This window comes from Nicrophorus vespilloides, unplaced genomic scaffold (genome assembly GCF_001412225.1).
Source record: "Nicrophorus vespilloides isolate i.1.1-1 unplaced genomic scaffold, Nicve_v1.0, whole genome shotgun sequence".
NCBI classification, from domain to species: domain Eukaryota; kingdom Metazoa; phylum Arthropoda; class Insecta; order Coleoptera; family Silphidae; genus Nicrophorus; species Nicrophorus vespilloides.
Genome location: NW_017097317.1, coordinates 145,510 through 217,598, shown reverse-complemented (window position 1 = coordinate 217,598; position 72,089 = coordinate 145,510). Strand labels below are relative to the sequence as shown.

General features: G+C 33.8%; 1 protein-coding gene across 2 annotated transcripts; it reads right to left on the bottom strand.

Moving 5' to 3' along the window:
- Positions 1-19,710: 19,710 nt before the first annotated feature.
- On the bottom strand, positions 19,711-62,354 carry LOC108559797 (lachesin-like). Of its 2 annotated transcripts, XM_017917153.1 has the most exons (10): positions 50,148-50,166; positions 49,972-50,083; positions 49,454-49,604; positions 36,970-37,082; positions 33,035-33,220; positions 32,776-32,974; positions 27,443-27,574; positions 23,210-23,329; positions 22,779-22,949; positions 19,711-21,059 (listed from the first exon to the last, which is right to left on the bottom strand). In XM_017917153.1, the coding sequence occupies exons 3-10, from the start codon at positions 49,503-49,505 to the stop codon at positions 20,740-20,742; spliced, it is 1,293 nt and encodes a 430-aa protein (XP_017772642.1). In that variant the 5' UTR covers positions 49,506-49,604; positions 49,972-50,083; positions 50,148-50,166; the 3' UTR covers positions 19,711-20,739. The 2 variants fall into 2 exon arrangements, with proteins under 2 accessions (XP_017772642.1, XP_017772641.1); XM_017917152.1 differs by lacking the exons at positions 49,972-50,083; positions 50,148-50,166 and adding an exon at positions 62,147-62,354.
- Positions 62,355-72,089: the final 9,735 nt, after the last annotated feature.

Here is a 72,089-nt window from a genome sequence, read left to right as displayed (position 1 = left end):
GTATTTTGATACAGATTAGCTCTAAACACTACTCGACTTACGATTTATTCCACCATGAACGTAATCAATATAGCCTTAAGTTGAATTTCATACAGAAAATATGTAAATGTCATACACCATAATTTGGAATATTTTTAACGAAAAATTTAAAAATTGTGCAAATGATTGTAAGTCGAGATGGTTATGAGTTTATAAGTTATTGTATTACAAAATACGATGTATTTCTTTAATGGACGTCTTTCCACCTATTTTATAATTGTATACATCTTCAGACTTAAAGAAGCATTAACATGTAGGACAATATGTCCCATCAACATTAGGTTTGGAATGTATATTGGGACAATAGATCCCAGATACGAAATATTTTGGCATATAATCCGGATAAAAAATAATTCTCATACAATAAATACAAACAATATACCTGGTTATTTTTTAATTTTAGACATATATCAAGTCCCCAAAACATTATTTCTAATCCTTTAAAAAAAAATCAGATTTAAAGGATTAAATGTATTATTATGTAATGAAAGTTTTGAAATAATGCACAGGTATTTGGAATTGTTACTGTTGGTTTTATATAGAAAAGCGCATTAATTTTAATTACGACCTCGGAAATATAAATGAATGTTTCAAAGTAACACAAACTCTAATAATAATATTAATTATAATTTAAATTTGTCTACAATTTGTAATAATACCCAACAGCAACAAGTCACAAATTAATGTTAAATCAAATATGTTTGAAGTAAATATTCTAAATTGCATGTATATTGCAGCTAATTACTTTGGCATGTGGGTTATGTGGATCGGAAATGAAACGAGCTCAAGCAATGCTTAAACATTTGCTCATTTATTATTAGAAGCCACTCGATGAGAGTACAATCTATACGTTCATTTCCGTGCAATAACTCACGTCACACTCGCTGCGTTCCTGACAGAAATTTTAATATTGAAACAAAATATTGAATTGCTTTTTTTATGTTATTATGCCTTCTTTGAGTATAAAAAAGGATCTTAGCCTGGGTGCGTTTGAAATTGGCACAAATTGTCTTGTAAATTTATTGCAGCGATTTCTGGATATTGGTGAAGCGAAGGAGGGTCGGTGCATAGGTCTGAATGAGAGAGAGATTCTTACAAATTGCCATTCGGAAACATTCAAATTCCGAGGAGGGTGCCGTTTTTGCTACAGGGTGGGAGGTTCCCACAGGCGCTGATCTAAATACAAATGACTCCCTTCACGATGATGAGTTACTATGCGGTCGCATGTCTCGAGACGCACATATAAAATAGTTATCCGAATATAGGTGTAATAAATCTATGTTTGGGAGTTGCATTTTCCGAATGAGGATGGGCAGAAAGATATATGCATTAACCCCCTGAAGAAGGGACAGACAGGGTGGCTGCGCTGGTTGCGCAATAAATAAAAACAAGTTCGTAAGTTGTTCACGCAGTAATAATGCATAGGGTGGTGGAAAGGAAAGGGATGTCGTTGCCGTTTTGGGGTGGGTGGCCAGGTCTGGAGCGGACCACAGGATCAGCATCTTACCTGTTGCTGTTTCAATGGGATTGCGCTAGGAATTACTATCGAAAGTGCACGGAGTTGTTAATTAGCCGGAGGATTATTGAATGGTTGAGTGTCCCGGAAGCGGGTCATTAAGTGGCTCGGGTCATGAGTGCGGATCGTCCGGACCATTAGGGCAGTATCCGGAGCACGCACGTACCGATTCCTCCCTTTACACTATACACCCTTTACTTCCATCGGTATCTATTTCTGTGTGCACGAGAGCAAAAGATAGATATCCTTCTTGCAGACTTCTAACAGTATGCAAACAAACGAACGGGGATCGATTTATTGTCTTGTAACCGGCAGAAATAATGCGATTCAAAATTAAATTTTCCAGTCCTTGTTCTGGCATGCGAATGATGGCACATTGCTAGCCCGGGGCCAGGCGAAGGCCGTTCCGGCCACCCCCATTCCGGATTCGTTGGAGGGATGGGATCCACGAACCACCCTCGTCGTGTACTCTGTGCGACCGATGTCATGAAAACGGACACGCACTACTTACAGATTCATTCGGCAGCTTCACAGGTACTTCGCTCATTTAACATACAATAAATCATCCTCCAACGACATTATTTCCACCCTTCAACTTTATCCCTCCAATCAATTTTATACTTCATTAAATATTCTACAAGAATACACATTTTACGTCATTTTAACTATTTTATTTCATAACCTCAAACTTTATAGACATTCAATAATCAATCAATTATAATAGATTCAATTGATATTAAATCAATCTAATATAATCAATAACTTTTTTAAACAATTGCATAAGAACGATTTCGCTATTTTGCAATTTATTATATAAGAATAGTTAAGTTACGTTAATTATGTAACCTTTTTTTATATTAATATTGAAGGTTGATGAAAAAAATCAATTCAATTGCGTAAAGTCATATATTGTATTTATAGTTATATACTTCTGCAGGTTTCGTAGTTATAACCGTCGTGCAGGAATTTTATGGCCATAATCTTCGGCCAGAATCGCGACTACACTGATTTGTTATTCACACCTTCACTACAATAAATTTCGGAAAGTACAACAACGTTTGAAATTGAATAAAGAAATATGCAGAAACGAAGGTCTTAAATTTGTTTTATTATAACAATTTTCAATACTTTTGCGTAATTTTATCCAGAAAACAATAATAATTATTATGATTTTTAAACTTCAAAACTTATGTTTAATACTTGTTGAAACCAGACATGCATGTTTAATTTTAAGGTATTTCCGATTAAACCTGAAATGTTAATTTTAGGTTGAAAAATTAAAATTAAGATTTTTAAACTTCAAAACTTATGTTTAATACTTGTTGAAATCAGATATGTATGTTTAATTTTAAGGTATTTCCGGTTAAACCTGAAATGTTAATTTTAGGTTGAAAAATGAAAATACTGGATCTGAGTAAATGTATAATTAGTATTAGTAAAGTTTAATGAATTCTTAAATCTATGTCAGATGTAAGTATGTATACAATTGGAATTGCAATGAAATGTGAGTTATTCATTGACGGCGGGTTAATAAAGTTGCGAGTCTGCAACCTTTTGTCTGTACACTTGCATATTCTGAGTAATTTGTTTATAAATGCAGATTTACGGTAGGAAATGATGAGCATGCTCGACATAAACCTCGGCAAAGAACGCCCGAGAACGATGCGAACAAATTCTTCATAATTCCAGTGTACTTATTAACGAGTCCCCGGCGCATCCAAAAACCACCCACCGCCCCCAAAACATCGCGAGCCTTGCATCCCTTACCAAAAAACCCTTCTCCCCCGCGACCACCCTCAACCGCCTCCCGGCAACTTGACTAACGGGGGCGCCCGTTTTTGGATTTAATAAATGCTATCTACATTCTGTGCATAGTTCCACCAGTCGATGTCTACGTATCTACCGAAACTTTCCTATATATTATGTAAATATCGCTTGGAAACTTCTTAAAAAGTATGCCTCGCATTAATGCGCGACATCTTTATCTCTTCCTGTGTACTATCCGAGCAACGTAAACCAAAGCGTCGAGAAATTGTCGACGGATTGAATTATTGCATTTGAATAACCACATCAAAAGGAACCCGAGGCGATTTTAGTGTTCTTCTTATTTTACAAACAGCCCGAAGCACAACAAAGCACCGGCCGAGGAGCAAATTTTCTTTCTGTCATTGTTATGCAGATCTTCAACGCGTAGAAAAAAAACTTTCCATTCATTTTTGCATTAATTCTCTTTGAGAATTTAACCATTTCTTTTCGAAATCGCACAAAAAAAAAGGAAATCTACATTTCAGACACTGCACATTCTTGATGAATATACTTCCAGCAATTTTGAATACGTTTAACTTCACAAAGTTACAGAATAAACGATTATTGCATCCATTAGTGCTTAAGGAAATCTGTGGACACTGCGGAATTCTTGAAAGTTGTTTTAATTGCTAAATGTTAATACGCATTTCTAATATTTGAATGTAGATTGTTTTAAGTTAAAATTTATTCAATTTTACATGTACAAAAAAAATACAATTATTATTATTAATTTATTTTAATTTGAAAAAAAAAAATAAGAAATACATTTTTTTTTGTAAATTTCAATAATCTTACTAAGTCGGTCATATACGCAATAAATATATGAAATTGAAGACGCATTTCTGTAAAATTTATAAAGTTTTTGAATGAGAAATATTGGTCAAAAAGAAATGTAATTTGTTTTACAAAAGTAAAAAAAATGTTGTGTAAAAGAAAAGAAATAAAAACAGGTTAAATTTAATTAAGGTTTCTTGTTTTGTAGTTTAGTAATCAAAGGGAAACGGCGCAATTCCAGTTATGGTGCATTACGTAAATACTGCCTAAAGTTGTTTTTTTTTTCAATGGAGTTCCGTGCATTAAAGCGCGACATCTATTTGCTACTTACTTATCTTGCCGTAATGCCCTAACAAACATATATACATGTGCAAGAAACATTGAAACGCGAGCCGAATCGTAAAATGCGAATCTGTGTAGAAAAACAACTGCGGCTCTTCCCTCGACTGCGTGGGTGGTTGTCCCAGGCGTGCGCCCATCTCCCAAACCAACCCCAAACACTATCTCTCAGTCTGCCGCAATTGTTATCACATAAATACAGAGGAAAGAGTAAGAAGAATTGAAGTGGTTCAAAAGGAGGGGATGGATAAGGGATGGCGTAGGTCTGGATGGAAAGGGTCCCTGAAATCAGAAAGGAATACATCAGTATAATAATTTAGCGAGCCATTGATTTGAATAACGGAAAGCGAGGGCCCGTGCTCATTATAAGGGAAACTGTTTCTTAAATCAGATTGCTGTTCGAGATTATCTTGGCTCTTTTAAATATCAATTTCAACTGTTCACACCTCATTAAGTTTCAATTTTACAGCTATTGTCCCATCTGGGTTAAATCCGAGCGGAGGGTTGGCGAGGGCCGCGGGGGTGGCAGGACTTGAGGGGGTTGAGAGGCCGGTCGGTATGTTTACTGAACGGGGGTAGACACGAACGGCTGAGGAGATGGAGGCGGCGTGCATCGGAAGTCCGCACACGGCACGCGCAACCCCCAACCAATTACCTGGATCAACTTGGCCTTAGTCCGAATGTTCCTCCACAGGACCTATGCACTTCCAACTCCCTTGCAGACCGTTAATATTTAAGTAGCGCATTGACCTTGATTGATTTATTAGACCCAATCGAAAAGACCTTTATTTCGACTTTTATAGCAAATCGTGCATTTATATTCAACTATTTATTAACTTAATAAATTATTATAATTTAATATTTTACATATTGCATTAACCTTCATCCATTTCATATGAAAGACATTTATTTCGACAAATAAATAAAAAAATTTAAAATAAAACTTTTTATTTAAAAGCTATTCCTTTTTCATACTTCCATTAATTTATAAGATTTAATTAAAAATTTCAAGTTTTCTACAAATTATGTATATCTTAATTTGTTAATTTAATTAAATTTTCAAAGAAGTACAAAGCTTAAAAAAAAAATAGAAAACAATTACAAAATATTACACATTAAAATTGTTTGTCTGTTTTTCTTGCGTTAATTAATTTATTATAACGAATTCATCATCACAATGTAAAATTTTGTCATAATTACAGGAAACATGCATTTAATTGTGTTCAATTTATTTTTTTTTTATTAAAAAGATAAATAGTTTTAAAAGAAGTACAATGTTTTAAAAAAGAGAAAACAAAAAAGTTTTTATTTTTATTACATAAAATATTGATACGTCTCTTCAAATACCAGTATTGTTAGCTATCAACTTATGTTTACGATCAAACTCTATAGCTTCGTGTATAAACATTATAATAACTTGTGAGTTTTAACGGCTTGTTTGACATTAAAGAAAAGTACAGTTATTTTTTCATTCGATACATAAAATTTTGTATTCTTTATTTCATCCAATTTTAGTTTTAAATTTAATTAAATCATTTATTATTATTAATTTCTTTATAATTTACAAAAATTAAAATTCTCTAATTTTATTGTCTATATTTTAACCATATATTTTTTTTAATAATACAAGTTATGATACAATACAAGCACCAAACAAAACAACGTTAACATATGGTAAATAATGAAACTGCGTTAATCGAAGAAGCTTTAAATGAGGTTTAATAAATTGTTTAAAATATTATAAAAAAATATAGTGTATTGTTTTTAATTTAATTAATTAAATATACTTGATCAAACTTCTAATTAATTATTCTAATCGAATGATGTATTATTACAGAATTTACTATTATTTACATTTATTTTTTATTGTTTACAGTTTGGTTTTATGTAACTATTTCAATAAATATTATTATTAAGTTTCTTGTAAAAAATACTATTTTTTAATGAAAGAGAATGAAGCAACTGTGTAAGGTGTGAGAATGTAATAGACGCAGTTGGTTGAATTCTGCGTTCGCATCCAGAAGGATTTCGAAGATCCACCTCGCAATTCCAGTGTTAAGTATGTACTAATTTTTCACGGCCCGCTTCTGCATGTATCCGGCACAAAGGGAAAGCGTGAAAAACGCGCTCCGACGCTTATCTGCCGCCCTTCGCAGCAGTCAAGAACTAAAGTACGTTTGATAAACTCCTTTGAAATATCCACAAAGGAACATAAATTTCGCACAGTTGCTACGAGAAGAAATACATACACATAAAGACTACCTCTAACATCCTAAATTCATAATGAAGAACGCCGTGAGGCAGGCATAAATCGATGAGTACACATCCCCAACGGGAAGGGGGTAACATCATATTAAACAAACGTTACCGGATGGCGAAATCATTCGAAACTAATTGGATAATTGTCGAAAGATTGAGAGCGGCCGGGCTTTTCCGGTATTCGAGCGCGGCAAAGTTTAAATTGGAAATGTTTGTTTTTTTAGCTTGAAATTTGATTATTTACGGGGTGTTTGGAGGGGATGGTTTCTGTGTGTGTGCTATGAGAGCGGTCGGAATGGCGCTGAAGTATTTCGCAAATGCAACAGAAGGATACTTTATGTGCGACCGAAAATTATAATGGTAGAGTTGAAGTTTTTGCCGGACTCGAAACATCCGAGTTATTTTAATCCGATGATTAATCGCATTTAATATCGAGTAAACTATAGTATAGTAGATCTGAGCAGGTGTCTATTTCTTTGTGTCTGCGAAACGTGTGGGGGTGGTTTAAGGGTGGCGACGGTAGAAGTCGGCACTTGTTGCTGCCAACTTTTCTGCAATCACACGCTAAATGGTTGTGAAGAAAATTGAATAAATTCGAGTTTAAGAGGTGGCGCACCTCGCGACCTAGGAAATTGATAAAGTTTTCACTCTCTTATGATATTGAAACATACCCAAAAAGAAATAATAATTTGCATTCGTCTGCTATCCGTCGTGCAAATATTTGGCGACTTACGATATGTGCGAGCACCCTTCATCTGCTTTCTGATCAAAAGAATATGATGGGGATGTGCTGAATCCTATAGCAAACCCCTAACCCCTCATCCTTCAGCAAGAGAAAACCAAACTCCCACCTCGCCGCCCCGGATAGATAGGAACGCGTTTCCCGAGTTTCGGGAAATGGTAATTCCAGCCATTTAATCCTTTAATCTTGACAAATGAATGTTTTGAGGTCGGACGCAGTAATTTGATAGCGATGAGTTGTTAGTTTTAATGTGAATATGTCGAGTGTTTTGTTGAATCCATCATCAATTAATCCCCCAGCAGGCATAATACAGACGCACAGCCAAACAATGCTCCTCACTCCCCATTTGTCTGTTGCTCGGCTCTTTATTATTCATAATTCCGCTTAAAACGTTTGCGTATGCAATTTTCCTTGTGCTCTTTTTTTTAGTTGGTCCAAGGGATGAGGTAGGTGGAATGGGGGACTAGGAAAATAGTCCACTTCGGAATCCTTAATCGGTTTCCACTTTGAGCCAACACATTTAATCGAATGCGGAAACAATTCTGCTCGCATTTTACAATTCCTCCAAACCTTACGAGCAATAATATATGTTATGATAACTGTTGTATAAAACTTAATTTCTGGAATAAATTAGTACATTTCTTCACAAGTTTTAAACGCCACCCCAGTCAATTTGTATAAAAACACAACCGTTATCTCCTTTGTAAAGAATAGTTTTAATTGATTTTCGAACTTAATAGTTCACAAATCGTTAATAAAAATCAATTTAAATAAATAATATTATTTTTTTAAATATTATATTATTATTTATGAGATTTATTTTTCAAAAGATTTAGAAATTTCACTTCTGAACTGCCTTAATTTATTAAGTATAACTTTGTCGAGTATTCACGTTTTCAAAGTTGAACTTACTTTCTGAACTTATGAGCTTTATTTTCTTTACTGCTTTAATTAATTTGTTGAATAAATATTTTTGTTATCCAATAATAATTTCTAACAACCATACATTTTTAATACCAATTAATTTCAATTAGTTAAAAAAATATTGAAAAATAGATAATTTCAAAATAAAATTTAAACTACTCAATTAATTTGAAATTTATGCAAAAATATCCATCATAAAAAATAATAATTAATTAAAAAAATTAACAAAATGCGAAAAGTTCAATTTAATTTTTTTTAGAGAATGCATATAAATATACATATGCAATCTAAAGCTCATATTAGCATTCATACCATAACGAATTAAAATCATCAGAAGAAAATAATTAATAATGAAAAGAAAAAACAAAACTCTCATTCAGATCTCATTGCAAGTGCCATTAATATCCAAGCATTGACCACAAGCATATTCGTTTGTCTACACTCAGCACATTCTGTTCAGAATAAAGTAGCTTTGATTCATTAAAGTGCAATCCTCAACAGGATTTTTACCGATTCGCCATATAATTAATAAGGGCTTAGGTCCATGCCCGGTTTTAATTAAAAGAAATTCGCATTTATTAAGATCTAAAAAGCGGATTCAATGAAAGCACTTCTGGTTATATAATTTCGTTTTTTGTGTTCAAACATCTCGTAGTATAAATAACTGAAATGAATCCATAAGTTAATGCAATGGTCGGCAAACTGCGGCTCTTTAGATGAGAAATTGCGGCTCCCTCCCAACTTAAAACTTAAGTTTCATAAACTTTTTTTCCCTTCCTTCCGACTTCTTCATTTGGCTTCCGTATTACAGCCACTGTCTGTTCATTCAAAGCACAAAAACCAAAGTAACATTTTATTCTTCGGATTTCTTCTTCAGCCCAAATTATCAAAATAAACAACTTCTAACAAAACTAAAAATATAACTATTAAACCAAACTTAAACTAACTTCAATGAAATATATACATAAGAGAGATACGGCAAGACAGGCAAAAACAAGAAATCCAACATAAAAATATAACGTATTTCGAACCAGGGTCCCAGCGGTTCAATACATATTTTCTTGAAGAGACCTGTGAAGGGTGTACATTAGAAACGTTAACAAATTAAAATTATATAGAGGCATTTTCGTAACTTCAAACTGTATTTTTAATCCAAACAGGTTGCCGACCTTTGAGTTAGAAATAAAATCGTCTGTATTTATTGCAATGCGGATAGAAAATAATGATACGGCTATGTGAAGCCCTGGATATTAGCAAACAGTCGAGCAACAAGCATTTCCATATATTTCCATAGAATAATTGGCAAATGTAAGCATAAGCTACATTCACGGAACACATTATTAAGTTCACCGGAATATCAATCAAGTTTAAACAATGAAACGCAAAAAAAATAATTAATGAAAATATTTCTTTCAATTATTCATTTTTAATAAGTTTGAATATGCAAAAGGTAAACTTTATTTAAACTCATTTCTTAAAAAAAAATAAATTCTTAAAAAATATTTATACTAACTTAAATAAACAAATAAGTAAAAAAAATATTAGTATAAATTTACTTGGTTGTATAAAGAATTTCATTAATATATTGTCCACTTTAAACAAGCAACGCCATCTATTAAGTAGTATCGCGCCAAAGCAAATTCAAGCTGTCAATTACTATAAGCTACGCCATCTATTGAGTACAGCCTGAACTACTTCAATTTTAAACTCAGTACATTTCTGTATTAACTCGCCTACAAATAATCAATATTAACGAAGTACAAGCAATTTAGTTTCCTGCTAATAATTAGAAATCTTTCATCTTACTTCACATCAAGAGATGTCGCCTTTTACCAGTAGAGCTTAGCTTCGTAAGTTTTACTTTCGTGAGGGTTCACGGGAAAGTTTTGCAGCGTGCGACGAACTCAATTAAGTGATGAAAGTGAAAGCGAGGAGAGGAGATGGAAAATCAGACGCACGTAATGTAGTTTATAAATGAATTATTTATTGAATTGTAATTATTGTCATCAATGTTACAATAGAAACGCATCTTTTTTTTAAATTTTATAATATAATCATATTCAAACGACCGCAGTAATATATTTATTGTTTTTTTCTTTAAATTTATTTACTTATATATTTATACATATATATGTTCTCCTCGAGGTAAACTTACTAAGATGTAAATAGATTTATGTATATATATATTTATAAATATGCAAGTGTCTGTTATACATAACCATATGTGTCTTGTGTCAAACTTTTGTGTGTGTGTATTGTATAATTAACAAACATTAATAAATATGTATAATATATAATAAAATCATCTTATAACAGTTTAGATTTGATTTCATCATGCTACATATATATTTTATTTATTTATTCATTCATATTCATTATATAGATTTCATTTCCTACGCTACATTTCAAACAGTGATCTCTTTTAATTATTAATATTATACCATTATTATAAGGATTGATGGGGTATTTCGTAACACTTTTTTTTTAATATATTTTTGATTTTACCCCGCTTCGAGATCGCTTTTACTTTTTCTTACTATTTGTCCTACCAAACGTGACTGTATGTAAGAGGGTTATTTACAATATAACAGACATATATACAAATATATGGAAGGTATAAGTGCATATATGCGGTATTTACATGTATTACAATAATAATAAAGATTGTTTCTGGGGTTGGGGTGGGTCTGCCGGGAGCGCGGAGCCACGATGGTGGGATTCGGGGCTGGAATTGCTCATTAAACGAATTTTGCCTCTCGACTTATATTATCAAGCTATAACTTGGGGGGATGATGCCATGTACCGAGAGTATCTTCAAATAGTTCCCGCATAGTTGATAATGGAATATATTAAGGGTTTAGTCACATAACACACATATATATATGTTTATATATATAGATATAGATAGAGAGGAGGTAGTCGTCCTCGATAGTGAGTTATGCGGGGAATCGGCCATCGGCATGTGGGGATTATCATCGGGGCAGCACTTTTTCACTTCCCCCATCGCAGTCCGCTCTCTCCCTTTAAGGGTGCACATTATTTTCTATTATTTTCGGGGCTCCGGAACCCGCAAACTCTCCCTCCCTGTCCCATCTACCTAAAACCCAACTCACAAAGTAAATAGACAAAAAAAAGGAGTACTCGGATTGCATTGCACGAAGGCCATCTGATTACCAAAACGCATCTCTCTTCCTACCTAAACCTCTCCAATATACCTAAACCTACATCACGCTCCCACAGTCCTTCGCTTATTACTACCTAAATTTATTGTTTACATTTTATTGTCTCATTTATATATATATACAGTCGATTCCGCTTAATCGGGAAAAGTATATTTGTCCCATTTGTTATTTGCTCGGTTTTGTTTCCGTTCTTTAGGATTTGTCTCTAATAAGCGGTTGTCCCTATTAAGCGGTATCGACTTTATATTTATTTTTTGTTATTAATTTATTCTCGAATATATTTTTAAATCATAAACAATGGAATGGACCCATCATTCATTCATCCAATCGAGGGTATAAAAAAAAATAAAAGTTTTAAATGAATTCCATTATACGTTATTCAATTCGCAAAAGTTGATACCATTCATCTCGAATACTCGAATACTCGCTCTCGCACAATACCCTATATAATTAAAGATTCAGTTTTTATTTTTACACTTTCAATTTCCTCCCTTCAACGCAAAACAATTTAAATATAATTCATAAATTCGGATTTCGAATGAATAGAAATAGTTTTGATCATTCTCAATTTGTCAAGACAAAGAATATTTATTTTAATATATAAAAAAAAATCATTAAAAAATTAGTAAAATCATCAGTTGGGTTTTTCTTGTATAAAATTGAATTAGTAATATTGATTTGAACGTTAATTAAGTTTTACATAAATGGTTTGATCAGCGTTGGATTTGTTTTCGTTGTAAAACCGCAGCGCGTTCATATTAAACCGAATTAGTAAATTAAATAATACTTTATATGATCGATGTGCGGTCGCGTATGGCGAAAATCGAGTATCCAATAAAATGCGACGTGTAAATACATAAACCAAGCAAAACGAAAAGGACAAAAAAAATATGCGTTCGATTTTGCAAATTCCCAGTTCGGAATCAACATCAAAAACGATTGTTTGATGTAACAGATTAATATCCTAAATCTATATAAGCTATAGTCCAAAAAAAAAAACGAAATGGGTACTTTTTGTATGTTGTTGATCGTTTCGAAAAGGAAATTCATTAAGCCATTTTTGCAGTCGTTTTGTTTTGTTTGTTGCTTTCATCCCTAAATGTGCAACAACAAAGGGCGGAGCAGCGGGAGCAACAAGTGCTGCAGACCTCGTCCGAACTGATCCATATATTTTATTAATTGCAATGCGCAAACATCTCCCGCCAGGAATTTCAGAGGTCCTTCGGGAGGAAATGGGATAATTGTTCCGGCCTTTTGTTCCCACTTACAAATGAATTTCGCTTCGTCGCGGGCCGACACTTCGGGGCGTAAAATTTCGACTTTATCCTCTTCCGTTTGTGGACTATAGTCAAGAAAAAAAATATAGAAGGGCTATAGAGTATAGTGTATGTAAGAGTAAAAGAGAAGGAATAAAAACACACGACGAAGGGCCAAAATATATATGTATAATAAAAATCCTTTCTGGCCGTCGCCTCTCGTCCCCCTGTTTTTTCACCGTGGATAAAGCGCGAGTATCGATTCTTCGATTTAAATCCGGAAATTCAATTTTCTTTTATTTCACATACATGCAACTCCTACGTCTTTCCCTTTCTCTTTCCACAGCCCTTTTGCAAAACTCTATCCCTTCGAAAGACCCTATCTTTTGTTGGAACTTTTCACTATTACTATTATTATTATTGTTGGGGACACACGGGAAAACGGGAAGAAAATGCGCGCGAACTAAGCCCCAATTGGTTTTGGACCCATTTCAAATTAGACTTATTCTGTAATTAACATACTTGGGTTTCCACCGAAAACACGAACATTCCGAGTAACTGCAAAAGGTGCCCCAGCAAATGATGCAATTCTCATTATTACAATTAGGATTTAAATTTACATTACAACAAAAGTGTATACATTATATTATCTACATACGCGACAATTATTTTTTAAAAGAAATTAAAACTTCGATATGTCAATCACAAAAACAAAGCATATCGTTTTCCCCAAATTAATAACAATATTAACTGAAAATTCAAAGAAAAAAAACCATTTACTTTTTAACTTGAAAGTAATTAAATAAATAAATTTTAATGCTAATTAATTTAACTTTCAAAAATTTTAGTCTTTTTTTTGTGACACAACAAATCAATTATTAATTTATTAATATTTATTTAATAACAAATATATAAAAGAAAAAAGTTTTTGTAAAATTATTTTGTTTGTAAGTGATACATTTCAACAGGAATTTAATTTCAAATTAAAATTTAAAAAAAAATATCAGTGAAAACCCAATTTGTAAAATGAGAAATAATTGCTTTGTATTTGTTTGAAGTTATCGTTAGAGCTCAAACATAAATTCACTCGAATCACCCTTCAGTCAGATCTTCGAGACGAAGTAACTTAAACGCCAATTAATGAACTAATTAATTAATTAATTAATTAATCTTATATGATATTGTAGTAAAAACTTTGCAATCCCCCTGAAACATAATTTACGCGTGTCGAGCTGTTCTTTTCGTTTTGTTGCTTCTGCTTCTTTCTCTAATTTTCTCTTTTTATTTCAGACAAGAATCGAGTTAATTGGCCGTCCTCTTCCAACTATGCAAAAATTACATTGATTTTCCACCCGGAAAAACACAAAGTCGGAACAAACAAACGAAAAAAAAAACACCGAATTGAAGATTTCTTAAATGTCTTAGCGTTACGCAATTTGAGCGTCTTAAAATTATGCAATGACATTTATTTCATTGCGATATTGACCGATTATGCTAATATGTTTGTTTGTAAGGAAAACACCGAACGTCCAGCCAGAATAATATTTGTTTAATTCCGCAATTGCGGCCATTGTGGCTGTTTATTTAACATTATCGGATCAAAGCAGTCCGCACAGCTTCCGCCATGCAATCTACCACCCCCACCCCCTAAAACTGCCCCTCTGAAAATGTATTTGCCATCATCTATTTTGTGTACGTTCGTATTTTAAATATAATTCAAAACTATACGAACCAAAGCAAACAAGATATGCATGCACAATTTGTTTACTATTTGTCTGCTTTTTTTGTTGTTGTTGTTGTTGCGTTAATAATTACTCATAACTAAAGTGTACAAAAAAAGGCCGAATTCAGCATATTTGTTGATGGTAAAAAAAAAACTTATTTACTTTAACCACAAACACTGCTGTCCTTAGTATTTTGAGGCCCCGGGCATAAATATAGAGTGAGGCCCCCAATACATGGCGGTGATTCTGATTGTTTCGGAGTCTCATAATTCGTGGGGCCCAATTGATCTTTAATATCGACGTTACTGATCACAATGATCTCTATTACACTTAATAAACTTCCTTTTTGAAACTTGATCGGCGAAACATAATTTTAAAATTAATTATAAGTAATGTATACAAAGTTTCCTTTTTCTATGAACACTGATTAAATTACATCGAACTAATATAAATCTCAAGATTTATTTTTTCTCTTTGATTCTCTTAAATTCTTAAAGGGAAATAAATAGAAATATTAATCTTCATATTTTCAATTAATCAAAGAATATGTAAAGCTCAAAGCAGGTTTGTACGTGAAAAAAGTTATACTTACAGTTTCGTCGCAGTTATTAATAAAATATGACAAAAAAGCTGAGCTAAATAAAAAAAAAACTACAACTAAATCGTTAAGGATTCAGGACAAAGGATTTATAAAGAAAAATCGCTATACCAAAACAAAAATTAAAATAAGTTGAAGGTTATTTTAATAAAAAAGAAAATAATACATAAGCAATAATAAAATTACACAATTATAACAATATGCACTTTTGATTCTCTTTTTTTTCATGGATTCTATTTTTTTTCAGGATACATAAATAATTTTTGTTTTATCTTAAATAATCACTACCTTGAGAACAAAGCAATTATTGTTTTTTTATTAAATATACAAAATTTCTTCAATTTACTTATTTCTTTTCATTGTCAATTTTTTTTTCGTTACTAATTAATAAACGTTTAAAAATTATGTAAAAAGAGAATCAAGTGAATTTGAACTAATTTTAAAAGCGTAAAATTAAATAAAACAATTTATACATTGTGATTTCAAATTGAACTATTTAGTTCAAATCATCATCATTTACACTCCAGTCGCGTGGACGTGGAAAACCCCTGAATACTCCTAAATAAAAACCTTTTTTACAACATCATCAATTCACAATACAATAGTAGAGTACGACTAAAACTGAAGGAATCGCTAAAATTATTGTTATTGTTCATGAGACACCCTGTATTTTAAGTGTGCAAGTGCAATGCAATCCTTTCGTCCTTTCTGCAGGATCAAGGGGAGGGTGAGTGAGACGGGGAATACCCCTGGTAACTCTAAAATTCGGAAGACATAAAGGATTCCATAATGTCACACTTATTATGTAAATAAATGTTTGTGTATATGCATGTATAGATATATATAGAGAGATATACATTTAAGGATATTTATATAATATATTATATTTTAAACCGAGACAACATTTAACCACGTATCGCTTAAAATTATCATTGGAATAATATTCTAAAAATATCGAAGAGCATTTACTTAACGTATTAGTGTTGTTTGCTTCATATTATTCATTTTTTTTGTCTTTTTATTTCCATTATTATTATATTTTTTTTGTAATATATATATAAGTATTATTTTTATCGATTATAGACTTTCTTTTTTATTATTTTTTTATATAATATATCAATCTGTATCATTATTCAATAGTTTTTTTTTCTCTTTTTTTGTTAATATACTCTTGGTCTTGGAATGATCTGTATTCATTATTTCTTCATTTCTATTATATTTTTTATTGTTTTCTTAAAACAAAATATTGTGCTCTGCTGCATATCGTTATTTGATTATTAATTTACATCGATTTTGCTCGTGTCGTTGCTGATGTCTTGCAAATTGCATTTTTACCGCCTAAGATAAAGCATCGAACCCTTCCAAGAAAAAAAAAACAACGTATGTTCATCTGTTTGTGGTAATACTTTCATTTCGCATATGTTTTGTAACGCACGTAATTGCGGTGGGTGGTGGTTGTAAGTTTAATAATTTCGCAGTGGCCAAATTGCCGTACACGGGGATGATCATTAAATTCTCGCACTAATCTCTTTCCACCGCGAAAACGGTGCCCAAGAATGCGCATAAATGATGTTCAACAATTAACCAAGGATCAGATTTAGGTCTTAATAGTTGTCCATTAAATTGCAAGTTTCTGGGATTATGTCGATTTCCGGTTTAACAGGATACAAGGAAATAAAAATAAATAAATATTAGTGGAAACAAAAAAGTCAATAGTAATCTATGACAACTGTTTAAGGCATTTCCGGGATTTCTCGGGAATCGAGAAGTTTAAAAAGTTATTTCATTTCTGGATTATCTAGATATTTAAATAAAGTCATAATTCGTTTATCCTCCGTTGTCTAAGTCTAATATGTAATGATCCTAGATCAATATCGATTTTATTAACTTTTGTCATGAGAAAATTTACAATTATGTCAATTATCAAATTTATCGACTCTCAAACGATTCAGGAATTCCTGATTTAGGAATACTTGTTAAAATAAAGAAATGAATAGAAAACATATGTGAAAAATAAATGAATAATTTATTAAGAAATTAATTAAAAATGAATATGTAAAAAGAGAAATTAATAAGAATCATATAAAAATTAAAAAATAAGTCAATCAAAATCAGAAAAAGGTAACTAAATAAATTAAAAAAGAATGTGTAAAAAACAGTTAATCAAAAAATAAATAAGTAAAACAAAAATAAGTAAATTCAAATTGAATAAGAAATGAATAAAAAATGAATAAGTGAGTTATTAAACGGTGGTTGCGTAATTGCAGAAATATGAATTATGCAATTTTAATCCAATTTCCTGAGATACCTGTGCAGCGCTCGTATTGTTTTAACTTCATTACAATATCGATCCGATACTTCCCATTGTTTTATAACCTGTTGATAACGGCTAATTGCTGCACCTCGGTCTCCAACTTGCAGTAAATGAACAACAATGTGAGAACAATTTGTATCGATGTCGTTAGCAATAATTAAATGAATTTGTTTTTAATTAAACATATTTAATTATAAATATTAAATTTCATCATAATAATTATAAAGAATTTCAAAAAAATATTTAAATTAATTTTCAAATCGTTGAGTTAACATTATTACAAATTTTATTATATAAATACGAAAAATAAGTGTTATTGTTAATTTATTTATTGCATACGCAATAATAAAACATATGCAATTTTACGTAATTCCAATAAACTGCGTTTTTAATATATTTTATTCATGAAAATAAAAATGTTCAACTTTGATATTTTATGTTATTTAATAATTTAGAATTTTTCTATATTACTACTGAACAATATTTTTCTTTATTGATTTTCATTTTTGGACATATAAATTAATTTTTAAATTTATATTAAAGTTGTCTATTGTTTGGGGGTATATTTGGTAAATTAGTTTTTTAAATAAATTGTTCGTATTAGTAGAAGTTTTCATAAAAATTTGGTAGTTTCTTCATTTTTTTTTTGATATCAGGATTTGATGTTTTTTATGTCGCATTCATTAATTTGCAAGGGTGGAGATCGTCTGTTCCGTGTTTACACAACAAAAACCGCCCCCTCCCATCCCTCGACCGTCGGAAATAAAATATTTGTTTGTCGTGTCGCGTAAATAATTTCGTTTATTTAGACCGAAACAGCCGCAAAAACCAAACTAAACCAAAGCAAACAGCGAAAAATAAAATAAATAAATATATAAATAAGCGAACGTACACAGACAGCACTACCCCTGTCGGAATAATTTCCGAGTCCACCGATCGACTTTTTAACGCGTCCCACCCATATGTATATATAATATATATAGAAACATATATTTATATACACAAATATTAATACCAAGGGATGCTATGTATTTTCCAACCACCCTCTGCGTATTTTCTTAAATTTATTTAAACGCAATTTTGTCGCCTGAGGCGTATGCAAATGCAATTAATAAGTTGCGAATCTATACGGTGGGGCGGCCCTTAGAAGGGCGACAGACAAATAATAAGCGGAACTTCCGGCGCGCCGCAATTATTCAAGCGCCCCGCGATTTCTTTCTTTCGTTCTTCCCATTTTTTTTAAATTTTTTTAGGTCCCTCCCTTGGCTGCGCCTTCATCCGCCGCTCGCCGCGCTCACACAAAAGGAAATAAATAATTTGCCCAGGGCGGGCGAGTGCAAAAAAAAAGTATACGCAAGAAAACGCAACAAAAAGGAGAGGAGAATATAAATACAACGAAAGAAAGATTATATGTGTGTGTGTATATATACGTAACACATTTTATACTGTAGGTATTTGTATAACCCCATAAATCCGGCACCCTATGGACCTAGTGTTAACTTCCGGGTTTTCTTTATTTATTGTTTAACAACGTCAGTATTACGTTTATTGATAAACTTGACTAAGCAATAACTCGTTTAGTCCGGTTTTTTTTTTCAAAATATAAATGAAAAATATATGTAATCAAATTTATTTTAACAAACCTCAAAATTTGGACAAAAAAAATAACTCAAAGTATAAACCCCTGTTTTGTGTTTTACTTATTTTTATTGAAAATAAATAATTATATTAATTAAAATTTTTATTGTCTCCAACATTTTTTTGTTGAATAATATTTTCGGATAATTGAAAATTATCAACTGGACAATATATTTGTCAACTGGCGCATATGATTGTATTGTTGGAATGCATTATATTAAAACACATTTATCAAGTTCGGTATTGTTTTGACGCGCAGTAACCGTACTATGCGAGGTATGCTGTACGCATTTATATACAGAAACACATTAATATTCCTCTGAATTATCGAAACTTACTAAATTATTACACATGTTTGTTACATGTTTTTATTCCATTTTCCGTTATTTGTTTAATTATGAATTGTGCAGATTTTTTGTTTAAATATTTAAATAACAAATATGAAATAAAAAATTTAAAAAAATGAAAATTCATCGATAAAATCAGAATATTAAAATTAAATGTTTTATTTAATTTTTGAAACAATTTAATTATTTTTGTTTTTAGTAACAATTATGTAATTAACGATAATTGATTGATTAAAGCATATATTTTTCGTTAATCAATTACATTTGGAAGGTAGCATTTGCATAAACAGCAGAAACGCAGCAGATTTGCACCAACAACAGTGAGCGTCGAAGTAGATTATTGTGTTAATTGATTACGAGAATTAGTCAAATCGCGTAGTCGCAATCGGGCGGTGCAGATTTGCACAAATTATAATGAGAGAGCAATTTATTTCTTTCTTTCGACTTCAATCTTTCTTTAACTTTTTATATGTATATATATATACTTTTTTTCCGTGTCTTTAACCTAATCCGACCAGCCTCGCATCGATTCACTTTCCTATCCACCTGGATATCACCCTTTTCGTTTCGATAGACGACACACTTCGATAATTGAAAAAAAAAACTGAAGGAAGCTTGTAACAGTAGAAGGAAGTCGGCACGCGCCACGCAAAGAAAGGTGTTTGCAGATTTATTCATGGCCCGTCGCGGCGCAGGAATCGCGAACTTGGGACACGTGCAAATGAATTCCCTTCGCTTTGAAAATTGCAGAAATATTTCTGCAGCAAGTGTAATAATGTTCTCTATTTTTCTCTGTTATGAATCGACTTGAAGCTGGTGTATTGTAAAAATGTTAGGGTAGTTACATTTTATTTATTTCCTAGTTTTCTTTTATTTATTTTTATTTTTTTGAAGGAAGAAAGCTTGAGTGTATATTTTTATTTTCTTTTTTTTTTTAAATAACGTAAAATAAAATTTATCTGAGCAAACTTACCTTTCGGTGATTTCGTTTAGTTAATTGATATTCTTTTTGTTTCCGTAAATGGGGATTAAAGAGTCGTTGTCGAATTGCAGTGAAGCGAGGAAATGTTGTGAGTTTGGGCAGAGATAGAAAAAAAGGGTTCGTGATATGCTCTGAAGACGCTTCATTGTTTGAAGACGGAGAACGGAAAGAAACAACAACAACAAGAACGGGAAAATATGATGATGCGAAGATATGCCGTTTTGCATCGTGCACGAGGAAGACATGTTTTCTTTGATATATACCTAGATATAAGTGTGATGCGGGTTTGCGGGATCTATCTAGTAATTAATGAGTAACAAAAGGGTCGCCGCTGCAAGCGCTGAAACGTATCTGTTAGGGGTGTCCGCGCCGTTCCGTTGTAAGACCCATGGGGGTGGTTTCGTCGCGCTAGGAGTTGCGGACAGAGACGGCGAAAGGGTGCGAGTCTCTAGGGTCGCGATCTTGGTCGACTCCAGGTCGCCCTCATCCTCCGAATCCTTCCTACCTTTTGTCGGTCGCTTATACTTCTTCGGCTTCTCCCTGTGAGGAGTCTTGCGCGGTTTCAGATCTACGATGCGAGGTGCGGGAGTCGTGGTTGTCGTCTTCGCCATATGCATCTCTGATCAAAACACACAGGAATAATAAAAAAAACATGAAACGCAATACAGAAAAAGTAGTACATAATGATATACAAATGACCATCATCATCAGCGCGCCATCGATCCTCCAATACCACCAACACGAGCTCGTTGTTCTTTTTTTATTTCACCCATCAACTCTCGATTATGAATCCGAAATCATATGCAAATCACATCCCCATTTTATATATAGATATTTTTTTTTTCATTTATCCGGTTTGTTGTCCTTCCTTTACATCTACATTTTTGTTGCGATCTCGTTAAAAGCTGTTTCCGATGTTTTATTTTACGAATCCCGCTTTTTGTTTTCGCACAGATGAAAGAAATGGAAAGACTCCGATTTCCGACAGTTACAAGGATATTCTGTTTGCCACCGAGTCCCTTTGTTTCCGGCGCTGCACGTTCATTTGCTTTTTGCACATTTAATTATGAACTGCCTTCTTTGATTACGTATATGAAGGAAACTGCACGTTTTCCTGTTGCCAAATCGGTGTAATTTCCTGTTGCCAGCAAATATTGTTCAACAATGCATCTAAATTCAAGGCCATTTGCTAAAGGCACTATTACTTCAGGAATTACAACATTCACCATACAAACACATTTTTTATCAGTACAATATGAACAAAAAATGTACATTTATTTTACTAAAAAAAACTTTTGTTTCCATGTAAATAGTAATCCTCTTACAGTAATGCACTTAAATGAACGAATTGCAAAGTAAACCTTTAATTAATTAACTTTTCGTTTGTTATAATCCAACTACTTTAATTCATAGAAATTATAAATTGACAAACTAATTTCTCAGTTATATTAGTATTTTCTTATATGGAATTGCAACTGTTTTTGGGCATAAATTAAGAATAAAATATAAAACAATGTTTTGTAAGAAATGGTTGCATGTTTAGTATACAAAGGAAATCGCATGGAAATATTTGGCGCAACTAATTGAAATATATGCAACAAGCTCATGATATAAAACCAAGCCAGGAATTCCAATATGAAACGAGTCGAGCGTGCAGATATCTACGAATAGTTGCGCAGCAATGGGTGCATCCCAATTCGAAAATGTAGCTATCTTGAAGCGCAACCCTACGCCGCATTTAATTAATTAAATTAATTGTCAGTCCTTTCAATCTTCGCCACCTACTATTTCCAACTAAATGCAATAATAAATTATCATATAAAATTAAAATTTAATTTCTTCAATAAATTGTTATAATTCTTGTTAGTAAATATGTTTTATTATAAAATTTTGATAGATGAATACTTTGCGAATATTATAGATTTGTATTTGATGATGAAGAAGCCATAAACTTTACTTCCGGTTTAATCGGAAAATTTAAAAAATGTTAATTTATTAGTTGTGATAAACTTTAGTTATTAAAATGTGTTGCTTCTGTTTTTATTATTATTAAAATTGTTTTAATGGAGCAAACGAAAACAAAAGAGGATCGTGAATGCACACACTCATGCTAATGGATGTGCAATGTGTTGCGGTCGTATATTATGGGATTATGGGAAAATATCAGTGAAATTTATTTACACGCCTTTGTCGGAATCAGTAAACTTGGATTATGTAAGTGCAATCATAAACGAAGCAGATTATTCGGTGAAATACGAGCGCGGATTAGAGGGTGGTGGGTTTTCGGAGCTGACGCCCCTTCGATTCTGGTTTCTATATGCGGATGATGGGTACGTACCTTGAAGTCGGACGACTCCTTCCGCTTTACCGAGGGCGTTGGAGGAGGTGCAAACGTAGCCGCCAAAGTCCTTCTTAACCATGGAGCGTATTGTCAGATTCATGAGAAGCGAGTACTCGTTCAATATCGTCTCCTCCATAGAGTATTTCTCGTTGGGTATTAGTTTTTCCCCTGGAACACAATAGCTTGGTGAACTGTTAAGCCCTTTGTTGTTGATTGTTGTGTACGCGTCTGGATGTCTGAAGATGTGTGCATGAGTGTATGTTTGTGTGCAGATGTAAGGCTTTGGGTGTTATGAATTAGGTTAGCAGTGATTTATTCTGTGTCTCGTCGTAATGTGCGATTCGAACGTGTCGAGAGCGTCTGCTAATGCCGTGTATATTGTGAGTGAGAACGGACGTAAGCCGCAAGTCGGTCCCTCAAGGGCTTACCTGTGTCTCTTGTCCAATGGTTCATAGCCCGTGGCGAAGCCTCCACGTAGCACTGCACCAACACATCACTGGCTGCTGGGGCAGCAACCAGTTGGTTCGATACTCGGATCAACGGATGAACTGTGATTCACATACGTACAAATACATACACATGACAAACAAGAAAAAATGCTATACCCGTATACATATACGTATTAAAATACACACACGCCCAGTGCACACCCTTCAAATGGAAACAAAAAATAGGTAACGCGAACAAACTGCAAAAAGCATAGAAATAAACAGAAGCCACGAAACGCCTTTGATCTCGTAGAAACCTCTTACAAAGTATGTCGGCTTTGATTAGTTACGCGTTTAAGGCCAAATATGTTAAGTCAAATCCATCGGTCCATACATTGCACAAACACTTCACCTTGTCTGGACTATTTCTAAACAATAGATTAATATAAACATCAAATTTAATTAATTTCATTTCAGCAATATATGAAAAAATCCAATATATGAAAAAAATCCAATTTAATCAAATTATTAATGATAATAATAAAAAAAAATCATGTTAATTACAAACAAAATTGCAATTTCAGTAATGAATAATAGATGGGACATTTGATTTCAAAATTTTCCAAAGTTAATCAATACCTAAAAAGGAATTACTTGGATTGATGATTCTACCCTATATTAAGATATTAGTATTCTACAATGGAGAATTTCTGTAATATTAATAAAAAAATACCATTCTTCAGAATAATTAATATTGTTATGTACATAAAAAAATGACAGAGTTACTGCAGAAAAGTTATGGGCTGAGTAAGTAAGAACAATCAATTTTATTTGCCGGTGAAATATATATATATATATTATTTTATTTTTTGATTTTCAATCATTTTACGAACGAACGAGGGGATCGCCTGTTGTCGAGCACTCAGAACCAGTTTATTGCAACCAATAAACGTATTACTCCGATTCGGATATTAATTTGTTTAAAGTACGTTTCCTTCACAGAAATTACCTGCATTTTTTTTGTGCTATGAAACGAAAATGCTGAAATTCACAAAACGAAATTAAATTCTGTATTTCTAAATGATTTAATAAATTCCTTTTAATAAGTGTAACTAATGAAATATAGTGCAGAAAATGTTAATGATTTTTTTTTATATTTAGTGTTAACATGAAAAGAAAAATGGGCAGGACACGATAATTCTATGAATAATATCCATATCTAAGAATTTTTTTAAATTAGTGAAAAATACATTAAATAGTATCTTTACGAAACAAAATTACAACTTGTAAAGACAATTTTTATATTTCATGTACTCTTAATTTTTAGTTTTGTCCTAGATCAATTATTTAAAATCTTTTATATTTTTTTTTAAACAGTTCTTTAAAGTATAAATTGTCTAATTCATATAATTATGAATTACATCAAGTAAAGACAATTATTATATTTCACCTACCCTTAATTTTTGGTTTGTCTTAGATCAATTATTTATTTTTTTTAACTGTATTATATTGTGTATGTTATATTTATAAATTGTGTAATTCTTATGATGATCTGAATTTGTAAAGAAATTGTTAATAAAGTGGAAGATATGCAAGCTGTCCAAAAGGATGTCCAGATAAAACAGTAGAATCGAATATGGTTTCCGGATAAAATCTGAAGCTCCGAAGAGTAAAATGTATTTTATTAGGGGGAGTGGTAAAACGCGATAAAAGCGAGTGGCAAAAATAGATTGCATATTGCAAGTGGCGAGACACCGAGCAGTCGGAATTATTGAACAACCTCGAAGCTTTATTAATGGAGTCGTATTTGCGAACAAATGCACCATTTAAATCAAGCTTTAATTGAAAAACGACCCGTTCAGTTCAGTTCATTTGACGAAACAAATAATAAAACAAAAAAAAATTAACAGCAACACAAAAAAATAATGAAAACGAAAAACCGGTAACCGGAAACGTGAGAAAATTGAAAGGAGACGGCGATTCGTAATGTTCATTAGGAAATGCCTGCCCCGATCAATGGGCGCCTCTTCTGTTTTTCTTTTGGTTATAATATGTTTGATATTAATACCGAAAGTCATTTATCATTCTGACGTCCTTATTAGCTAGTAGTCGACATTAAATAGAAACCAGGAAAGGTCTATTTTATATTCAAGGGAAAACCTCCAGCGGCATTCCTTTATTATGAAATTTCAACTTTTCACGTAAAATATGATATTTACTTTGCGTACATTGCTCTGTCTCGCAATTGCTATTTTATTGTTCGCCTCTGTTCGCGGAGTGACAGAAATGGAAATTGCAAATACCAAAATCAGCGCAACTGCAAAACCAGTTTTCACAATAACAAAGTAATGAGACGCGGCGGCGGCTATGATTGAGGCCAGGAAATAATGCTGTACCATAAGTTACACAGCCATCAACAAATTATAGAACAACTTCCAAATAATAGCAGTATTAATCATTTATATATATTTGCTTTGAATTAAATTATTGTATGTAATTAAAATAATAATAATTAGCTGTAACTTAATCAATTATAACCCATAAGATATGAAATATTTATTTAGTAATGAAAAAAAAATTAATATTTTATTAATAAATATAACAAAAAAATAAAATATATTTTTTAGGAAAACAATTTATCATTATTTTACTAAATTTTTGTCCAGCAGGTATATAAATATTTATTGAATTTTCGACAATATAGTCATAAGTAGCTAAAACTTATTTTTGTATATTTGTTTTAAAATATGTAGAATTCTATCCAAAGAAGTAAGACATCTAGTATGTACTTGATAAAAACTCAAAAGTATTATCATTGATAAAAATAAAAATAATACTGGATATTTTCCACATACGTTGTCACTCTAGAATTAGATGGATTTATAAAAAATGCAAATATACATGATGCGTAGAGTTTTTTTAAGTAGATTCTCCCGATTTTTTGTGTTTTTGAAAAAAAAAATATCCTATGTTATATTTTTGTGCTTAATTATTATAAATGAAGGGGTTTTTAATATAAAATCAATGTTTTTTTTTCTTTGTTGGAGTTTGGACAAAAATGGGTTAATTACGTAATTGTTGCGATTATAAAAAAATATTATTGAAACATAATTAAATAAAAAAAAACAGTTATATATAAAACAAATATATGAATTGTTCTTATTTAATTAATTTGTGTTTAATTATATAAAATAATGTCCATGGTTTCAAATTATAATGTGTAAATGCTTTTTTCTTCTTGAAAAAAGTTTGTGTCTTGAGTATAGACAATGCATATAATATGTAGTATAGATTTTTATTACGAAAGAGTATTGATCAAAGTGAAATAGTTTTGCAGTGAAGAGTGAGCCGTTTTGAGTACTTCCCGGTTTGATGTAATTGCCTTTTGTTTGAGGTCGTAGCCGAGGTGTGCGCTTTTCCACATAAATCATATTGCAATATCGCAGTATGAGATTTGTTCAAAAACCTATTCCAAAACTATTCAACTTGGATCCATTTATATAAATAATCTCAAGTATATTCATTCATGAAAAAAAAAACTCTATATTTATTATTATTTGAAATTATATAAAACACAAAAATTTAGTTAAAGTTTGTTCATTAAATATAAAACTCATTATTTTTTTGTGATATTCAGATTAATTTTGCATATTTTTCATTAAATTAAATAACTTATATAATTTTTGTTGGATAATGTGTATATTAACCAATCAAACAAAGTAAAAAATAATAATTTAATTCTAATGTTACTTATCAATGATAATGCTAATATTTTCCATTAAATTTTGTATACTTTAAAAAAAGTTTGTATACGTTTAAATAAGTAAATTGGAAAATGTGCACATTATGCTATTTAACTAATAATAATTATGTTATTATTTTATTTATTTACACATTATTATTAGTCTTATTTTTCCATTTTTTTTGTCAGATATTTTTATTTGTGCTTAAATAGCAAAATAAAAAATATGTATACATTGGAATAGTATATAAAAAAAAGGATTTTTGCGATCGTGAAGTTAATACTGGATGTTTTCCATTAAAAATTGCAAAACCTGAAAATCGCTTGCAACGAGATGTACTTTAATACAGGCGAGATTTTGTCGCTATCGATGGAAACGTGTCAAAACGTCAAAGTACTCGCAAGGCTAATGTAATTGGTTTTTTTTGAAAGGTTGATACCGAGGCGTGTGCGATTTGCGGAATATGCGATGGCACCGAGGTATGACTTACAGTGTACACGGACCGTGAATCGCTTGCTCACGGATGGCGGGACGCCATTGCTGGCAATGCAGAGATATGCACCCATGTCGGATCTCTGGATGTTGCCGAGAACCAAGGTGTCGCCGTCGTAGGTCCGGAGAACTGTAAAAAAAACAAACAAAAATAAGTGGAAAGAAGAAAAGAGTATAATAGACGTGTAGAATGCACCGGAGGAAAGCAGGATAAATAGAAAGAAGAGAGTTTTCCTCAATCGATAATTTTCCATTCACAGTTCCGTGGAAAAAGATAAATACAGACGGGGGGAAACCCCCACGATATATTTCCGCTAATGTCAGGCACAGTCTCAGACACGTACATAAAATGTACGGTCCATACGTCGTGATATTTCAAAACGCCAGAAAATAACGTCGGTCTTTTGGGGAGGTCGAATGTGTGGTCCATTGGCTCGGTCGGAGCGTCGCGGCCACCATTCAACCAATCGTAAGAATAAAGACAAATGTTTAGTTGGGTTCTCAAGCCCTGCTGGATATAAATGCCACTCGCAATAGCCGTTCTGCTTGATGGAACGCGCCTCGACATACACACACACATGTCTATGGGTACACTCACAGCAATAGACCATACCCACCCACATACAACTCAAATTAATAATCGCAATTCCGACCACGAAACATAATAAAATATAATTAGTTTTGCTTTGCCGTAAAGCCTCAGATCAGTGGAGCAGAGTAAGGAGTTGCAGGAGGAGAAAGAAAGAAACCTTCTTTCAACTTCTTCATTTCTTTAATTCTCTCCGGTCATTTGCCTACTATTCTGAATCCGTCACTTCAGACTAGTGTCGTATCCTAAGTGCACGAAAACTGCTCGAGGAAGTAACCTTTCAGGGGACAATACTCTGCACTCAACTTGTAGTCATGCCCTTTCGACAACCTCACCTACCAAATTTATCTCAAATAATAATAATTTAAAGATTCACTATTTAAAATAATACAGCAAAATCCGATCAAATAACAAATATAATTAAATTAAAATAATTATATCATAGCGTTGAAAAAATGACTAATCAATTGAAATGAGTATATTAACAATATTTAAAAAAAAAATACGTATGGAATGATTCGCACATTCGCGAATAATTCAAAAATAATGGAAATATGGTAATATCGGTCATTAGTTTATCCATTTCTCTTTTTTCCCTTTCTGTCCTTTTCTGTTTTCCGTCCTACCAATTACATTTCACGCCGTAACCGCGAACGTCCGTGCCCGAATGTTAATTCGAAATGAAATAATTAAATTGCCGATGATTCGGCGCCACCAACCCCCTACCCCCATCGCAACCCACCCCGCAAAACGGTTATAAATGAATAACATTATGAACATACAAAGCGTGTGCATAAACAGCTGACGGTCTATTATCCGGCATTTTCCAACCCTCCGATTAAATTCCACGTTAAATCCGAGCAAACGAAAAAAAAAAATTGCAACCGGAAACGACGAGAGAGAAAGAGAGAAAAAAATAAAACAGCATTCGTACACGTACGTAGAATTTAATCTGCATGCGCACGTCTGATTGTTTTCGTGTCGTCGTTCCTTTCTCACCTCGTTATTAGTAATTGCGTATTAATGGGAACACTAATTTCTTTCATTGCACAATCACTTTTATTAGATATAATAATTATCCAAATAACTGTCATTATATAATTTTATTAATTTTAACAACTATTATTAATATTAATAAACTATAGCAATTCAATTAGACTGACTTTTTTTGATTCTAATTTCACTAAAAAATTAGTAATTTAATTTTTTAATATCAAATTTATATTTATTTTATTTGAATTAGAAAATTATTAATGATAATTACAAACAAAAAATATTATTTAATCAAATTAAAATGAAATGAAGAGAGAAAAATTTCCACTACAATTCTTCATTTATTCCTACAAGGAAAGTTGAGATTACTTCAAATAATTAATATAAATATTCTATAGAAAATGAATAACTATTTTTTTTAATTTTCTCGTTCTTTTTGTACTTGAATGAAATATTGATTATATAATATTATTAATGTATTACATATTTTTTTTGTTTTCATTTTTGATTCCTGTTCGAAACTGATATCACACCAATTTTCATTAAATTCAACTTCTATTTCTTTTTGTATAGTTGAAATTCCCTTTTTATGGGATTGTCCGTGTGCGACGTTACAAAGTGTAATTCTGTTACATGAGGAAATGTGGACTTGGTTACCCGGCGCATCCGCAATTAAATGTATCAAACGTACACGGATTTTGTTCGGCGCTGTTGAGATAAAACATTGTTATGTTAATGTCATATCTGGACGGACGAATAATTCAATTACATCGCTCCGTAATTTAATATCGCCCCATCCCTTTGTTTAATTATGCCCATTGGAAAATAAATAATAATCCGTGGACGCAGTAGGCACGTTGACAAATATTCAGAAACATTAGCAAACATTCCTTGCGTAACTAAAAATAGAAAAGTGAAAAAAAAAAACAAGGAGCGAACTAAACGTAGGATAAAACAAGTACACACGAAAATGGAAAATAGGCGAGAGAAAAACAGAGAGAGAAATAAATGAAAAAAGAGGAGGCAGCACACACAGGGAGACACATAGGAAGTGGAACTATGTTCAGCGATCATTAATTCCTAGACAATTGGACAGTTTTATAAAACTGGAATTTCAGCAGATAACAAACGCGAGCAAACATTTAAATGGCGTGCCCGTATAGATTTAGCGTTCAAATATATGTATATATAATATCGCCCTCCTAAGTCTTCCATTTATTTTTAATTTTACTACTACTTTTTTTTATCCACAGTTTGTCTCCCAAATTACTAAATGAAATAACACTTAAAAAGATAAATCTACACTTTCTGCTTAGTTTCATTTTTCTATACTTTAAACCTAAATTCTCAAAACTGCAAATTCACAATTTTAGTGAAAATATGATTTTTGTTTCTTTTTATAAATAAATTATATAAATATTGCAAATATTTTTTTTTACTTATTTTGTTGAATGGATTATTTACAAATGTTGTTAATTTAAACAAAATGTAAGCTGATTAAAAAAATCATTAATCATTCTCACTTTGCATGCACACTTTGTTTTTTTTTTTCAAACGAAAATCTAAAGCTGCGTTAACTGTTGCATACTAAATAATAGTTCGGTGTTTGGTGATGCAACGCACGTGACGGTACTCAAAACAATTAATCACCGTCAGCTAATAAAAGTCCGATTCTGTAAAACGTATGCAAAGCAATTAATCCACTTTGTCAAAATTATGAAAATTCACATAAAAATAGTAATATTAAGCGTTTATATTATCAATTGATTCAATTATGTTATGGCGTATTTGTTAACAGAATTGACATCGCCTATTTTACATACAATTTTGTATAAGCGAAGTTTCTTGTATAAAGCCGCTTTGGGGATGAAGCGTTAAAAACAAATGCATCTGAAATTGATTAGACAAACAATTGTCTGCTAATTATAAATAGATGTACGTAAAATAATAAATAATTTAATAATATGTAGCAAAATAGAAATATAATAAATTTGACAATTTTTATAATCAGATATACTTAAAATTATCAATATCAATATTATGTTTTCATTAAGTATTGTATAAACATTGATTTCTTAGCTTCATCTTATAATTATATTAGAAAGCTGATGACAATGTTTATAAATTTATACAAAAAAACTTACTATCCGATATAATAGCTTATGAAGGATAGGATAGTGCGGTCAATAAAGTTTAATTAACTATCGAACGTTCAGTTCCATCAGATTACAATAATTATGTATCAGAATAGATGATAGTGTAAATATCGATCTATAATTTATTTTAGAAATCTATGACAGATTATTACATATTAATAAAAATTTGGTAATATTTTTCATCATGATTGATTTATAGAATTAATTAATTAATTAATATGAATTAATAAACACAATTAGATTATATTTGAAACTGTAAAAAAAAAATGAAAGAAAAAAGTAACCATTTGATGTGGTTTACATAGGTGATTAATAACATTTATGTAACTATTGATTTTTTTATTTTGATTAGTTCTATTATATTTTTATATTTATATAAGAAGTCAATAAATATTGTATATAAAATTGAAAAAAAAATCAATTCGATGTAGATTAGACGAAGGACAATGCGGTCATTATGTAACTATCGACCTTTCAGTTTTATCAGATTCATATAATTACAGATAATAATTCGTTTTACAATTGGAAAAAATAGCCTATTACAATCGTATCAGCATTACACGTTCGTTCAATCATGTTGGTAAAATTACGTAAGGAGACAGATGGCTTTCGTATTTCTAATCGTAGAAATAAATATGTAGTGTATCGAATCAGGAAAGGATTTGGGGACGGAAATCTAAAAGATTTATCGGTCGCAGTCCTTGCTCGCACACATTACAAACAATTCCAGTTTTCCTGGTAATTATCCTCGCGCAAATAAGCAGTTGCACGCACGAATAGGCAACGCTCGGCTGCGGAGCGAATTCCCAAATAAGTTTCGCAATTCGGAATGAATATGAACAAATTGAGTTTTAACTGTGCCCAAAGCTGAGTCTCGTGAGGGGGACAAAAGGAGGAAGGACGTGAAGAGAAAAATAAGGATAATAAAAATAAGGAGCTGGAGAGGTCGGTCCGTTTGCATTTGGAATCCGCGATCCGCGCGGAACAATAATTGGATGGAGAGCCGCAGCGAGAAGAATCTGTAGAAGAGCGGTCGCAAAGGAGAATAATAAAAAATGGAGGAGAACGGTGTAATTGATGTTGCGGCGGATCTCGCGAAAATGAAGATGTGGCGAGGGAACAGTTTCCGCCCGATGTTTTATTCGGACAGTGTAGAAGAATCGTGGCAGGATTCTAACACCTCCAGATGATTCCGAGGCAGACTCCTTGAGATAATATCTGATTTGAAATTTAAATGAGCGGGGATTTATCGGAAGCAAAATGCAGCGGATACATGGGTATATATATATATTTTTATATATCTAGGGCGAACGGGGGTGAGTTGGGGAGTTGTCAGAAGTACCCGATAGACGCGCAACTTGAATTTTTCATTGCACATATTCAGTGGAGGCGGTATGCAAATCGGAGATTCGGAGAGCCAGGATTAGGCAGGAGGCGCACCATCTGCTCTCCAACTCAATGAGATATTATTTCAGTGAACGTAAATAAAGTGTTTTCTTCGGTTCTTTTTTTTTGGCATCGATTTTTGTGGGATTGGTGGGTTGGGTAATCAGAGGGACGGGCGTGTCCTTTCTTGCAGGACCTTGTTCTTACCTTGCTTCTCGCGGCCGCCGTCGTGACGAAGGACAAGGCTCCTGGAGTCCTCGCGACGCCAGAGGACCGTCGGCTCCGGGATTCCTGTCGCGTGGCATTTGAGACGTACCGTGCCGCCTTCAATAGCCACACCGCCTCCTTCAGAAGATTCGTTCTCGTTCAGGATGTCCGGTCGTATAACCACTTCTAGTGTTCCCATCTGGAACAGGATTTGAAACTATATACATCGAAAGATTAGGAGGAATAATGAGACACCCACCTGGCTGCGCATCGGGTCCGTGTTGATCTGACACATGTACGTGCCGGAGTCGTTCTTTTGCACGTTAGACACGTGCAGTTTCCAGGTGTTGTGACCATTATGAGTTACCGATAGTCTTTGATTTTGAGCCACCATATGGGTATGGATTGCCAGAATTGCCTTTGTATCAGATTTTATCCATGCTACCTATAAATAAATAAAGACAAAATTTGTAGCATTTAAACACTTACATTAAAAAAAACAAGTCATCAAATTTTTTTGACAATGTTTAAACGCACAAGATTTAAACCTGTATCGTAGATATTTAAGCCTTATTAGTTAAACTAATCTTAAAGTCTATAAATTTAGTCCATCTATTCAAGAATATGAAGTTAGCGTCTAAAAGGTAAATAAAGTAGGATAATATAAAAACAAGGTTGATTCATATTATTCCTCACTTTGTCACATATTTGTTGTGATGTTTGATGACATAATCTTAGATATTTTGGCATCATCTATTATTTATAATTTACAGGCTATAGAATTATTTCAAACCCATAACGCTGTATTTACTAAATATTAGGAATAAGCAAATCATACTGTAAACTTGAACCATTGGGTTTGTCCTTATATAATTTGTTCAGACAGGCGCGCTTCTTCATAGTTCGGTAATCATTGCATTAATCTGGCGATCTAAATTATACTTCATCTATGCTCCGAGCATCAAATTTTCCGGTCAAAATGATAGCCCATTCCAAATGTAAATATTTGACGTAACGGTTTGATTAAAATACAAAATAATGATAAACAATGTAGATTCTCTATATATCATTTTTAACTAGAAAACAGTTGTTTTCTCGAATAAAGAAAATACGTGTTAATAAATTAAAGCCTGTATTCTCGTGGGGCTCGAATTTCATCCGCATCGCTGTATTTGTTACATAACAAATATTTCTATTTACTCCAGCAGACGAGTGTAAAGTGGAGAAATTAATTTCACTTCTTGTTTGGGCACGGTGGACAAATAGAAAGGTACAGGACGAAATATGTATTGGTGCTTTTCTACGTAAAACGAATTCATCGCTTGAAACTTTCAAACGTACCATTAAAACTTTTGAATAACTATGTATGAGATTTCCACGTTACGTTCATATTTTCAACCCGGAATCACATCATACTCCATATGCCAACCCACACACTTTTCTCACCCCTTAAATAAATACAATGTCTTACGGCTTTAGTAGTACTTGATTTTTTCCAATCAAATATATATTTATATGTATATCAGTCCAAGATTTTTCTTTTGTTGCTAATGTCCTTAGGTCTTCCCAAATATGTGTTATTATTATAAAAACAGTAAAAAATATATACGTTGAGGCAACTGAATTCGAATAATCTTTTCTAATGTGGTTACATTTATTTTTGTGATATTCTGAATTGAATAATATATATAAATTTATTTCTGTACACATTAAGTTCGAAAGCATGTTTGAGAAGTATTGGGTATGCTCGGATGCGAACGAACTGTAATTAGGAGCATCTTAGCATTGGCGAGCGAGTGAACATTTCGCTTTGCAAATCATCCCTCGCAACGTCGAACAGCGAAAGCCGCTTCCAACTTGGTGCCGTACCGCTGCACCTGGAAGTTGAATCAACTTAAACTTTTCAATACATGTAATTTTTCCCCCGAAGTCTCAGCTGCTGCGGTGACTTAGGTAGGAGTTTATACACACGCTGATTTTATTACTACCGGAGTTGCTTGTAGAAGTAGTACGTAGCAAACTCAATAAGTGTGAGGTAAGAGTCTGATTGGGCCTCTTTGTGTCCCGTTTAGCTTCGGGCCACGACACAATGAGATCATCCCCATATATTCCATCATTCTCATCCCGTGTCCATGAGATCGCTATGAAACTTCGATAGATTCCCACATCCCCAGCGCGCACACACAAACACGTGTACATATATACACACACACACACACACAAACGTGTGGGGCCCGCAGCCGCGTGCCAAATGAAATAAACGCCCTCCCCGATAAAATCATTTTCTTCGAGATTTACCGCTGTCGGCTACATTTTTTCCTATTATTTTCTCATTATTTACACCGAAAGAGAAGAGCGAGAGTTACGTAATATATAGAGAGATAGATAGCTTACACCTATACACACGGTCGGTGCTGTGCAGGCATCCGAATGGAATCGCATCCTGAAATGGATTTTTATAACATTTCACCCATGTTAATAGTACGATATTTCCACTAGAGAATCGACGATTGCTTTTGCTTTTTTTTATATAGAGACAATTATGCTTTCCAATCTGGAACTAAACAAGCTTTTATTTTTATTAAGCAAAAACTAAATTTGCATATATTGAAAAACTATATACATTCTTCGACAGTTTTATTAACATAGTTGTTACACATTCAGATTGTTTTGAAAAACATAATAGTTGCTTTAAATTTTCAGTATTCAATTTTCGATTTACTTTGAAAACTGTTGCAATAATAAATTTAAGAAAATTGTAATATTCTTGTATATTTTTTAATAATTTATCAACTAACTTTACAGAGCTTCAATTAGAGCTAAAATTTGATGCACAGTCGCCTTGCATACAATTTTGCAAAAGCGAAGTATGCTATTTGAAGGATATAGCGGATACATCCGCCGCTCTTCCACAAAGAGTTAATATAGTTGTCCTATCTTGGATATAAGCTGTAGTTTTACACAAATGATATTTGTTCCATAATTACTATACTGCGATAATATATTTTAAGTAAATAAATATTTCAATTTTGTAAACATAATGTAATTATGATTGCATTAAATATTTCTTCAAACAATTGCTACATTTATTTTTCTAAAGTAATTGTTTGTTTGTGGAACAATTGATTGCAATTAATTAGTGTAATAAATAAAATAGTACGTGTAATGAAAAAAAAATGGGCAGAGAATAGCAGCAGTAGCAGAGCACCGTGCCGCAAAGAATAGTTCTCCGCCGTACAATAGATATGTTTGTTATCCATTTCCTTTGTACCAGCCGGATGTGGGTGAATTGAACGTATTGTTGAACCTGTTACGGGGTCAGATAATCCTACACCATGCGCGGATTCTGAGCTATATCCCATATTGTTTGTACCCAAGCCTTGCTCGCATGAATTGCAATTATTAATACACACACACATACACACAATTTCATAGAGCCGTGTTGCATTCGGAGAGGAAACAGATCGAATTGCGCCATGGTTTCGAAAACGGAATGGAAAAGTAGATAATTAATAAATGCTGCGATTACTTCCATTCCATTCCATTGCATTTATTATTTTCTCGCGTGAAATTCATATAAAACTGCAAACGCGGATGTAGGAGGGATGAAGGAGAAGGCTAGGTCTTTCAGATCTTCGAACCGTTCTCGCTTATAATATTCCGGCAGACATTATTTTATTTTCAATTTTAATATTACTTCCTGTTTTTCTTTGTGCAGATGACTCGATTGCTAAGGACAAAGATGCCCTGTATCATATTCTATCCAGGTCGTCGACCTACAACAGTCTAGACGCGAATCGAGCATTCCTTATTTATCTATTAATGCCTAATTTACATCTCTATGAGCTGACGATATTCTATTAACTTCATTGCAAGTAAAAATACCTTGCAATATTTTACATGATATATAGGTTCAATTCTAGTTACATGATAATAATTATGTATTGGGCTAAGTAAGGAGCTCTGTGGAACTTATATTGATTTTAAGCAGTCTTTTTAAAAAAGCAGTTCTAAAGTTATTTCATTATTTCAAAATTACTTAAGTATTATTGCTTTATTAACAGTTGTAATTTGAAATTTATATTGCATCAAATTCGTTAAACCTAAGTTATAGATTTAATTTCATAGAAAACCTTTGTTAAATCTGTAAGTAAAGATATAATTAAGTGATATATAATTAGTTGTGTATATTACCTTGAATGAAGATAGATGATTGACGACGCATGTGAAGTACATGTCCCTGCCTTGGGTAACAGTTTGGTTCTCGAGTGGAGCCAAGAACTCCGGTTCTGGTTCAGCCAGCTGACCTGCAACAGAGCGAAAGATAAGTTCGCAACGCGATAAGTGAAGTGAAACTAAAGATATTCCCGAGGATGTTCCGCTGAAAGCGAGCTGCGGACGTGTCCAGCGTACGAAAGGAAGGAGCACAGGGTTTTTGCTGCCGCACAAGAATTCAAATACTCGAAATGTCACATTCTGCAAATGAGACTGATTTACATTGGAATGTTGCTTATTAAATATTTAAACCCGACAGTCGATACGGCCGCCGCCGCCAGACTCCCGACCCCGGACCCACTTGTCTGCCGGATTTCATCCTAAACCTAGGCCCGGAGCGAGAGGTGGAAGCCAAGAATTCTCAGAAAATTTCCCGTTAGAAGGTTATGTAGAAACAAACAAAATTGCATAACAACACGGATAAAATTTTGTACCTCGATTAAGCATCTATATAGTTTCACAATATAATTTAACATTTTGTTTATCACTGTCACAACATTAAACAATAAATATAGTAAAAAGTAACATTACATTTTAGTAATTTTCCCAAAATAGAATCGATCCAAAGATGTATATGAAAGTTAGATGATTAAGGATTGTGACTTATATTCTATTAATGAAAAAAACAAGACACATTTCTTTCTTTGTTCATATGAAAATATAAATAAAAATATTTAGAATTATTATTGGAGTAATATTGGAGGTTTGAAGATGAATTTAACATATAAATTGCTTTTAAATTGAAATTCCTTTTGAACTATGTTTTTGAATTAATTATTTTATTTTCATTGGTAAATGTGTACCTGTTTTTAATTAATAAATGTAATGGAATTAATCGAAATAGTTCTTGCATAAAAACATATGAAATGTTGAAGTATATATTAAAGATTAAGTTTACATTAAATAAAAATGTTAATGTATAGAAGGATGGTTGAACATAAATTAGTGGTGTAGTGACTTTTGTTGGGGATGGTGGATTGTTGTAATTAAACGGTGCGTGGAGAAGGAAAGGCAAGGAAGGCAAAGGCTTGGAAAGACAGGGTAAGGAAAGCTGCAAAGCTGCTGACGGTGGTAGCCAGATACCGAGCGTAGAATAGATTTGAATAGATGGACGACGGCGGTTTCGCATGTTTGCTATCGAGACCGGGCGATGTGCAACTTCACAGATGCGGCTTAAACAACAGAATAGAAGTCCGATAGCATTCAGGCTATTGCCGCAGCTAGTATATATCGCAAGCACGTCGGTCCGACCTCCCCTCCGTCCACGGCCTCCGACCAACCAACCCCTTTAGACCAGGCTCGCCGTCAGTCACGGGAAACGTCACTTCTGGCACAGTAAATCGCGAAATCATGGGACTGAATACTTTGTGAAAAGCCCCATTCCCTCCGTTGCTCGTTGCTACTGCTGCTGCCTCGTGCTCACGGCTAAGGTTTTCCGTATGTCGATGTGCACGATGCACAGCCCCACCGATCTTAGTTGGCGCAACATTTCAACACCGGAAAATACCCGTCTTCAAATTGCTGGATAAACAAAATTCCCTGCATTCGATTGTTAGATGGATGGATGTAGTCAAGCATATGTTTGGCTAGACGAGCATCGAGAACCATTGCCGAATGGCACTAGATACTCATATACCACTAGCCGCCACCACCAAATCATAACCATAGCTGGATGATGGACTGAATACTAAACACTGTATCGTGTGCATGAATGGGATATGCTTCGTATGTGTGCGCATTCAGGATCATTATTAAAAACACACGGATGCTCTTAAAGCCGTATTGATTTCGGGAACCGGACGGGGACGTAAATCCCTATTATTTCTTTAACTCTATCATCATTCCCGGCGAATGGCGCGGCACTCAAGCCTTCCATTTTCTAGAGCCGACAAGCTGAAAATCTGCAATGAATTTGGATACACTGGCAAGCGCGCGCGTGAGCGGAACTTCCAGACTGCGGGTCACCAATTTCCACTACACATACTTCCCCTCTCACTCTCCAATCTCACTTCTCACAATATCTATCCTACTCTCTCACACTCACTACACACTTACGGCCAGATTCACGCTCGCATGCAGCAACTAAATCTAACTATCCAAAACCATCGACAATATCTAACCCATATATTGCATCTATGTTTTTAATATCAACACTGCAACATGCTCCATCAAATTAACTCAATCAGATTATCATTATAAAGCAAGACCACTTTCATCAATTTAATTTAGATATTACCTCCATAATACCAATTATACTGTCTTATAGAGTGGACAATATATTTATTCTTTAAATTCAATTAAAAATAATTAAATTTTTAATATTGCTTATAACAAAATATAGACTATATATATATATATTTTTATATATTTTATACAGTATATAGTACATTAGTATAATATATTATATAATGTCAGGAGACAAAGGAATTTTTGGAATGGAACATATGGTAGAAGACTGACATTAAAAGGGGATAGCACAATAGGACTTTCATGCCGTGGTGCTTTGGGGATCAAAATATATCACCTCGTTTTTAAGATAAAAAAACGTTGGTCACAAATATACTTATAAAGGCGTATGCTTTTTTTTATATAAATTGAAAAACGTAATACAGTTTATTATTTATTTACTAAAAAAGTTGCAAACTTTTATTTTATTTACATACATTATTACATAATTTTATTTAGTCGCAAAGTGTTTTGTGTACTTATTTTTATAAATTTATACTATATATGGAGGGCCAAATCTGGCCCTCCGGTTCTTTTGATCCTGAACTCATCTGGATATAATTTATATTGTAAATAAATGAAATAAGAAGAGCAACTTGTTTTAATTAATTTAATATTAATTTAATATTTAGTCTTTGACAAAATTAATCATCTTATATAATAGTAAATATGTATATAGCAGATGTTAGAACTATAATATTCTGAGTTAAAATAATGAATGAAATATGCAGGTACAAAATGTGTCTTCATTTAGTTACAATCTATTCCAAAGGCTTTAACTCTCATTGTAACCCTGGGACTTCGCGGAAAGTTTTCGGGCTTTCGATCTTTAAACACCTCCACAGTTCAGAGAGCGCCGGAGCACGCCGAGGACATTACTCATGGACCGAAATCCCGATTTCATTAAGGCCGTTTAATAATTAATAAGGAAGAAAACTATTCGCAGTAGGAAACATTGCAAAAAAAAAAACAAAATGGAACTAAAGCTTCCAGTCGATTGCATCCAGCGCGTTCGATTCAAAGAGTTTACATCATCGTAATTGCAACCATTCCATATTTTTTTTGTTAATGGAACTCTATCATTCTTTTGTCTAATTCCATCATGGTCCACCCCAAAGGATCGAAAAATATAAACGCAGAGAGAAAATATGAAAACAAAACTAAACCAAAAAAAAAAGAAAAAATATGGTAGAGTTCAATTTTATTTTTCAATTTGTCGCAGATAGATTTTTGCAAATGAATTGCAAAATGCACTTACGCAAACCGAATGAAAAACACATTCGACGTGACCGCAGCGCGTTTAGTTTATGTAACGATATCTGCACGTGGCAACTCGTAAGTGAACCAGCAGCAAACGAATCACTTAGTTAAACTGATGCGGGGAACGAAATTAAAAGGATTTAGACCGATTGTAACATAAATTGATAGGAAATGGGATTCACGGTCCGAAGGAATTAACGAGCGGTGGGCGAAAGAAAAGGGCCGCAAAGGGCTGCATGTGGGTGGATGGGAAGAGTGGAATTAAAAGGATTTGTATCGGGGGTATCTTCAGCTCTCTCTCTCTTAACTAGCGTCGCCAGATTTTAGTTAGGATAAAACTTACACGATTCCTATGTTACAAATTGAAACTGGAACTTTGCAAACAAAGTGGAGGCTAAGGACAAGGGGAAATGATATAATAAATGAAACTTCGTTTTGCTGGACCGCGTTTTTGAAGCCGCAATTTCTTTCCATATTTGCAGGATGCATTAAAGGACGAATTTGTTATTATTGGCTTATGCTCATTTATCCTTGCATCCATCCTTAAATCTAGTCTGATGTTGGTACTTCGTACGTAAAGTTGCTTCAAAAGCTTACGCTGAGTGAAAACTTCATTTACGTGTAATCCATACCGTGCGGCGAATTTTTAATCAAGGCTAAACTTGAGTTTCTAATTATTCCTACTGAAATTATTTTGAAGTTCAGCAGGTTTGTCCGTTTAGTGATTTAAATTAGTTTCCGTCGGCGAGCCACGCATGGTGGTGAAATTACTTTAGAAAATTCACTAAATATTTTCTACTAACATTTAATTAACCTCCGCATTTACATTAACCGCTACATGCAGATAAAACACTTCTTGTTGCTTTCCACTTCTAATTCAAACTTCAGTTTCACCTACCTTCCAGTCTTTTCAACTAATGCTTATACTCATTTAATAAATCTTTATATAAAAAAAATACACGACTGCATTAATTTATATTTTTTTCAACTAAGTTATTTATAGAATATGAGAGATTTTATTTAATATACATACTTATGTTGTACTTAATCCAGAAATGTAGGTTATAAAAGTTAATAGAAATTCCTGAGGAATAAAAATGTCAATTATTATTCCAATGATAAACAATGCGAAGGGATAGAGATTGTTTAAGCGGCGATTCTTTTCCTACCCATTTCCCGCAGGTATTTGTATTAAGTTCAGAGGCGCCGGTCGGGATTTCGATGGGCGGATGAACAGGATGTTAGTTAGGGGTTGGAGGAGATGAAGTGCATAGTTGCGAGGGGCGTTCATTCTTTCTAGGAGGCACTTATTTATGATAAATAATATGTGGAGTATGAGGCGGAGGATGGTAAGGGGTGGTGTAGAGGAATGGGCGGGGTGGTAAATCTGGTATGTTTTATACTGGCATTATTAAATTCCTAAAATATCGGAATATCCGGCGTACGCCGGCAGCGGCTTCGCCCCACACCAAATAAGCGGCTAACTATTCTTGCGGGGGATTCCCCCACGGGAGACGTCAGCGATTAGCGCACCATTCGAGCTTCAAATATTACATGGTATTTCGTGGTTACGAAACTTTTAGGATACACTTAACCCTAATGAATTACACTTATAACCTAACAACTTTATTTTTATTACGTAATATCAAATAACATATATGCATATATAAAGCTTTATTGACGTGTATATTAGACCTGAGGTCCTAATAAATCTCCTTTTGCGGATTGATAAGTTATATAAACTGATTTATGTAGTTATAGGGAGGCACGTTAATTTATTAGTAGGTCAATCAAGTAGCAAATATAATAGTTATCTAATTGTAATTAGTAGGAACATTTAGACAAAATATCTATTTTATGTTATTATATAATATTGTATAAAAGATGATTTATTTGATATATCTTAAGAAGTAATATATAAAGTTATTTTTTAGATACATTTGTAAAAATATTTACATGATCAAACAGATTTCCCGGGAATTATCGTTTGAGACTCGAGAATTTTCTTTTCAATTAAATAATATTTTATTATATAATATTATATTGAAGTAATTTGTAACAATTTGTTTGCTGTTATTTATTGAAACATGTCAAGAAAAAAGTAAATAGAAAGTCCTTGCAAATATTAATAATCTAGCTTTTATGTCATATCCAGATTTTGTGAAAAAAAAGGATCTCCGAGTATAATGTACGCTTTAAGCGAACTTTATTTCAGTAAAAATGTGTAGAATGTTTACAAATGAACAAACCTTACGTTTAAAGTGCAGTATAAATCATATGTGAAGCTCGTGCGGCCCTTCGCACGCTTTCGCCTCATGGACCCTCGGGAGGTCCACGGATTCCACGGTTCGGGACCGCTGGTTTAGAAGATAATTTAGGGTTGAAAAAAAAATAAACGGTGGTTGCGGGGTCCCAAAGTTTAACGCGCGCGGCTGTAAATAAAATAGGTAAATACGAGGCCCACGGTTGGGAGGGGCGGCGGCGGCGGGCTAAACCGTGCCGGGGCCGGCTGTCCCAATAATTCAATGTCAGGGTACTGGAATCAACAAATTAGTAGTGCAGCTACTCCGACATTGGTAATCCTGGATTAGCCGGGTTTTAACATAGAGCGAGCACACGGCCTCGTGCCTCGGGTCGATGAGACCCCGAAGCCAAGATGGTATGTGTGCGAGTGTGTACGTATGTGTATGCCAAAAGTGTGCGGATGTGTGAGTGTGTGGTATCGTGCAGAGAGTATGGAAGATGGGAGCACAAAGCATGGACATGGAACAATGGGCATGTGTGCGCTATGGTACGTTGGTATTATGACGCATAAACGTGCCTGCAGGCGACGCGACGCCCGATACTGGGGAAGCAGGAGGAGGCGTCGCGGCGCCAGGCATGCATTCGACTGATAGCATGGACTGTATGCCGACTAATCTGATGCTATTCAGCAAATCGTACTTTGCACAGTTCATGCAAATTTCTGGATAAATGTGCTCGGACTCCATATTCAGTTTCGGCTCGACCGCTTTGAAGCCCCCCTCGGGTCCAGGTTAAGCGCCTTATACTTGTTGATTTCACGTGCATCTGGACACCACCGGAGCGTTGGCGTAGCGGTATAGCGGGCGCACAGTGTGCGGCGGACTCCCTGAGGCGCTTCCCTCGGTTGCGGTCACAAGCGGCGATGGGGTGTCAGCCCTTAGCAGCGCGCCCCGCGGCGTCGAAAGCCGGATGATGCGGCGCCTTTTTCATCTTAATCGCTCAACTTTTCCTTTTTTTTCTTCTTGTTCCTACGTTAATCCGACGCCTTATTCGTGTTGAAAATTAGCATAAAAGTGTTGAGAACACAAATACGCAGGAAAAATGTATTGCCGACGAGGAACCTTTCATATTAGATTTTCAGGAAGATTTAGATTAGCCGACGCTTAAACGTTTTAACTGCCTGCTATAAGCAAATACTGTTCATCAAAGCGCAGCTTTTATGGCCCGAAGTGGAAAGCTTGAAAACGTCTGCTTGTTCTGCATTATTTCTTCTTTTCTTTTTTTGTTGGCTGAAAACAGAACCTGCAAGACCTAAATTGAATTGCAAGTCATATTTGCAAATTACAGACTGCTGTAATTTTGCATACTGGACTATTTTTTTTTCTGTTTCAAAGCTATTTACTTTGTATTCTGCTGAATCCTTGACAATTAAAATCAAACTTTATTATATAGACATAATACAACTTAATTGCATCACTCAAAGCCACAATCAAATATAATATATATAAGCAATCAACACCTCATTTAACAAATATTATTTATATTCAGAAAAATCTGAAAATTAATTTGAGAAAAATTTACAAAAAAAATAAATTTTATATTCTTATTTCAATGACCAAACTTTTCTAAATTCAATATAGTGAATTGAAAACAAACATTTTTTAACATTTATTATATTTCAGTTAAAATTAGTTAATTTTTTTTATAGCTGGATAATTTTCGCCTTTTTCATGATATAATAATAGTAATCATAAATAGATCTTGATAATACTCATATGTAGTAAAATGTAATGTTTAAATGAAGCTCTTTAAGTTGAAGATTGAAATTTGGAAAATTTCCTCTTGCATAGAGCAAAACCCTTGTAAATGCGTTATTAAAATTTGAAACGGCTTTCTGGATATACACCGAGCCTGGAACAAAACGGTGCGAAGGTCTTATCCCGATGCTCACCCATGACCGATTCCCCGGTTAACGTCGCCATCCGGCGAAACAATTAAGGTCGAAACGTTAATGTCGAAGCAGGGCCGTTACCGTTCCCGCTGCATCTATACAACCTAACCCCTGGTCCTCTGGAAATCTGTAAGTCTGGAGGCGGCAGCGGCGGCGGCACACGGGGGCTGGCTTTTATATCTGGCATTTATGGGCCAGTGCGCGCTTAGATTGAGCTGCCAGACGTGTGTACAATACAGTTCCGCGTGCCGCTATCATTTGAATCGGTAGCCTGAACTTAACCGAGACTCAATTTACTGGCGGATTAAGACACTCGTAGCTATTCACTAACCCCGTCGAACAAGCGGCGTTACGGTTCTTAATAAACGAAGACTATGTCATTGTCTCGCGTCATTAAACGCGAACAGCTCGATGCTGGCGTAGGGAAACTTAGGAAAACTGCTCTCGATCTCAACCCCTCCGGAGCTGCTGCCCTCGCAGGCACCGCTCCGGCTTTTCCATCCCCTTTTTCCCGGAGAGTTCCGCAATTTTATTTCACTTTATTTTATTTTATACATATATTCTTCTTATTCTTCTTTTACTCCTTTTATATATATTTTTCTTCTTTCTGTTCCTTTCACATTTTCCCAACCCCTCCCCAAATTGTATATACACTGATTTTAATGCCGCCACAGGACGGATACCCGCCTCCCAAAAGCGATTACTGCATTAAATTCTGTATTCGCTCTATTTAATCTTACGTCAATGCGATTCCTTGCCAGACACCAGAAACGAAAAGAAGTATTGTCCAAGGTACTAAATTCCGTATTCAATTTGCTTAATGCACAAAATTCTATTATTTAACTTAGAATTCAGCTTTAAATCCCGACACGCCTATTGTGTTAGATTTAGTACAGCGACAAATTTAACTCAATCGATCTATTAGATAGATACCCGGAAGCATTTCGCGTAATTACCATCAATGGTATTATACCATTCTAATCTTAATCTAATCGTGTATGTTCTCTAATTATTACATCAAAAGTACCAATTACATACGATGCAAATTCATTAGCTCATGGATGATTATTCTAAATACGACAGATGTGCAATTTAATCACATCAAAGTTAATTGCAATTATTAATTAATTATTAAGAACTATAGATGATAATAATAATCTGGTATAAAAATGTAGGTTGGAAAAAGTTGATAATATTACAAGTTATATCAATATATGATATTTTCTTGTGAGAAATTTCTTTCTTTGAAAATGTGAAGAAAACTAATAGCTTGTATAGAAGACAATGTCAGAAATGGTATGTAATTAAAAATATGTGCTTAGTGACTCTGCCTGAAGGCAATTATGAAGAAAAACAAACAAGAGGGAAGAAGGAAGTGAATCTAGATGCCGGTCATGCGAAGGAAAACGGCACGTGCCGTCCCAGAATCCTGTGACGTTCAATTAAAAACGGGCGGAATGTGAATTTTCTAAAGATAGCTCAACCGAGCATACACATACGAATACGTATTATTATGCTCATATCACGAACGAGTTAATGAAGATGTTAACTTCGCAAACAGTTCTGTTTCGTGACAATTGTTATTGTGAATATATCATCGCCAAGCGAACGGGACAAGAGAGTTGTTTGTGCAAAGCCAGCCCGCACAGGCATCCATCCGCCGCCTCCAACCACCCTACCACCCTTCCATCCTTCCATTCTCGAGAATGGGGCGGCGCGCACCACCGCCTCCCCTATCAGTCCGAACCCCCCATTACAGACGCACTGCTTCTGTGAGGGCAAAGATAAGCCCCCCAAATTAACTTCATTTAATTTGCCGTGTGTCTCGGAAAATCAGCCTCCTGCATAAAATCCAACGTCGACGACTACAACGACTTACGACGATCGGAAACCGATATTGACCTACCTACCATGCTATTTACTCCATCCCTCTTATACGTATGTGTATATATATATATACATCGTTTTGCTTCGCGAAGCAATCACACAACCCAATTTATCGTGGCTATAATAATCGCAAATTCTCCTTATAGCTTCACTATAAAAATGCTCGCAAGAGAAACGGATCGCTTTTATTTGGAAACGATCCATACACTACTCTCCACTTTACAATAAATCAAACCAATTTTTACCGAGCCTCCGACATACTTCGCAATCGTATCATAAAAGGAACACGTCTCACTGGACGATCCCAAAATACATTCCATACAATTACCATCCAATTAATCTTAACGTTACAAATCAAAAAAAGCCTATAAATAGTATCAAAGTGTGGATATTGATTTGGGTGACTTTCTTTTCGCTAGACTAGTAAAAAGGCATAGCATATGAGAGGAGAGGAGGAGGAAGAAGAGAAGAGAAAAAAAAGGATGAGGACATGGAGCCAGTCTGAAGCTTGTTATACCCTGCGAGATTTAAAGATGATCCCATCTTATCTGGAGACTCTCTTTTCTTTTCTTATCCATTCCAAAATACCAGAAATGGAATTTGATTCGATTTCACACGCTCACTGCAGTGCATAGCTTTAACAAGTTCAATACATTCTAACTATTTACGTCACATAGATATTTAGAAATATGTGTATTCCTTAACATTTTCATCGTCCATCCTGAATAATACGCTTTCTTGGAAATCCAGTTCATATGCTCACACCTGCGCTGCACATTTCTTACTCCTACATGTATGCATCATGAAATTTATAATATTGAAAATTATTTCATTTTCAACTCCCAAATTTAATATATATATATTTAATAGAATCATAATCTACTGGTGCATCCACACCGTTTCAGATAAGTATACTCGCGTATGCGCGTCTCTTTCACATTTATTTTATTTTGTTATATATTAAATTTTTAATATTATACTAAAGTTATAATTATCTAATATTTTATGTTAAATTAAATAAAGTATTCATTAATTATCCCAACTTCACTTTCACTTTTATATGTTTATTTATAGTTTTATTCCACTTTGAGACAATTATTGTTATAATAAAAAAAAATGTTGTTGTAATTTTATAAATAAAAAATTGATATTATGTGTACAAATTTATATAAGCAAACTTTTGGGGGACTTCAAATTAAATAACTTCCAAAACTAATAAAACTGCGATTATTATAATTAAGACTTGACGTTTCAACAATCCGAGCGTCAAAATTCTGCGGCGCTTATTATTTTTTTTGTTCCCCGAGTCCTTGCTATTATTATATCTATATATTTAAGCGAAATTCCTAAATTATGCAATAGCCGTATTTAAAATCGTATTAAATTCCACACATTCCCGGTGAGAAATTCATTAGTTGCTAGGGAAAAAATTAAATGAAGGGAAATACAACACATAACTTGGATAAGAGATGGTTCTAAAAAAAAAGAAGGGAACGACATGTGCATGATGATGATGGAACATAACAAATAATATAGAGAAGAAAGAAAAAATAAATAAAACGAACTGCGTAGAAGTTACGCTTTTGAATGGCGCTAACATCAACAGGCAGTATTTGGTGCCAACGTTCATACATAATAAAGTAATACTCTGTTTAGCATTCATTCCACCGGCACAAAAGACATTATTTAACCTTTTACTGCACAATGGTTCATGGACGTGGACTTCGTACATACATAATATTTTTCCAGGCATTCTTTCTGTTTACTACTTGCAACCGCACAACATTTTTTTTGTGTATGTTTTCAAATCCCTATTCTTTTTGCTTAGTAAATTGAAAAAAAAATCACATTCGTGCTTATAATGTCATTACTCATTTTATATCATTATGTAATTAATTATAATAATAACAACAACAACTATTTTTAGCATCAAACTTCAGTATTTTTTAAATATTTATATTTTTTAATTCAACAGAAACACTTAAGATTTAAATGATTATTAAATATTTAATTTATTCTCAAAGCATTTTAAGTATTAGACAAAATATACATTTTTGAAGATTTTTTTTAAAGTTTATTAATCGCGAATAAGAAAAAATTTAACAATTGAACATGAAAATTAAAAGGACTATTAAAGAAAGTATGAAGATATCTTCAAAGATTGTTGATTGTTGAGAAGTATACATTTTTAAGGTATTAGTTGATACAAATAACATTTTTCAAAAAAATAAACTTCGGAAAGGACTATTATCACTAAACTCACCATTACGTTTTATAAAACTTTCACATATTTAAACATTTTCACTTCAGTTTTTCTTAAAATGTGCATACAATGTATTTTTCAATATTTATTTCTCTTTATAACTATATTTTTTCAGAAATGTATGTAGCTTGTCCTACCTGCCAAGACCGGTCTATCATCTAAATCTATTCAAAACTAGTTGCAAGAAGGACTAATAAAAAACTAGAATTGCTAATCAACGGAAAGACAATTTGACACGTTTTGCTAGCAAACTGTATAAATCAATTTCTTTTATTTTTCTAAATTATATGCATAATTCAATAGAAATAGAAAAAATAACAAAAATATACCGGAAACGATTAGATTTTATAATAGTACAAAATTTGGTGTAGACAAGACCAAATGGTAATAAAATACAATGTCAAATCGGAAAATTGTAGGTAACCTCTCAAGGTTATTTTCAATATTTTAGACATAAAGAAACAATGGCGAAACATATGGGACATAAAAATTTTAGAAAGGGTTTGGTGGGACATGGCACAAAAATGTTGAGAATCACTGTATTAGATGGTATAAAGATATTGGTTTCTTACCTAGAGCAACCGGAAGGAAGGCGCAAAGCAGCAGTGGTCCTGCGATAGGCATGGTGTCGTTCGTTGATGGTCTTCTCTCGTTGCACTTTTTGTTTACGACGCTAGCCGTCGACTGCGTCCACCGTTGTAATCGCTGCCACCATTTCGGGACCTGAAACACGTGCACTTTCCATATAATATAAATCACGAATGGTAATAAGTGCTGAATCTGGGGTCGGATCCCAATAGCCTGCTAATGTCAGCACCTCGGGTGACAGACCGCCGACATGGACCCACACTTTACTACTCTCCCCACAGTTAATAAATACCACCGTCGCCACCCCGGCCGCACATTCCCAAACATTATTATATGGAACCCAGGTTTTCATGCCTTCCATCAAAAAAAAAAGATGAAGAAGAATAAGAAGATAAAAAAAGAAAACGGCTACGAAAACACCACCAACACGGATGGGGTGAAAGGAACCGAAGGAGGGATGAAAGTTTTAATTGAAATCACGCAGATTCCGCTAACGGCTTACAATTGCTAATCAAGGCGGACCGTAACACTAAGCGTAATGGCTATGGCCTGAAGGATCCCGGGAAGAGGGCGTCACAGGTGCCCAATATGCCATCCCTTGACGAAGCGCCTTCCTGCAAATACATCGTTTTCGTTCCTTCATTCCAGCAGATATATAATATATGGTTTTAGGGATACCCTCGCTGTCTCTGCTTGCGTGTGACTATACGAACATTGCGAACTTTGTTGAGACTACATTCAAAATAATTTACGCAATATGAATACGAATGCGCGGAGTTTATTATTAAAATGAACGCGTTCCGAATTGCAGTGCCAGCAGCCAGTAAATCTACCGAGTGTATTAGGAATTACGATTATTTTATGGGTTTGGCGTTTACGATGAGCAGCTTTTTGGAGGACCACTATATATACACACACATATATATTCCGCACATCGTCATATATAGAAATATGATGATGTGTTATATAAAAGCGAATAAACTCGTCACAATACTTCAGTTAATTCCTGAACAGATTTCAGGTTAAATATTGCTCGATCACAAAAGCACCCGTTTTGCATTGAATTTTTTTTTTAATTACTGAAAACATAACAAAAACAAATTCGTTGGACCAAATTAATGAAAAATTTCTGGAATGTAAATCGCAAACATCAACTTTAGAATGGATCAATTCATTTTATAAATTCCTTTTATGAAAATGCTGACATGTCACAATTGTTTGCAAATGTTTTTAATTATACATACATATTTTTTTAATGAAACAGGTTTAATTATGGAACAATTTTTTATAAAATTTAATATTTCTCTTAATTTATTGTACAATGCTTTTTTTATTGTATAATAGATTTCAATTTCTTTAATACATTTGTTTTTTTTTGTAAATATGATTATATAAAGTATTATATGCGCTTGTAATTAATGTTTTTTTTTGGTAAAGTTAATCTTTAATTTCTCTTTAAATCCAATTAGTTCATTTGGTGGAAATAATGTGTTTTGATTGATTTTGAATATGAATATGTTAATGTATGTTGATAGGTAATGCTTAATGTAAGATGTAAATACGGGTTAATGAAAGTGTTATAAACTCGTCACAATTGTGGTGCGGACTTCAATGAAGATAATTCATGAGCAGATTTCAGGTTAAATACTTGCTATCTCGAGCGCGTTCCGTGGACGCGACCGAAGGGTAGTTAGGTGAGGGCGGCAGGACGAAGGACGGGTATGTTTTAAATGGGGTCCACCGCCCTTTGCGAGAGCGACCATTTGAAAGCCATGAGAGCAGAGCGCCCTCGCCGCTTATCTGTACTGGCAGAGTTTACATATCGGTTTACTGGCAATTTACTCTGTTTAATTATTAGTTATACGCGTTTCTACATTTGTTTGTACATGGGGGAAAAGAGGTTTTCGGGATGAGCGATAATGCACGACGCGCTGCCGTTTGTTTGTTGGGCGGCGTGGCGTGGCATGGGCGGATGCGGATTGTGGATTGTGGATGGGCGCAGGCAGGAGTAGTCCTGACGTAGTGACTTAGACATATTAGCGTGCCTTTATTGGATCCGCGGTCTACACTTTCTATTCATAAGTATCTCACGTTGGCACCCAATCAATTAAGGTGAGCGAGATGTGGGATCCGCCACCCAGACAAACAACCACCCAACCACCCCCAACCCCTCGGGGTGGTGGGAGTGAGGCACATGTGTCTGGATCGCATCTCGCTTACACCGAACCTACATTTATATTCATTTATTATACAATGCGCCCTTCCGAAGGGATATATAATTACTGGCTGCCGCTCGGGACGTATTAGATTGCACAATTTCGAAATAATATTATGAGAGGATAGTTGTGGGGATGTATGGGAAAAAATGGAAGGAGAAGGAGAAGAAGAGGATGACAGTAAACAACAGGAGTATGCGAAAGAATAGGAGACAAAGAGAGGTGCGACTTAATGAGCATCCGCGCACACATCGAACGGGGTGGTGGGACTTGAGGGGGGTATGTTTTATTTGCGCATAACGAGGCACTATTATGGGGGGATGCAACGCGATACTGCTGAACGGGGGGGTTGGGAGTGGGTGTGCGGAGTCGGTGGATGGGAACGAAAACCGGCGCCATAATTAAAAATTTCGTTTGTACTCCCCCAGCACTCGGGGGCAAGTATTTATTCTGAGGTGGCTTCTTCGGTTCCAGGCTGACACAGATAAACTGGCGCCACAGAACAATTTCCTTCTCTTAATCACACTGCATTCCCGCATAAGTCTCCCAACTGGAATGCACCTCACTGCCACAGCCACCTCTTCTTCCTCATATACTAATACCCATCTTCTCCTTTACATACCCATCCTCGCCCACACACAAACACCCATACACACCGTTATACCCGTGCTTCGAATGCTTCGAACGTTCCATAGATAAAAATCCAAACCAATAAATACAGCCACAGCCATTTGCACTTCATCTGCACTTCGATAATTATTTCATACAAATACCTACCAATAGTGCCTATTTATAACTAAAACATTTCCTTTTGTGCGCAAAAAAAATATTTTATATTTATTACTTACTTTAGGAAACTTACAAATGTTCAAACGAATTTATAAATAAAAATAACAATAACCGGTATTTTCAAATGTATATAATACAAATAATATTATCGATTTATTATTCAAAGAGAGTTTATGTAAAAAAATTTTCATTTTTTTTTTTGTAGATTTTCATGGAACGAAAATTTAATGAGTTATATCATTTTGAACCAACATTAAAACTCCACCTTGCGCTGAATTTGCTATAGTCCATTAAAATTCATTGTATATCAAATTATCTTTAATGATCTTTATCCTATTAAGATCAAGTATAATTAAGGTAATTTCCTTAATTGGGCCCTTAACATTGAAAGTTTTCAGATCTACAGATATGTGGGTATCGGTATGATCCCTTTTATCATCTAAGCCTTGTCACTTACATTAAAATGTTTATATAAATATAATCTATGATCTTTAAAATTTATTTCTGAATATAGTTACATGTTACAGCTAATTAAAAGTAATTAAGCAAAACTAAAGTTTTTGTCGATCGATTTGAGAAAAAAAAGTGTTTAAAATATATTTTTTTTGTAATTACTAATTTTATTGGTGAAATTATTTGTCTTATTTTATAAATATTTCAAGTAAAAATAATTTATTTCAAATAATATTTGCATTTGAAGAATGATCCTTTCCAATATTTAGAAGTAATTAAAATTATACTTTATATTATTTTGATAATTTATTTATAATAATTGTATATTATTAGTTTTATTAAAATATGCTAAAATTTTTAAAATTACAAAAAATGTTATTGTTAATGAATGAATACATTGAAAACTCATTTGTTTTTTTTTTGTAAAATGTAAATATAATGTAGAGTGACAGGAGCAATTAAGGTAATATCCTTAATTGGGCTCTTAAGAGTAGGTTTACATAACAATTTCGGTATCCCTTCATTGATCAACACATAGTTGTTGAAATATTCTGTTTGAATGATGTCCGAAATGTCACAACCTTTCGGTACAATGATTAGGTCAACTTCGGCAATCCAACCGCTCATTACATGAACCAGTTGGTTCTGAAGTGATGCGCGTGAAATAATGAGGTCGTTTCTTAGTGAAATCATAATGCTGAGAAGGAGAAGTTCTCGCCCTTAGGGACTATAGTAACCGATTTTGGGTGTTTATATATATATAGAAATATACACCCTCGTTTAACGGTCTATCGAATGTAGGAAAAAAAATTGTATATAAATATCATCGTCGAGTGGGTGTTGTGGTGCGGCGTTGAGTTTTGCATGTGAATGGAATATTTTAAGAGCGATAATTTATTGTTGATGATATGAAATATAAAGTATGTAAATGTTCCCGTGGGGTTGAATTGCGTGAGGGTGGTGGTACTTGGTTTTGGGGGTGGTTGGACACCAGGAGGATACCATACACTGACACATTTGTGTGTGTTTGTGTTGGGGTGTTGGGGGTGCGATCGAAATATCCAAAATCCGGAACGGACAGTGCGGAACATAAACGCTAAACGGAGGCGGTCTCATCAATTCTCGGCGTGACGTGTTCTATCACAGTGCCATCTCCAGACAGCAGTCAGCATTACACCACAAAAACAGCCCAATATGTAGCTTTTAAATTAATGATCCTCGCTATTGCTTCCTGCTCGTCCCGCATCGGCTTTCTCTGCAGACTAATATTCAACGGTGCGGCCTTATTTGCTTTGAAATTTGCTCCGGGACCGGCCATTCACGATAAAATACCGGCCAATATATCGACTGCCTGTTACTGACCACATCATTTACTCGTTTGCTGACTGTCGCTCTTTTTCTCTCACTCTGGCACAGGGTGGTGGTAGTTGGTTTGTGGGTGGAAAAAGTGGGCCGACAGGATCGTACCACCCCTGCCTCCTCCAACGCTTCAACCGCCTCCACCGATCCCTCCGGATGCGACGACCATCGATTTTCGGACTATGCCAATTGCATCGATGCAATTAATCGATACCTACTTAGAGCAGGGCGACCTGAAGAAAAGCGGAGTGCGGTCTCTTTGATCGAGTCCATTTAGTTTTGGGAGAGATCCTGGAGTAGTTAGCAGTAAAGTAGCTCCATTACCATGCAGGGCCCATTGCGACGCCAGCGAGTGCTCGGCATCGATGGCAGGATAAGTCCCTAAGCCCTAGCCCGCTCCCATTGTGCCAACCACTCTCTGCCTCCTCCGCTCCCAAGTGCCTCCTTCCTTCTTCCTCATTCCTACTAGGGCGCACGACACCCCCGCATATACACACATCCCGTTGCGTCACAATATTGCAATGCGTACAAACCCATCCAAACACGCGCCCATCTGAACCGTGTGCTCCCTTTATTCATACCCTCACACGTACCCGCACACGTACACTAGCGCATGGTATTAGCGGGGCTCTTGTCATCTGCACCCAGCACACCCAGCCACCACCATCAGCACCATTTGATTGATGATTTAAGCTTGAGGCGCTCCGTTCCGTTCATCAATTAGCACGAGTGTGTGTGTGCTTATATATACGTATGTATATATTTATATATATATATATGTGTGTGTGTCTTTATGCGAATGCAATGCGACTGCTGTCTGTAAATACCCGAAACCGACAGGCGACATCGTGCATCGATGTGGGTGGGCCGCGGCAAAAGCTAGGGCACCATCTGGCCCACTAGACCTGTGATTTGATGTCGCGAAATATCATCGAATGCATTTGACGGTCGTGTTTATGGCGGCCTTTCATGCATGTTGCCGAAGTTACATGTTCATCTAGGCTGGTAATTGATGGTAGTGGGCAGGAAGTGACGTGCGCTTGTAGGTGATACATCACCGGCATATGTGTGGGGGGGCCGAATGTGTTAGGGGTGTTCGGATCTCTGCCCAACACACCAGACCGTGGCCGGCGCATGAATATTCATACACACATACACACACTTATAATATGTATACGTGTGACGCACACGTTGATAGCTCGTGTGTGTTGGTGCTTAGAGGAATGGGGATGATAGCCCATGGATCGGAAGAGATGTTAGGATCTGAAAATCGGTGGTACTGTTTGGTGGTAGGGTAGTTCCGCTTGTTGCCTGCCTCTGGTTTGGTTCGGTAGTGGTAGTGGTAGTGCTCAGGTGCGTCCCGCCGCCCGCCAGTCAATGCAGTGACACCCTGCTGTTCGGTGATTGATCACCTCTATTTAGCCAAATCCCATTGCCATATCCAGCCGGATCTCATTATTACGTCAAGCCAAGATGCTACTTGAGTTTATGTATGAGCAATAGGCTGCTGCCCCGCCTGTTGCTATAATTTATTAATGGCCTAATAAAAGTACGCTTTGGCAGCCAGTTGTGCCCCCATAGCGCCGGCATTTTAATACGACACTTCGAGAAAGTCCGCCGCCGCCGCCACCCGAATCCAACCCCCCTCCGGTAATTACGTTTCCAAACATTTTCCGTTCCTTATATTATAAACACTACATCTTTCTCGACTCCACCCCACACCCCCACGTACTTTTAGCCGAATTTCCCTGCAACTATCCAATCAATAACTTTAATAATTCCGAAAACAAATTTCGCCTTTCCATCCTCCACCCTCATCCCAGCACTATGCAAAAAAATGTTATTAAACTTTTTTCCGCCCTACATATATACAATATCTAATAAATTCATCCCGTTCCTTCTCATTTTATTATTCCCTTTTATTTTCTCGCTCTTGTAATCCTGCTGATTCAGATTTTATTAATTTTTTTCTCTCTAATTTTACCAATATCTTTTTCTACTTCAACATTTGTTTACGTCATCAATTATGAATATATACATTTATGTTTTCTTCATTTAATTTCAACAAGAGAACAAAATTAATTTGTTGCAAATTATTAATTATATGCAGATATTTATGTACATTCAAGGTTTCAATTACGAATTTACAATTCATGAGAATTAATGAATTGCAAATCATATTGAATCATATTTGCATACATTTATAAAAAAAAAAATATTGAAAAAATAATTTACAGAAAAATCTGAAAATTTTATGTAATATATTTTCAAGTTGTGTATGCTAATAAAGCAAAGCTTATTTCCTGTTTTTCAAATTAGAACAATGCGCAAGACAAAATAATCTAAATTTTCTATCATTTTTTAAATGATATTGAAAATTTATATAATCACGTGAATATTAATGTTCATGTTTTGGTTATGAATTGTCAATATATAAAACTATGTATGAATGTTTGAAATTTTATGTATCCTTTTATAAATATAAGATCGTATAAATATAACAACGATAAAATATGTCTAAATAAAATAATAATATATGAATGCTGCACTCACGATATTTTAATGCTAGAATGCATATATTACATATTGAATTGAAATGGGAAAATTGATCAAATAAATTTACGTTTATGGTACACAACATATTTCTGCTTTGATTAATATATCGAATGAATTAGATAATAAAGATGGAAATACTGATTGTATATCAACTCTTTGCAATGTAGAGATTCCCTAAAAAATTAATCAAAATTTAAAGGTGGATCCACTAGGTTTGAAGCATTCTAGTCTATATACTGTTGTACTGTTGTCAAGGAGATTGATAGCCAAAACGTGCGTACGGGGGCGGCATTCAAGTCTCCCCTTCCCAAACCACATCTATGCTTTTGATAACTTCCTCAAAATATCACAATTGTTCACAGTTTCATTTCATTTTCTTAAAAAAAATTATTAAACATTAACAGAAACAAATAATTATTATAAAAAAAATAATATAACAAAATATTTTCATACAAAATAGTAATAAATTCTGTTTTAAATTTATAGAATTTTCTATAATAAAATAAAATTTTGGATTATTTTTTACAAAAAATAAAGTACAGTAAATTCCGCTTAACCGGGACACCGGTTAATTGGGACAGTCGATTATTAGGGACAGTTCCTAAAGGATGGAACAAAACTGAGCAAATAACGAATAGAACTTTGGATCATTCTTTCTATTCATATCTATTTATTTTTTCTAAAAAAAATATGATTTTCCAAATTTTATATGCATTGACAAAATTTTGTTTGAAACAGAAAATAAATGGATTTTTTTGTTAGTACACACATATAACGGTTTAAATCAATAGATATGTTCATGCAGAGCCGTGTGTAGAAATATTTGTTTGACTTGATCCCTTTTCAAGCTTCATCTGGGGGCTGCTGGGTCAGAGATACGGAATCATTCGACCCTGGGCAGCGTTAAATGTGTTAAAGTAACTTAAATTTAAAATGGAATTCACATAAAAAAAAACTTTATATTCCAGAATAGTCAGATTTAAAATGTAAAGTTTTTAAGTTATTTATCTCATCTTTAATTTGTTTTTTATTTGAAAATAAAATTTTACCAAATTTTGTAATTAAATGTAATTTTATTGCAAATATTTTTTTTACAAAAAGAAAATCAGGATTATCTTAGACTTCTTTAACCAACGCGCTATTTGGACAATTTTTTTTTTCAAATACAGTCAACTTAATTGGGATATCGGTTAATCAGGACAAATCCTAAAAACGAAATCAAATTGGAGCAAATAACAGATGAAAATTGAACTATGTCCCGATGTGAATATTCACTTTATTTCGATTTTTTTTCAAATATTTTCTATCCCCTCTGAAATCAGGATAATCCACAATCTAAAGTGTCAGTTATATAAGTTTAATGATCCAAATAGTAACGAACGTTTAATTTGTGAGTCGACCTCCAGCAAATGCGGGCTTACTTTTTTTTGTGTATATGTGTATACCATATATATATATTTTTTCTGTATGAAATTGGATTTTCGTTCGGTTGAAGAAAAAAAAAACGATCGTCCGGTGTGTTATTTATATTCGGGAATCTGCCAGGATTCCACTTCGGGCCGGCGCAGGACTCGATTCGCTGAATTATTAGAAACCGCATTCTGCTATAACCAGGATTACCGAAATAATATATTGGTTTCGTATGGGCGATTTATAATTCGTGATTTGTTAATGGGCGACGATTTTTAATGCCAACCCCGTTTGATAAGCCCCGGTGAGCTTTCAAGGTACATTTATCCTATACTCCAGTTCAATTCCAGTTCAAATCTCAATTATCTTCTCAACTGTGAACTTTCAAAAAATATATATACATTCACACTATCAACTTTTGTAGTTACTTCAAAAATATAAATTATTAAGTTTGTAACATATTTATGTGTACTTTTTAATTTCAGCAAATGTAAAAAAATATACTAAATCTAAATGTTTCTAATATCTAAATTTAACTTTAATTCAAATTATGAATAAAATATAAATTAAAATCCGGCTGATTCAATTAAATAAGACAACAATTTTTAAATTTGTCCACAAAATTTGCCAAAAAAATTGTAAAATTTTCGCAATTTTCGTCAATAAAATCGAAATTTAAATCAGGACATCAAAAAAATCTATTATAATGGATATCCTAAAATATCCTGGAAATAATCCAAAAAACATATGAAATGTATACTTTTTAATAATATTTTTATTTTAATAAATTGTTTTCCCATAATATGGATAATGGAAAGCTTTTATTTCGTAATAAAAATTCATTGAACGTACTAATTCACTAAATGTATTGTGACAAAAAAAAGAGTTCACTATTCGCAGGGAAACAAAAACACGGATATCGATCAAATTGCAACAAATCGAAAATAAAAACAAAAATACGGACTGTCGAATTTATAAAATTTTTGGTTGTTCGAATATTAAAATAATGAATATTAATTTCGTAAAAGGGACTTTGATCATTTGTTCATAAACATTTAAACGATTTCAGTTAAATATTCAAAATGCGCCACTGTTTGTTTTTTGTACGCATGAACAAAAAAAAACAGGTTCGTTATGTAAAAAGTCTCGTTAAAAATAATTGCGCGTCGTAACAATTAATTAAAATTATCAATTATGGATTAAAATCAGTGATCATTAAAAACAAATCAGATATTGGCGTATGTACATAAAATATGAAAACATTATATAAATCATGTGTTTTTTAGTAAAAAATGATTAATTTAAAAATAATTAAAAATATGATTTAGTATTACTATATTATCCAACGAATTTTTCTGTTTTTCATAATTTTCATTTAATTCAATTATTTAGATATTAATATAAAAGTCAAGTTTTTGGTATTTAACTTTAAAATTTCTAAAGATTTGAGAAAAATGATTAAATAATTGGTATATTTTTGTGGCTTACAAAATCACAATTTTTTTTTAATAATTAACTAAAATTTCTTAAGAATGAAAATGATTAAGATCAGAAAAGTAATAAAAATTTAAAAATATTCTCAAAATATAACATTTATTTGTGTTTGAATTGAATTATTATTTATGTTACGCACTGAATTTATTTCTCAGATAGAAATGAAATAAGAATAAAAATATATATATCTATATAAAATGTACGAAGGACGAAGGGAGTTCCAAAGCCGCTCCATAAATCACGAGCCCTTTGCTTTCTTAATTAAATGCCCAAATAAACTAAATTATGTTTCTTAAATTTACGAACTTACCCTTACCCGGACTTTAGGCGAAACACAGTTGGCGAAACTTCACTTCAGTTTTAATTCCAATTTCAAAGAGCAATAGAATCACTTCCAACTATTATCGAATAATTCGTTCCTTCGCCGTTACATTTTACAGCAAAACTTTTCACAACCATCTAAAATCTAAAGTGAAAAACAATGCAGATTCTTTTCTCATATTTTCTTCGTGTTTTTTTTTTAAATATATTTGAAAAGTTTTATATTTCTATTATAAATTTTCCATAATCAATTTATTAACTTAAAGAAAATATTGTTTTCGTTATTATTTTTATTTAAATAATTCACGTTTTCTCTAGTTTTCAATAGTAAATTAATTAAGTAAATTTTTCATTGATTTTAAATCAAATTTAATGTAATAAATTTTTCTATAGAAATAATTTACAAAATTTTAAATGTTTACTATATTGTTAATAATATTTTTTTTTGTTTTGACGCAAAGTATTATATTTTTTGATAATATATTTTATAACTTTAACAAAATATTGTTTTTTTTATTAATTAATTAATACAAAATTTATTAGAAAAATATATTTTTCTATTGAAAAAAATTACAAAATTTTATATTTCATTTTTTATTGTAAATTTATTATTCTAAACTATAGAAATGATGCTTTCCTTCACATTATTTTTGTAATATTTCATTGAATTTTTATTTTTTAATTATAGAAAAAAAATATTTTGATTTTTTTTTGCTATAAGTTAACGAAACTGACTAATTTTGATTATGATTTTATTGGATTATTTTAATAAAATTAAGAAAATTTATAATATAAAAAAAATAGTAAATAATTATATATTTGTTACTTACAAAAGTTATGTGTGGATTAATGCAATAATAAATAATAGAGTATTTAAATGCTAGAAAAAAATACGGAATCTACATGAAGTAAAACTGGTAATAATTCTTTTTTGTTGTTTTTTTTTATTAATTGTAATTGATTAGCTGTAGCAAATCAAAGTAATTATTGTGATTATTATATCTATGGGCGCAGCGAAGCGACGGGTGTTTTGTGCTGAATTACGTAATTGAGATGCGGGAGTGTCGGGATGCGCTTTGCATTCGGTTCTGCGTAAGCCTCTTAGGTGGCGGAGATTCTTATTCGGCATTATTTGCTTCGTGTTGTATTTTTTGTCTCTTTTATTTTCTTTTCCATTCCTCTTTTCATTTATATATATTTTTTTTTCTTTCTTTTACTTCTTTCGCTTTGCGGGAAGCGAGATACAACCTGGGGTGGTTGTAATTGGAGTTGTTGCGTCGCGGGGGCTGCGGAGCAATTAAAAAAGGCACCCGCTAATGGCGGGACTGAAGACTTGGACGATGATGGAATGTGCATGTGGAGTTTCCGGTTCGCTGAATCAAGAATGTAGGAAACGCTTAATTCGACAAATGTTTTGCTGCTACCACTGCCGCCGCCCCCCCGAAAGCGAGATTGCATTTTTGCGGTATTAAGTATGAAAACGGGAAACGCGCTGAAGGCTGGTTCAACGGTGCGAATTACTGGTAATAGTTATAATGGCGAAAGACCGAAAGCAATTCCCGTGCAACAGCCACTAACGACTCCGAGGTGAGTTAACTAAGTTGGGAGGACACTTGTGTCTGAATCTTCATTACGCGATAAGGAGTCCCATTCCCGGAGACCGCAGGTTACAAGGACCGTCTACACAGTTTGGAGAGTTATTGTTCCCTTCCAATTCCGAAAATTTGCATTTTCATTAAGATTTAAAAATTTCTACAATTTCTTACTTTGATTATCCAACCTAAATATTACGACACGCGATTGGGGGAGAGTACAAAATAAAATATATTATAGAAATCAAAGTTAGAGAAAAAAAAGAAACACTCCCACAGACACACTCACACACACACATACACACACGAGAATAGAGAAAATAAAAGGCAACATTTGAACAAGTTCCTTTCAGTATGTTGTTTCTTTTTTTTGTATTCTCTTCCTTCACCGCTCGCTTCTTTCTTTCCAACACAATGAAATCTAGTTGCGTGTGCTAGGAGTTAATGTACACGCGAGTGGGGAAGAAAGGATAATGGGAGGACTTACCCAAGAAAGTGTTATAGAAAAAGTGATTGAGGTGGTGCTGTATTTTTTTTTTGTTTCTTTTTTTTCGTTATCCCGACACGGGATGTGCGTGGTCTAACAGCGTGAGTAGCGCGCGCGGATGTCGTACGCGTTTTGTATGTAGCCTGTGGAAGGTGTCCCGACCGACGCTGGGGAACGATTGAGGATTTGAGGAGGACGAGCGTTGGGAAGAGCGTCGCGACGCGCGATCCAACGCTCCGCCGCGTGCTGCTGCTGCTGCCGTTCGGAGCGCGCGCCTTCTTCTTCGGGGTCTGACCCCTCTCGACCCGCCGCGACTCCTGTTGCTTCTTCCGGTTGGCCGCCCGTCGCGAAATACTCTCTGGTAAATATTAGGATGTGTACGAACTAATGCCCTGTTTCTTCTTGGCTCAGTATATCGGAAATGACAACCGTAGACAAATATCAATCCGAAGAATACGAAAATGCGCGCTACCCGCTCGCTATGCGGAGGCTGTACGTTACTTCTCGAAGATTGCGTATCTGGGATTCCCATCGCAATTGTCTGTCGCAAAATGAACATAGCAATCGTGATGCAACTGCATTCGTTGGATACATCAGCACTTTACATTTTCCTCGTGAATGAATTACTCAATAACCGTGACAAGATTAATGCTGTATCTAATACACACAGGCACAAACTCTCTACGTATACTCATTTCAACTATTTATATTATTCAGTTACTTTATTTCGATCCTATTGCTTATATATCGAACAATTCTTCACATTTTACCAATAACAATAGTTCCATTACCTGTAAACGACCAATATGATTAACGGTTAAATTTTGACCGGGAGTTTCTGTAGTTTTTTTTGAAAATGATGTTGCTCATGTTTTCAACTATTTGTATAAAGCTATTACATCACTATGATCTATAACAAAATGATTAATATATTCATGATACAATTGTATACACATTACTTCATGACAATTACACTTTCCATATGATTTCATTGTAATGGTCTATAGCAAAATGATCAATCAAATCACGATACATTTGCATTCACATAATTCTCCACCATCACTTAACATTTTCTCTATAGTGTATTTATTGAAATAAAAAACAAAATATTTTCTATTATTTATTATTTTCTTAATCTTATTTCCAACTATTGTTATTCATAGATTTTCACTCGTTGTATATTTCAAGGTTTTATAGAAAAAATAATTAATTTTAAAGAATTATCTATTATCTTAACGTGTCATTTCATTAGACGTTTGTTCTAAACTTTATGAAACAAATATGTATACGTATAGAGTACTAGTTGGTAAAACAACTGTAATGTAGAAGATATAAGAAACCTCCAAGTGAAATGGAGCAAAGGAAGGAATGTCTACAAACAAAGTAAGAAACTGCATTGTGTCCTACTGGAAATATCGGAGTAGAGAATAAGTGGACATGCAATACTCGCAAAATACTCTCTGGTAAATATTAGGAAGTGTACGAACTAATGCCCTATTTCATCCTGCCTCAGTATATCGGAAATGACAACAGCAGACAAATATCAAACCGAAGATGTATTTCCACTACACGAAAAATGTATGTTATTTTGCATATACATTAAAATCTTCATAATTACCTCTAGTGCAATAAAAAAATGTAATAAAAGACAAAACATTACAAATTGATTTTTATAATTGATATTATTCAATAATTTTGGCTCAATTTTTGTAATAACAAAAAAAAACTATTTAATTCGAAAATTTCTATACAGTATTCTTTTTTTCAAAATTTGATATATAAATGACTTATTAATCAATAACAGTTTTAGTACAAATATTTCTTTAATTGATTTTTTTTACTATTTTCTTGAATAAGGTCAAATTAAAAGAAACTGAGGAATATTTTTTATCATATTGGTAGTATATCATATCAGTGATATAATAATACTCTGCAGAATATCTATATATAAGATATTACCAACATATTTACTATAGAGTAGAATGGTGTCAAGATTGAGAAGTGGTCACAAAAAGTGAAGAGGTAGACACTCAATGTCTATGGGATGTGTGTATAATCCACAGGAGAAGTATTGATGCATTGGATAAAAGTGAAATGAAATGAAAATTTTTGAAAACATGGTAAAGGCTTAGTGATATTGGGGTGTTTTAGTATTGTTGATTTGAATATAAAAATTGTACTTTTACCAAAGTAATAATTATTACTTATATTTTACATGAAAGATTTCATTAATTTGTTTACATCTTTTATTATTTTATTAGAGAAATATTATAATAAAATAACAAATACAAATTTAGTATTTTTTATTATATTTTTTCTTTACATAGAAACTTTAAACAAAAGTTGTGAAATGGAGGTAGAAAATAAAATATAAAATAATTTAGTTATTGTCGATTTATGCACTTTTTGTGATCAGAGTAAAGTTTTAGAAATAGTATATATAATGGTTTCCAGCGTATAAAGGCATTTTCTGATGTGGTTTCGGTACGCACTTTTTGGGGCCTTTTGCGGGGACAGTCAAATAGAGCGGTTAGACCACACCGGGAGTCGCGGCACCAACTCAAACAAGGCTTTAGTCTCGGAGGTGCACAAAGCAACCGATGCGCCCCAAAGCACAACTTTGTTTGCGGTCTCTATATATGGAAGTGCATAAGTTGCCAATAGTTGGCAACTTGTGCCTTCGCCTCGCGCCATCGTTGGCCTCCTTGAAGAGGTTCCCTGCATGAGTTATAGGCTAGGTTTCTTTCTGGAGTTGGGTCGGCGGTAGTGGAGATTGGGATTCGGATGGGCCTGGGATGCGGGAGCAGATAGTTGTCGGGTGGGTTCATCTGTAATGTGCGATAGCTGTTGATTGATGCGTCACTTCGGCTCCTTTATCGTCGTCCTCCACATCTCCTCTCACTCCCACATCCAGCATCAAACTATACCTCTCTCTCTCTCACTTCATCTCACACCCATAGACACGCAGCCGAAAACACACACACAGAGACACACTATGGTGTCTCTCTTGCTCTGTCGGCAAACCAAATCTTCACGGCAAATATTAGCTTTTAAAAGTGTGAACAAGTTAATATGCATAGGTAAATCTTTCGGTTTAATGTGTAGCCGACCGACATCCATTCACGTCCTGCAGACTTCATCAATCACGTACTAGTGCTGCAAGCATAGAAACTGTTGCGGTCTATTAATATTCGGACTGGTCGCTCCGAAACCCCATTCACTCACACCACGGACACAACACCCCACCTCCCTCGCGTTGCGTCCGGCTTTTTCGTCTGTTAACGAAAGGGGTGTTTCGACCACATCACGGCCCTAGTTCCATCTGGAACTAAGAAAAATGGTTTGTCACTGGCCATGAGAAATGTGCGTGCCTTAATTGGTTCATCTCCAAAGCACCTGCTTTTCTTACTATCTCCCCCACCACATCCTTCCATCACACTCAAATACGCACGTACATCATTTCTCATTTATTACATAAACAAAACGTAGCAATCTTGAATCGGATAAACAAGAACGACTGTATTCATTTAATATAGCTTAAAAACAACTTTATGAAGTAATTGCATAACTGTTTATTTTATACATGTAGATATATTTATTTTGCTCAAGCAAAGCCCTAGATAAATTAAATGAGCGAATATAAACTGATGTCGAGTCATTATAAAAGCAAAAGACTAATGGCTTACGAGCCCACACTAAATTTAACGTAACGTGTAATTGTAATGTGAATCGAGGAGTTAATTAGAAAATCCTGAATCTGGAAGTGAACGCGCTCTGAGTGAAACTCGGCTTAATTTGTTGCTATCCTCGCGTCACCATAAAAGTTAATGCAAAAGAAAAGGGATGGAACCCAAGTAAATCTACGCGATGTTCCCCCGTTCGAAACTTATCAAACTTGAAATCACATTAAGATTAGGTTTAAGCCATGTTTTTTTTCTTCTATTTAATTTTATCTGTATCAATCTATTAACTATCAATTAATTATGTTTTAATACTTAATAAGTAAATTAATAAGTAAATATAACCAAAATATATTATATATTTCTACTAACTATTTTTTTATATATATTTAATTTAGGACAAAAAAATCAAAAAATTATTGACTTATATGAATTAAAAATATATTCCATTCTAAGTTAATATTTATACAATTTTGAATCAATTTGAAAATAATACCAATTTTATAGTAAAGAAGTATCAAGTATTATATTTTACTACAAAAATATGTAAAATTTACAACTCCATAATATAACCTCTTCACAGTCCATATTGGAATACATAAAGAGTAAAAACTATCAAATTGAAAGTTGGAATTTTATTTCATTGTCGGTTATAACAATTTATTAACATATAAAAAAAGAAATTTTAAATTACGATTTAACGTTGATTTGAAATAATATTTTACAAATTTTGTAAATTATCTCATTATAAATTTAAATTTTTAACATAACATAATATCTTTTAACAAAACATAAAAATATTTTGCTATCGTTATAGAATTTTTTTTAAATTTATTTATTATATTGTTTTGAAAATGAATTGAAAGAATAAATTTCAGAAGAAAATTTCTAAAAAAAATTTGTAGTTTGCATTGGAATTATAATTACTGTCATAGATTATTATATAAAAGTTTAGAAGACTTAATTAAATTGTGTTTTATGGTTTGAAAAATACCGAAAATGATAGTTTAATGAGGTAAGTGGATTATATAAGTTTTTTTATAGTAACAAAGTATGAATGGTAATTTGTATACTTTAGGCTATGGCTTTGATTGATGATTCTTCGGTGATAGTGGCTATAAAAGCTTCGAACTAATTTAGTAAGGACTGTATGTAATATTGTTGTCGGACGCTGGTGGCAAATTGAAAACATCAATTTGAAGCGCCGTTGTTGCAAGTCATGACGTTCACAATGTTGAGTGAGCGTCAGGCGTGGAACTAAAAATGGTCGTGTCGCATTTGGCCGAATTGGGAAATCAATCAGAATCGGTGTTTTGATTATCTGCTCTTTTATTGCACGCCCGGGGGTGGCGAGGGACGCGCCGGGAACGTCGAAAGGGCGTCGGATAAAAGGGCGGCACGGCCCAGCAAGGCAAAGCATGGCCCGTCCCGTCATACCATAGAAGAAGCGAACGGTGGTGGCTTAGTTATTTTGAAATCCTTATCACGAAATCCACTCTCAGCTCGTTTTAAGCGAACGACACCCCGAGATTTATTGTTTTATTTTATGTATCAATTTTATAACGGTTGGTTCTTTTGTTGGAAGCCAAGCTGGTTTCAATTTAGAATCCAGTATCCTACTTTCGTTGCATTCAGGGAAGAAGAAAAATGCACGGCTCTCTCATCCCTAGTGGTCCATATCCGCCGTTTTAAAAAGCCCAGCCGTCCCGTTATTAACTGTCAACTAGGCAAATAATGGGGCTCGCCTACAGCCCTTCAGCTCTCCCGCCTCCTCACGCCGCCACCGCTACTGCCGCCCCTCAGAGAACTCGTTCCACGGCCCACGTCTCCGTTCCAGACATGTGTGAAGGTTCGCCAAGTCGCGGTGGTGTATTTGTTTACCGAGAATTCGACTCTGGAATGCACGGTGCAATGCACGCCTGATCCAATAAAGAACACTTTACGATGAGAGCTTCTGACAACTATAGTACACATCACCTACAGGATGTTTCGAAACTATATACACAGCCGGAAGTGCAATTCCGCGAAGGCCATAACGCATAATGCCATCAGAAGACATTAGAACCTTCCGCCGCGCCAAAGGGCATATGGAAGTACTCTTATCGTACACGTGATGTGCACGACGCGACGTCTTTCTGATTAACAAAATGTGACGAACGTTTTCTCACCAAAGGACCATTCATCGATAGATCTACATGCAGATACCGCAGCACATCAGCGAATTTGATTATGCCACCCCCAGCGGTTGAAACAACTAGTCTTCTTATTGTTCACACCCTTCCTATTATTCATACGTAATATTAACCAGCATCACTAATATTATTCATTACTTCCAACAATTCATGTATACACAACACAAATACATTCATCTTATACATCATTAACCCTTTGCAAACAGATTTTTCAAGGTCGCATTTTCATCTGTCTTTTGCAAAATTGCTGTGTATTATTATGATGTGTCGTATTTGGGTTATATAAGTACAGTTTCTATATAACTATAGCTTAGAATTAAGAATATAAACAACAGAGCAGATATATTCGCCTCTTTTACTGTGATTATTGTTTTTTATTTATTTTTTGGTTTAGGTCAATCATATATGTTTAATGAACTTTGAAGTTAGTTATAGTATTTCTAAAGTTTCCTCTGGTATCTAAATCTAATAGGAAAGGCAGTCAACAGGCTACAAAGGATGCGTAATCTCAGATAAACAGGAAATCACCGAAATGTGCGTGATTGCTCAGTTGTAAACCGTGCAATATTATATTGTATACGGTTACAGCAACATCTAAAGATGGATGTAAATATTCATGTACATTTTTTTCTCTTTCAACCATCCATCAAGGTTAAAGTATGCATATGTGTATGTGGTTGTGCGTGTATGTATGTGCGCTTTTTGTTGGTCCTAAGGGCCGTGTTTGCGCAAACTTTTAAAACTGTTTGAACTGCTAAATACACTTTGCAAAGTTATTGATGTTCCAATTTTTGGAACGTACTGTATATTTAAGGATACTCCATGCATGTGTACATACATACATACATGGAGCAAGAGCGAGAGAGATCCAAACATGTATCACATGCACAAACGGGATCTGTCAGTATCGATTCCATCTCAGGAACGGAGGTCCTCACGTCAAACCAGCGAGAATCTCTGAACACCAAAAAATGCATATGGAAGATGGTCAGATGTACGACACATTCCGGCGCGTCGGTTTTCTCACCCCCTTTGAATAAACCGAAGGGGGATGCTTCCAAACACACCCCCCAAAAAAAAGAACGATCCCCATCACCATCCACCCCCACCACCCTATCCGATATCGGAATTTTGGTCGGGAACTTCCAATTTATAACTCGCTAAACAAAAACAACGGGGGCGGAAAGGGAAAAAAAAAGAAATTCAAAATCCGCAAGACGGCCGACAGCTATTTATCATTTCTCGCGCTCTCCTGTCCAATCGATACCCTCGGTTCATCTTTCCGAATTAGAGAATTCGCGGTGAATTAATTGAATCCCGTTTTCACATTTAATAAATGTTTGCTCGCTTTTTCTTTCGCTTCTTCGTCGTTCAATTTAACTTTCCTAATGGATGTAATGAATTGCTTCCGATGGTCTGGATGGGTCTTTGCATCATCTCCCGATAATTACAGGACTCCGATGATGTTCGAAGGCGTTTTTCAACGGCGACGGCTGAGGCGTTGATATTGTTATGTGGCTATATCGAAAAGATGATGGTAACGTCTTGAATCCATATTTACTTAAGATGCTACTTCCGGCGAACACTTTGAAAACTGAAAGCCTTTGACTAGCTTTCTCTTTAAGCAAAATCCACATCAAAGCGTTCTGGAGACAATACACGACAAGCTGGGTGGCGGCTGAGATATCGTATTGGCTTTTCGTTAATGCTGAAGCATCGGACTGATTACGAACTTGGGGGATGATTTATTGGCGCGCTTTTTCATGGCGACGGTAATACAAATTGAAACCAACTTTACGAGTTTATAATAGGCAATAAAAATACGGAAAGTTTATTGTTCCTTTTTTCTAAAACAAAACGACTGCAACTGCTACCATAAAAAAATACAACCATTTTCAGCCAGAAAACATACTTCATCAATTTCACTTTATCCAATTAAGGTCACCACCATTTACATATTCGTTCTACTTTCATTAATATTTTTAGTTTATTAAAATAATTATTGAAAATAATATTATTTGATAATTGCAATTATGATTAAAATAATTATTACTAAATATACTATTTTTTCTGGTTATTCAAAATCAGCCATGATTTAATTTGATGAATGTTTGAAATGAGACCATTTGACTAGAATAAGCTAACAAATTAAAAAAAATAAAATTAATATGTTAATTCTCACGTTTTATCATATTATTATGAATACTATAAATAAAGCAAGAAATACTGGAGATTTGTAGCTTATTGTAGCTTATTTAGATTTATTAATAAATAAATTATTCATTAAGTCTTTCGAAAGCATAAAATCGTTTATAATTCGCACAAGGGCTTGTACTTTCCATGCAAAAATACCCGCATTCCCCAATAAATGCGATATTATATAAAACTTCCAAACGTAATTATGTAGAAAGTATGCAAACAAACTGATGGAGTTTAAATTTCGCGAAACATTGTTTTTGAAATACTTTTTTTTTGCATGCGTTCGGTTAATTTTTGTTTAGACACTTTACATTTAGATGACTTTGCTTGACTTTAAAGTCAGTTAACCCAATTACATAGAAGTTGATAATAGTCCCAAGTTTATATATTAAAACAATGTTTGAAGAATGTTGAGATTAATTCAATCAAGAAATTATAATCAAAGGATTATAATTAAAATCTTGAATTGTAAATTTGTATTTATTTTTCTCAATATAACATTAAATTAATTGCGCTAATTATTAAAAGTTTTTCAATATTTTTTCAATTAAAATTCATCTAAAATTTACTAATTAAAATTAAATTGTTGAAATAAAATGTTTTATAGTTCGTTTGTTTTTTGTATTATATTTTAAACGAGTTTGATGCAATGTAAAAGATAATAATACAAGAAATGTTTTGAATGGGAATTCCAAAATTGTAGTTAACTATTTTTAAGCGTGCGCATTTTCGTTTCGTCGCGGACGTTTAGTGAAACCGGAAAAAGAGCAGAAGGACGACAGAGTGAAAAGAACGAACAAAAAAAAAATAAAATTGGAGCGAGCCTTTTGAAGTTACTGCATTATGAATATTGCATGGTGCGTCGTCGGTGTAAAATTGACTTAACCGATTCCTCTCTTCTTATTTTTTTTTGTCTTCTCTTTTTCTTTTCATCTTCTTCTTCCTTCTGCATCGGTCCTGATGCCTTCTCGCCGTCCTGAGGCGGATGGTATTAAATTTAGTATTGGCATTCGCGAGGCTTAAGGGCGCACTGCAAAAAGGGTGAGGGGCTGAGAAGGGATGGGATGGAGGATAGGTTTGCTCGAATAGTTGTGGATGCGCCGGGTAACATTCCTCATGCATTTTTCCCGCAGTGCCTGGGCGGCCGGAGCCGGTCCACGGGGATGCAATAAAGTCTGAAATCGGCAGATAAATTCGAAAGGATTTCATTGCGCAAGGCACCGATGCTCTATTACAGCTAATGTACAGATCCAATAACTCCTTTTGTTATTAATAGCAGTTCCCGTCAGCCTATCTCCCGCCACACCACTAACTCATCAGATCAATATCTCCGAGCAATTATCCTGACTTAATTGCGCGTTCTCATTAACCGTTCAATTCTGTTTCGTAGTCCTTGGAACGCATCTTCGACCCAAAACAATCTTAAACTAATAACAATACAAAAATATAAATAATTAACATTTAAAATAATGTTTATAATATAAATAAACTATTACAGTTTCGCTATAAATTCTTAAAAAAAAAACTACTACTGTTGAAACTAATATAAAATTTATTTTTCTTAATATTTCGGTATACAAGATGCACCTTAATGAGTATTTTCAAATATTAACAAATACGATATATCATCCGTATAAGCTTCTATAGCAATTAATTTAAACGTTAGATTTACTTGTTGAATCTCAGCTGTATTCCAACATCAATTTAAGAATGGATCTGTCATTAATATTTTATTGTCAATTGATTAATCTGAGTTTACTCAATATAATTAATTACTTAATATATAGTCATGTTTAAAAAAATACTTGTATTTCATAAAGTTGAACTAATTACTTTTTTTATGTGAATTGTGATCAGATTTTTGATAAAATA

Excerpts from the sequence above, each read along its gene's own strand:
- LOC108559797 (XM_017917152.1), bottom strand. The coding sequence starts at position 49,505 with ATGCCTATCGCAGGACCACTGCTGCTTTGCGCCTTCCTTCCGGTTGCT. Across the intron at positions 33,221-36,969 it reads ATCATCTATCTTCATTCAAG|GTAGCATGGATAAAATCTGA; the intron begins GTAATATACACA and ends ATTTATTTATAG. Across the intron at positions 27,575-32,775 it reads CGGCGGCCGCGAGAAGCAAG|TTCTCCGGACCTACGACGGC; the intron begins GTAAGAACAAGG and ends TTTTTTTTACAG.